This window comes from Crinia signifera, chromosome 1, assembly GCF_055691185.1.
Source record: "Crinia signifera chromosome 1, ASM5569118v1, whole genome shotgun sequence".
In the NCBI taxonomy this organism is placed as follows: Eukaryota; Metazoa; Chordata; class Amphibia; order Anura; family Myobatrachidae; genus Crinia; species Crinia signifera.
Window position 1 is genome coordinate 337,311,484 of NC_139217.1, and position 72,089 is coordinate 337,383,572.

Here is a 72,089-nt window from a genome sequence, read left to right on the forward strand (position 1 = left end):
ATAACCAGGCAGCATAATCGACATATTAATATTTTACATCTCAGCTTTTTATCTGAGTTTTGCCTCTCGGGGGGTAGGAGGTGCTGCTTTATTACATAGCACTAGAGAAACTAAGGATCATTAATAATATAAAAATGCTTCCTTTGTTATGATTTTAACTGTCCAAGAACAACCTTTCAGGTGGTCCATTGACTGCACTAACAGCCTCCAATACGGAAGTATGAGCAGTCCAACTCGTTTAATGGGAGATTTCTCTCACCCATTACATAGATGAGTTCAAGTTATTCACTTATAACATTTTTTTTCAATAAATAAATAATTCCATGGACACTTTGCTGTTGGGCAGAGGCATCTAAGCGCAGTATCAGTGCTGTGTAGTTGGATCATGATGCCTGATAATTTACTGAACATATTTTGCATTTTACGTCAATTATTACTAAGTTATTAGGTCCATATAAGAATAACTAGTTAAAGAATCAATTTTGTGTGGGGTTACTTGTGGTTAATGCGCATTAATTATGATATTGCAGCCTGCTTATTACCATAGGAGGGATACCGTCTCCCTTGAAATGAACAAACTGAATGGTAAACAAAATGGAATTTCCTGGCGCAAATATCATAAACAAAATGTGAGTTGTTAAAAACAACTTTTATTTGCAATAAAACATAATTTGCAATAAAACATAATTGTATTTGTACATATGTATCCAATCTGGGTTTTTATCTTTCACAAGAAATAAAACAAATACCTCACCCAAAGTGATGGCTGCGGTGGGCTTAACTTAATAATAAGATCTGCGGCACCACCGCAGAAGGCTTGGGGTCAGGGTCCCGGTTGGAAAGTGCAAATGCGTCCTTTTTCAAAGTGTCCAAGTGCCAAGAAAGTGCATACTTTTAGAAAGTGCACCGGAGTGGTTACAGCAATGCGTTTCGGAGATGGTACTCTCCTTCCTCAGGCTGGATAACGTGGCTGTGCTTGTGGAGGGTGTTATATACCCCCCTTCCTGGCATAATGTTAGTTTGTCCAATAGGAATCGAGGGAATTTGCCGCAATTTTCCGCGCTACCGGAAGTGTCTTGCGTTCCAGCATTTGTTGCAAATAAAAGTTGTTTTTAACAACTCACATTTTGTTTATGATATTTGTGCCAGGCTATTCCATATTGTTTACCATTCAGATAGTAAAAGAATCAGCCAATGTATACAGAAATGGGGAAAGTTAGATTTGCAGTTTAAATTATGTTTTTCTTCTGATCTGAAAATATTGGGCCTAATTCAGGTTGGCTCGCAAAAGCAAACTCTCTGTAATGGGCAAAACCATGTGCACTGCAGGTGGGGCAGATATAACATGTTGAGAAAGAGTTGCATTGGGGTGGGGTGTGTTCAAACTGAAATCTAAATTGCAGTGTAAAAATAAAGCAGCCAGTATTTACTCGGCACAGAAACAAAATAACTCACCCAAACTCTCTCTGCACATGTTACATCAGCCCCACCTGTAGTACACATGGTTTTGTCCAATAAAGAAGGAGTTTGGTTTTGCAAACCATCCTGAATCCCCCCCCCCCCCCCCCATTGTGCACAAGTAGCAAGTTTAGACAGTGAGGGTGAAATTTAATAGGATGAGAGATTCAGAAAGTGAGATATTTGGTAAGAAATCTCCAGTTTTTTTAAAGCGGTAATTATTTACACTGCAAAACCAGTTTGATTTTGAAGTGCAAATGATTGCTGCTTTAAAAAAACTGGCGATTTCTTCCCAAATATCTCACTTTCTGAATCTCTCATCCTATTAAATTTCACCCTGAATGTGCTTTAATTATGCTAAATTCTGCCCTAAAGAAAAGTGAAATTTGCAGATTGTTAATACTGAAAAATCTGGAAATCTAGAGACGATCTGTCACAAATATACTTGGACTACCTGCCTATCAGCTCGGGAATTGGCTAGACCTAACACAGAGGTGCGGAGTCTAACCGTGCCGAGGGTTTTCTGCCAGTGACCCCTCCAATTGGGATTTGGGCTTCTGCGGCACTCGACACGTCGGTCGCGGTCCTCTGGTTAGGTTTCCCTTTATGAGCTGGGGGCCGGGAGTAGGAAATATGGAGAGGCGGTCGTCTAGCCGAGTCGGTAACAATGTGGTCAGTTAGGTGCCCAGGGGAGAGGCAAAGAGGGTCCAAATCAAGCCGGGTCATACACGGAAGACACAGTTGTGGTACACTGGGATGAGACGGAGGGATGGTTGGGAGCAAGCTGAGGTCATACACGGAGAGGTCAAATGGAGTACCAGGGGTCAAACGGGAGAGTCTTCAGGAACTAGCCGGGTCAAAACAATAGCAAGTGTGATAAGGTACAAGGCACTGGAACGCTGGAGTAGGTGTGAGCCTACACTCTGGCAGGAATTGCCTGCCAGAGACTTCCTTTATACTGTGAGCTGACTACGTCAGCTTCCTGCCTGTCCCTTTAAATCCTAGAACGTGCGGCGCGCGCGCCCGTGTACCCGGAAGCCGGACGCACGCTGCCGAGGCTCCGACAGGAGGAGACGCCGCCAGCCTGCTATCTTGCTGGCTACCGCCCGCGTCAGACCGGCGTCGCCTGGTCTGACCCGCCTGCTGCCCAGACTGCCGCCTGATGTGCCCAGCCTGCCGCCCGCCATGCTCAGCCTGCCGCCCGCAGTAATTACGTCCCCGGACCCGGTAAGAGACTCCCGCAGTCTGGGAGACTGTGACATTACCCCCCACCCTAGGGGTGGGCACCGAACACCCTATGAAAAGCTTATTGGGATATTTTCGATGGAACTTGTGGAGTAACTGTGGGGCGTGAATTTCAGAAGCCTTGACCCAGCAACGCTCTTCAGGACCGAATCCTTTCTAGTCAATGAGGAATTGAACACGACCCCTGGAAACCCTTGAATCCAGAATCTGACTTATCTCATATTCCTCATGACCTCCTACCATCAGGGGTGTATAAGAACGTCTGAGGGAAGAGAACCTATTGACAATAAGCGGTTTTAAAAGTGACACATGAAAGACGTTGGGAATCCTAAGAGATATAGGAAGTTTGAGTCTTACTGCCACTGGATTAACTACTTGAAGAACATGAAAGGGGCCGACGAATTTTTGAGCTAATTTCATGGATGGGACTTTGAGCCTTAAGTGTCTCGTGGAGAGCCATACTCTATCTCCGGGCTCAAATTGAGGAGCTTCTTTCCTTTTATAATTGGCGAAGCGTCTGTAGCGATCAGAGGATTTACTAAGGTTTCTTCTTACCTCAGACCAGATGCTCAAAAATTTCTTGACCGTATGTTGAACGGCTGGCAGAGTACTAGAAGATTTGGAAAAAACTTCAGGAAGATTAGGATGAAATCCATTTTGAATGAAGAATGGGGAATGACCGGTGGACTCATGGTACAGATTGTTGTGGGCAAACTCTGCCCAGGGGAGCAGGGACACCCAATCATCCTGATTGGCTGACACGTAAATCCTTAAGAACTTCTCGAGGTCTTGGTTAACCCTTTCGGTTTGTCCATTGCTCTGGGGGTGGTAAGCCGAAGAGAAGTTGAGTTTGATATTAAAAGAAGAGCATAAAGCTCGCCAAAACTTGGAAGTGAATTGGACTCCTCTATCTGACACAATACTTTGAGGAAATCCGTGCAACCTAAAGATATTTTTGATAAAACTCTCGGCAAGCTGAGAAGCAGATGGAAGGCCCTTGAGGGGAATGAAATGGGCCGCCTTGGAAAAACGATCCACCACCACCCAGATAGTATTAAAACCCTGGCTAACAGGAAGCTCGGTGATGAAATCCATCGAAATTTCAACCCAGGGGTGACTTGGAACTGGCAGAGGCTGAAGCAACCCAACTGGAGCTTGTGGTATAGACTTGTGTTGAGCACATGTATCGCAGGCAGCTACAAAGTTCTTGATGTCTGTTTTAACTGATGGCCACCAGTAGTTACGACAAATGATCTCTGTAGTCTTCTTAGTGCCAGCGTGTCCGGGGAAGTGAGAGGAGTGGAACCAACGTAGAAGTCTAGTTCGAGATTTTAATGGCACAAATGTCTTCCCTACACCAACTTTAATCTTCTTGGAGGATACAATAAAACAAGATGACTTTAAGATGGGCTTCTGGTCATTTAACTCCTCTGAAGCAGCTGGCCCAAAGACTCGTGAAAGTGCATCTGCTTTAATGTTTTTGTCTCCTGGACGATAGGTTAACACTAGATTGAATCGGTCAAAAAATAAGGACCATCTAGCCTGTCTGTAATTTAGGCAATGGGCCGTCTTAAGGTACATCAGGTTTCTGTGGTCAGTATAGACTGTTACTGGGAATCTTGAGCCCTCTAATATATGACGCCATTCTTGTAAAGCCAATTTGATGGCTAACAGCTCTTTATCCCCCACTGCGTAATTTCTTTCTGCAGGTTGAAATTTCTTGGAGAAGAAACCACAGGCATACCATTTGTTAGCCTCATCTTTTTGGGAAAGAACTGCCCCCACCCCTACTGAAGATGCATCCACTTCCACAAAGAAGGGTTTGTCAGGATCAGGCCGCCTTAGGATGGGTGCAGACACAAAGAGTTGCTTGAGTAACGAAAAGGCTTGCTTAGCCTCCGAAGACCACTCCTTAGTATTCTCTCCTTTGCGAGTAAGCTTGGTTATTGGAGCTACCACAGAAGAGTAATCTTTTATAAACTGTCTGTAGAAGTTGCAAAAACCCAAAAAGCGTTGAATGGATTTCAACCCTACTGGTTGTGGCCAGTCAGAGATTGCAGACAATTTTTTTGGATCCATCCGTAACTCTGAACCAGTAACAATGAACCCCAAGAAAGGCATCTCTTGTTGTTCGAATGAGCATTTCTCTAGTTTGCAGTACAACCGGTGCTTATGAAGGCGAGCTAGAACTTCTTGAACATGCTGCTGATGTGCATGAAGGTTTCCTGAAAAAATTAAGATGTCATCCAGGTAGACAATTACAAATTTGTTCAACAAATCTTGGAAGATATGATTCATGTATCTCTGAAAAACTGCCGGGGCGTTGCTCAAGCCGAACGGCATCACTAAGTACTCAAAGTGTCCATCTCGCGTGTTGAAGGCCGTCTTCCACTCATCTCCTGATCTAATTCGGATCAAATTATATGCCCCGCGGAGATCCAGTTTCGTGAAAAAACGTGCCCCTTTGATTTTGTCAAAGAGTTCAGAGATGAGAGGAAGGGGAAAGTGATCCTTTACAGTGATGGCATTGAGATCATAATCAATACAAGGCCTGAGGCCCCAGTCTTTCTTTTTGACAAAAAACAGACCCGCTCCCGCTGGTGACTTGGATTCCCTGATAAAACCTTGCTCCAAATTATCCTTGATATACTCTGAAACTGCCTGAGACTCCGCCATGGACAACGGGAACACTCGGCCACGAGGAGGACATTTCCCAGGAACTAAGTCGATAGCACAGTCCCAAATCCTATGGGCTGGCAACTTCTCTGCTTCTTTCTTGCTGAAAACGTCCGCAAAGGCTTGATAAGAGATTGGAAGCTTGGCCCCGGACCCCAGCTTGGAGGAAGATACAGTACAGGAATGTCGTTTGATCTGTTCAAGGCATCGCCCCTGACACTCCTGCCCCCATGCCAATACTTGAGGATGCTTTCAGGCACAGGTGAAAGTAACTGTAGCCATGGTAATCCCAAAATGATGGGATTTTCTGCTGAAGGAAGCACGAAGAAGGAGATGGACTCTTGATGAAGAATGCTTGAAAAGAGCAACCTATTGCCATCCACCCCTATAATGTGTAGGGGGTTCATCAGTCCGTGACAAGGGACTCCCAAGCGTTTAGCTGTTTCTGCGGTGATAAAGTTACCATCCGCACCGGAGTCTAGGAAGGCCTTGAAGATCAAGGAGGAGTTCCCATAAATTAGGGTTACATTGATAGTGAATCCGATTGCGGATACTCGAGAAGAGGTATATGATAGTGTGCCTAATCTGACCCCCTTACAATCAGTTAGGCCTTGTCGTTTCCCGGACGCTTGGGACAAGCAGAGAGAAGATGACCTGACTCCCCGCTATACAGACACAGCCGATTTTTAAATCTTCGCTCTCTTTCTGCGAAAGGAAGGTGAGTTTTCCCAATCTGCATGGGTTCCTCCAATTGCTGACTTGCCACGGAAGCCGATGCCGAAGGTGGACTAGTTGCTGGAGGAATAAATCGGGGTGCCAACTTGAAACTGTACTTCCGGGATTTTTCCCTCTCCTTATCCCTCTCTTGGTAACGGAGGTCCACTCGTGTACATAAGGAAATGAGGTCGTCCAAAGAAGTCGACGGCTCCCGACCTGCCAATTCATCTTTAATTTTCTCAGATAGCCCCTGTGTGAACGTGGCCATCAGAGCCTCCTCGTTCCACCCTAATTCGGATGCGAGGGTCCTGAACTGAACCGTGTATTGTCCCACAGTCTGGGTTCCTTGTCTTAGCCGGAGAATGGCTGAAGCGGCGGATTTCACCCTACCCGGTTCATCAAAAACCTTACGGAATTCGGTGATGAATTCAGTGATGCTATTAATCACCGCATGATCCTTCTCCCAGAGTGGAGAGGCCCAGGACAGAGCTTGACCCGTGAGTAGGGATATCATGTAGGCTACCTTCGCCCTATCTGACGGGAAGGATGCAGCCTGTATTTCAAATTGGATGAGGCACTGATTTATGAATCCCCGACACTCCTTTGGGTTCCCATCGAATTTAGCGGGGTTCGGAATGCGAAGGGGAGCAGCACTTGCTGCGGCCACCGGAGGAAGTGGTGCCGGAGGCTGTGGAGCCGGGGGGGCTTCTATACGTTGCATCAAGGTTTGCAGGCATTGCATGATCTGAGCCTGATCCTGTTCCTGCTTATTCACCCTGGTTAGCAAATGCTCCAAAAGCTCCTTAGGAGACGGACCGGCCGCTGGATCCATATTTATGGGCCAGAGTATTCTGTCACAAATATACTTGGACTACCTGCCTATCAGATCGGGAATTGGCTAGACCTAACGCAGAGGTGCGGAGTCTGACCGTGCCAAAGGTTTTCTGCCAGTGACCCCTCCAATTGGGATTTGGGCTTCTGCGGCACTCGACACGTCGGTCGCGGTCCTCTGGTTAGGTTTCCCTTTATGAGCTGGAGGCCGGGAGTAGGAAATATGGAGAGGCGGTCGTCTAGCCGAGTCGGTAACAATGCGGTCAGTTAGGTGCCCAGGGGAGAGGCAAAGAGGGTCCAAATCAAGCCGGGTCATACACGGAAGACACAGTTGCGGTACACTGGGATGAGACGGAGGGATGGTCGGGAGCAAGCTGAGGTCATACACAGAGAGGTCAAATGGAGTACCAGGGGTCAAGCGGGAGAGTCTTCAGGAACTAGCCGGGTCAAAACAATAGCAATTGTGATAAGGTACAAGGCACTGGAACGCTGGAGTAGGTGTGAGCCTATACTCTGGCAGGGATTGCCTGCCAGAGACTTCCTTTATACTGTGAGCTGACTACGTCAGCTTCCTGCCTGTCCCTTTAAATTCTAGAACGTGCGCCCCTAGTGAGCGCGCGCCCGTGTACCCGGAAGCCGGACGCACGCTGCCGAGGCTTCGACAGGAGTAGACGCCACCAGCCTGCTATCTTGCCGGCTACCACCCGCGTCAGACCGGCGTCGCCTGGTCTGACCCGCCTGCTGCCCGGACTGCCGCCTGATGTGTCCAGCCTACTGCCCGTCATGCCCAGCCTGCCGCCCGCAGTAATTACATCCCCGGACCCGGTAAGAGACTCCCGCGGTCCGGGAGACTGTGACACGACCTATAAAACCTGGCATTCTACTTGACAATAAAGGACAGTGTAATACACCACCATATTTATGATGTTTTTCAATGAGGGACATACGTAAAAAGATATTTTGTGATAAATTCATATTAATTGAAATGGAGTAATCACATCTGAATTCATTGACAGGGTTTTCAAACAAATGGAAACATGATGTACCAAAATTCTGCTTTCATTAAAGTACCCGCCCTTAGCAACTGTTTGAAACATTTCCTGTCTACTACGTACTAACTCTAATATATTTGTCCTCTTGTTTTGTGGTCTCAAGTGGCTGTCTAGGTCACGTGGGCTCATGCACATTGTTGGTTTCAGCATGTCTCTTCAGGGTCCACAGCACCCCACCATGGGAAGTCTTCTCTTGATGAGCGATTCGTCGTAAACTAAAGCCTGCCTTTCTTAAAGCGATGATGGCAGATTGTTTTTCGATCGTTAACTCCTTCATGGGAGCCATTTGTCATAACACATTGGTCGTATTCACAAATATATACTAAAAAATAACAGAAGCGCGGCACCGAAGTTCCTCAGCTTTGTTCGTGTTAACAAAACGGTTCTGGATGAGCACCAAGCATGCACCTGACATCAGTGCACACAACCACATGACTTTGAGCACAAATTTCAAACAGTTGTGGGGATCTTATACTGTTCTGTTGTAAACCTCGATATCTAGCAAGTTATCAATATTGAGTATTTAACAACTATATGCTGATAAGATATGAATGAGTGCAAACATCCCTTACAATAGTAATTCGACCCATTTGTGTGTGACAACCATTAATGACATTAGTCATTCCTTTTAAAAAAAATCACAAATATGGTGGTGTATTGAAATGAATGGCCGGTATTGTACTAAGCCTTGAAAGTGATAAAATGGAGAGTGATAAACTACCAGCCAATCAGCTCCTAACTGCCATATCACAGGCAGTGTTTGAAAAGTCACAGGAGCTGATTGGCTGGTGTCTTAAATGTATTGCTTTCCAAGCTTAGTACACCTGGCCCATCTGGTCACATTTTCACAACTATTGCATATATATTTGTTTCACTGCATACTATAGGTAATGCAGCACAGGAATAAAAAAATAATAATAAAACGGAAAAGGAATAAAAAAAAAAACCCATAAAGAAAGTACATAAAGATATCTATATATAAAATAGTTGGGTACATTTAGTTTTCATTGAAATTGTAGAATATGTTTTGCTTTAGAAAACTTAGTTTGCAGTCCCATCTATCTCCAGGTGTAGGTGACTACAATCCCTACAGAATAAAACATTTATCTGCACTAGCAAATATGAAAAGGAAATGTCTCCAAACTGTTGAAAATAGGAATTGACAGCTAAATACAGGTTAGTAAAGTAAACATCAAGTTGAGAACTCAAGCACAAGTGATATTTAAACTGTCTCTGTTGATGTGTGACACCTCCCACCTCGCTGAAGATAACAAGTCTTGGCTGAGAGGACTTCTGTTTTTAGTGGCACCAGTTTTTCCTGCCTCAAGGAGATTAATCGTGGCAGAGGGGGAGGGAGCTGGGTCATTGTGGGTTGCTGGTGTGGGAGGGGGTTTGAAGACGCTCCAAGCTGGGGGAGCAGAGATTAGCAAACTTGGAGGGACCATTTTCGAGCCACCAGTTTGATTTAGGCTCCTCAGGGCCTGTTAGGGAACTTGATTGAGTTTGGCCTTAATGTTCCCTGCCACTTTCCAGCACTTGTCTTTACACATTAGCAATGGGAGCGGGGGCTGGTTTTAACGAGGCGATGCTAATCTGTGCTTGTTAATTCTGTAGATATTTAAATGAGACAAGGACGAAGTGCCCAGCCTGCCATTGCCACATGAGGAAACAAAAGTGATGCAATTATACAGTGTATAGAAAAAAAAAAACTTTCAACGCTGAGATATTCAAAGGACATTTAAATTTTTTTTTCAAAAGCAACAACTATAGTTTTTCAAAGATTGCGCAAATATTAGTTTTCAATTATTGCTATTTGTTGTTTGATCAAATGATTTTATGCAATAAAACCACACACACAGTTGTCTTACTTCTGTATGTAAGTATTCTGTAAAGGTGAAGCTTAGAAAGATGCCGTTTCCAGAATACAGTGCTGACAAAATGGCCTGGTACTGCGAGGTGTACTTAGTCTACTACCTCCAACTGAGTTATTATCACTAAAGTATGTTACACTACACAAGAGGGCTTTCTAGTGTCGCCTTTTCAACCCCTTTGCAAGGGGTTTATATACTAAGATGTGAGTTATATTAAAGATGGGATGTTTCTATGGGTAATCAATCTGATTCAGTGGTGTAACTATACATTTTCTTCCCCCCTGCCAAAAACTTTGTGCCCCCCCCCCCCCACAAACACACACAAGCATAACGGAGAAGTTGCAGCAGGATAGAGGAAGAGAGACCAGCAGACACTGCTGCTTCCCTTGGCTCCAACGCATCCCAGGCCACCCTAGCACGCCCATCCACCCGTCCATCCTGTACACAGTAGCCAATAGCTGGCTCTGTGTACAGTCAATTGAATCGGAGAGGGGGATTTGTCGTCTCTGCCATGGCCGCACCTGTGCTGACTCACCTCCAGGGCTCAGCCAATGCCGGCGCCCACATAGACCCCGCTGCAGCTTGCTCCCCCAAGCGGCAACTGGGGCTGCCTTACAGTAGTTACGCCACTGATCCGATTCTGTTATCTTCTAGACAGTGCTAAATAAGTAAGTAAATAAGTAAGTTTTATTTATGTAGTGCACTTTCTCCAACAGGACTCAAGGCGCTTTACAGACATTAAAAAACAATGCACGTAATACAGAGGATGTAGGTAGTACAGTAAAGGACAAGTCACAGACAAAAGAAACCCTTGAGCACACAGTAAGCATAATGCGGGTTTGGTGCAGCATTTTGGATAATAATCTCCATGGGTTGTGTACTCCACCCTAATAAGGCACCAGGTGCGTCAGCCATTTTAGGCGCTCTGGAATAGATTACCCATAAAAGAAATTACCCAAACTGGGTGATTTCAATGTATACTCAGGTCCATGCATTTTTCATCCCATATACAAGTGCACCAGATGAGGCAGCCATGGTGGGCGCACTACAAAGGCATAGATTCACAAGTAAGACATAGATTCTGATTGGTTGCTACAAGCATCATCCATTCTTCATTAGAACTCTCATCTTAGTGAATAAACCCATAAATGTGGACACATGACAACAAGCTATGGCCAATAACTCCACAATATCCTTTGTTCTCTTTATAGCTTATCAATAAACATAATTCTTCTGTTGCTGTAAAACCTGGAACCTGTGCCAAAAGGAGAGCAGTGTCCACAGCATAAGATATGTTTTTGCATTCTAGTATGATACAACACAGGAATTTGCCAGCCCATACTCAACAAGCAAAGAACAATCATAATTAACATGTATCCTGAACCATTCATTTATGTGATACACAATGTAGCGGTGTGCAGGGTCTACAGTAGTTGGGACTCGAAAGGGGAGTAGTTGATGCTGGAAAGGCGAGAAGTAAGGATTAACGCTTAACAGCCTACCCCTTTCACACCAAATGCAAATTCCCAGGTTAAAGATTTTCAACCTGGGAATTTGCTGAAAAATCCAGGTTTTCTTTGGTGTGAAAGGGTCAACACAGGTCTTAAATCCCAGCACTCCGACCCTGCTCTTGACCAGGGTCCGAGTGCTGGGATTTAAGACCCATGTTGACTTTTTCACACCGAAGAAAAACCCAGGTTTTTCAGCAAATTCCCAGTTGAAAAGCTTTAATCCGAAATTTGTTTCTGGTGTGAATTGGTTCCAGGTTTCACCAGGCACTCGAAAATGCTGGGTAATTGCCGGATGGCCTGGGTGAATGGGGTATTAAATCCATAACCTATATCCATACCTGATATAGGTTATGGTAGGATGGTAGGCTAAGTGGCACCCTACACCATCAGAAAGGCATCCTAGTCCCTTCAACCAGGTTTATAAGGACAAAGTAAGAAGTCATAAGGGTACAGCAAGCAGTGGAGTTGGATGGTATTGCCACTTCCCCATGCCTTGGTAGGATGAGCTGTGATGTCACTGATCACTTATATGGATCTGCAGTTGGCAGTATCATTGCAGGCAAGAACCATGCAGGGTATATTCAAAAGTAATGAAACACACACCCTCCTCTTTATTGTCAGACAATTGGAAAGAAGGGATCTTTAAAGGCATACTGAAGTGCAGACCATAATAAAGGGACAGTGGGAAAAGTAAAAACACCAAGGGGCTGATCTTATTAGGTAGAGTTACAGTTGCAATGATGTGGAACTCACCCTCTCATAGACTCAACATGCCTCAGACTCGTGGATTTTTGTACGCAGTCTTATGGGGCTTCAAACAAAAATCAATGATTCCAGAAGTATCATAAGTGCTTCTACATGTGTTGGCAGCTGACGTACATATAGTAGGATTGACCCCCTTAGGGGGAAATTCATTTTCATGATAGGGGCTACTGGCTGAGCACATATATGCCGCGTAACCCTTTCAGGTCCAACATCTAGTCAGGCTCAACAGCCCTAGCGCTTGTAGCAAATCCAATGGTGAGCCACTTTAAAATAAGAACATTAACATTGTTTCAACATTCAAAGTAGACCATTTTTAAATAAAATAAATAAAAAATGACAATTCATTTAAATCAGACTGTTTGAATTGCAAAAATAAATTGGACTGCAAAGGGTAGTGCCAACATGGCAAGTTTCCCTGTGCACATCTATAGGCTGAAAACTTGCCATGCTGGTGGACTTGATGTGCCACTCCAGAATGGCACATTGTGTCAGTATTGATGAATTGTATTCTCTCCTAAATAAGTGACCTTATGTCTTTTATCTGTGTTCCACAAAATAATGGTACTCAAGATGACGTCATAAAATTAACTCTCAGCCTTCATGTATAATGAAATCCTAGGTAACAGGGTTAAATACTTTGCCAACATGACACCAATTTTAATATGAACATTATAAAAAAAAAAGATATATATGTGCCACGTATTTTTATATACCATATATACTCGAGTATAAGCCTACTTTTTCAGAACATTTTTTATGCTGAAAATGCTCGGCTTATACTCGAGAGAGGGTCCCAATTGAGTCAATAAGTTTTCCCAGTTTTTTGTTGTAAAATTAGGTCCCTCGGCTTATATTCGGGTCGACTTATACTCGAGTATATACGGTACTTACTACTTATTTAAATAATTCATTGAATCCACACATCTCGTGAATGGACCCATAAAATATCGATTCTCTATGTAAATATCTTTTATGGCACAAATCACAGATTGCTGATAGCATACACATCAACAAAGGGAAATTAGAGAAAGGCAAAACTTAGTGTAAATGATGTCCACCTGCTGATGGGCGAGTAGTCGCACCACACCAATGACCAAATGTGAATAGTATGTTTGCAGTTGTTTCTTCTGGGCCACCAACTTAGTGGAAGCGATCAATAAATTTAGACCTTCTCCATCAGCTGTGGTGTGTTATGTTTTATTCAATAAATGTAATAGGAAAGTAAAGGATTAATCCAGGGTGCAGTTTCAAGACTTATTGGTCTCATGGTATCTTGATGAATGTAAACTCTATGGGCTGTATTCAATGTTTTTTTGGGAACTGTAACGGCGAGCAGTGCTGATTGCTCGCCATCAAAGCTCGTAGTATTCAACTGTCCCGCACTGGAAGGTGTTCCCTCAATCTGAGACTAGCAGACTGGGCTGCAATTATCAGAAAGCTGGTTTCCTGTAGGAAGCCACTCCCTGCCTTTTAGGCAGCCTTAGCAGGCTTTTCATACCTCCCAACTTTTCAATCCCTTGAAAATGCCCCAAAAGGGTAGGGATAGAGGGCTGTGATCTTTGTGGGAGGGGCAGAGTCCAGCGGCACAACCCCCTGTTATTGTTCACTGGTGCCAAGTGAACCCTGAGCAGCTGTGCTGCCCCAGGCTCCCCTCACTGCGCTAATAGATGCCATCTATTCAGTGATTGCCGAGTCCCCTAACTGCGCCCCCCTTACCTGCGGGAAACTGCAACACGTGGGTAGGACCAGAAGAGGATTTAACCTCATGGGGTCTTCGGCAAGATACCAGTTTGAAGCCCTCCTTCCTTAAGCAATCCATAGCAATAAATTTATGCTGCTGATTTCAGGCAGCGTAAATAGAGTTCATTGACAAGTGCACAGTCAAATCCTCAGCTGTGTGAACACCAGCATTGCGTACATATCTGAATCAGGCTCTAGGTCTTTTAGAAGTTGGCTTAATACCTGTGTCATATTTAAAGTAAACTGCCAGAGAACATCAAAGGGAATTTAGAAGTGTGGGCAGGTCCATGTGATGTCATAATGTCACGCTGTAGTCGTACAGTTCTCCTCTGCAGATGTTTCGGATGGTAATGATACCTTTATAGGGCCCCTTGGGACTTGCTGGGCACTAAGCAGGCACCTATTTTGCCTTGTAGAAAATCCGCCTCTGGGTGGGACAGTCTACAATTAGCGGGACTGTCCAGCTGTAATCGGGTCAGTTGGGGGGTATGAGCTTCTATAGGCTGCAGCCTATATTGTGTAGGTTGTGGCACCTGGTTAGCGGTGGGGACCAGACGCAGGGACTAGACAGCACAGCCAGTGACAGCCCTACTTCTCCACCCAGGTAGGAGCCAGTGCTTCTCTTGTGTATGTGACACTTTATTACATTATTATATTTTAATGTAATGTAGCTTTAACTTCTAATACTGTTATTCCAAACCTATACACTTTTAATGGTTGTAAGAATGCACTTATACACCTGATATGCTTTTGTTGCAAATGCTACTGTGCTTGAGATGAGGCTAAATGCACATATATACACATACATATTCTTTCTTATTTTATATGTGTACCAAATCATAATGTTGTATGGGAACTTCTGCACATAGGTTCCGATTCTGTGGGTGCTCAAGGGCCCGAGCACCCACGGAAATTGATGAGCACCCACGGGCCTGAGTCCCGCTGCTGGGCCGCCATATTAACTTGCTAATTTTCGGCTGCAACACCCGCATCGCCGGACCTGCCACCTGGGAAACAGTATGTCAGGTTCTGTCCGCGGAGTACCTGCACTGTGGGGGCATTTATGTACCTGCACTGTGGGGGCATTTATGTATGTGGAACTCTGTTGCCATAATTTGAATTTTGGAGACAACTGTGCTCCGTAATATAAATTGGTATTATTCTGTGGCCACACCCCTTCCCCATGAAGCCACTCCTCTATATTTTTGGCTTGAGCACCCACCAGCAAAAACATAAATCGGCACCTATGTTTCTGCACATCCTCCCTAATTCAGCATGAGTTGTAGTTTGGCTGGATCTATCCCTGCAGTGTGATTTCCAAATCTTGCAATTGCATTGCAGAAATACAAATGTTTTGCTGTACAGCGAAGCTCTCGCATCTGTAAGGAAGCCCTCTGTCTGCATCCCAATTTTTTCTGGCGCAGCCGTGCGTGTGACATCATGCAGCCGCCACAACCTGACACGCAAACGGTCTAGATACATTTCCATTGTCCCAACACTGCCTCTCTGCCCCAACACATAAAGAACCATCTAATAGCGATTTACAATAAGCTGATGCTGAATTAGTCCCACACTTTGTTGATCAAGTTGTATTTTAGGTCTTGTCATTATATAACCAAGTAGATACAATTGGATGAAAGACTCCTTAGCACAGGAAGGGCACAGGATAGGGATTGCATATAAATCTAGGTTTTATTTACAATGATGTGATGACCATTTAAAAAAGGCTCTCAAACAGCTTTTTACTGAAGAGTTTCTTGGTTTCTAACACACTGATGTATGCTCTGTCATAGGACATGTTGTAAAGGCACCACTGAAAGAAACAATGATACAACATAGGAAAAGAGAAAAATAGTCTTGCAGAAAGAGAGTGAAGAGAGGAAAGAATGAGCGTGACAGAGTAGGATGAGAAAAAAGAATAGGAGAAAGGAGAACAGACATGAACTAATTAAGGCTTTCCTAACAAGCGAGAAACATGTCCACATGTGACAGTCAGTCAAGCAAATAAAGGAAATGAGCAAAAATCTGGCCTGCGGAGGGCCCGCTAAAGAGGGGGGAGTGGGACAGAGGGGGAGCTGGCAGTGAAGAGCGCATTGAGAGCCGGGGGAAGCCATTGAAAGGTCATTTGCATGAAACACGTTGCTTGCCTTGTCATCTGCAGGGGGTGAAATTAACCCATTTATGATCAAGAGTCTTGTTCGTATATAGCACATATATGGATGCACTTTGGAGATACAGTCTGACATGTGGTTTGTGTCTTGCTTTTCAGTCGCAGACAATGAGTAAAAATCCTCTAAACACTAACACATATCCTCTTCCCTACACAGAAAAGCACGGTCTTGCTGAAATGTTCTGATTGGCTGTAAAGATCCGTCAGTCTGGGTGAAATGTGTATGATCCTTATATAATACGCTATATGCATATAAAATGCTGCACACTGTACACCAGACTTATAGCAGGCAGCATTACTCACACAGTGCTCTCTGCTGTTTGTGTGATGGAGCAGAAAGCTGCAGCTAAGAGCTTGGAATCTGAGGTGATGTTCACACTTTTGCACAGAGCGCTTCTGGAAATTTTTACACATGGCAGTCACACCTGTTTGTTCTGCAGTTGGCTTGCCACCTAGAAACAGCTAATAGGTTAAGGTGGCAAGTCTCCGAAGCACCCGCTGATGGCAGGGAGAGTGATTTTTTAATCACTTCCCTGACAAATTTGACATAGCTGCCATGCATCCACACGGTGTCTCATCCACAGTGGTCATGTACACTGCTTGCAGAGGCTGGGAGAATGAGATTTTCTCTCAGCGCTCAGATGGAAGACACAGTTTCATTAGCTGCAATTGACATGCTGAGATTTTCCCCTATAAACATTCCAATGGAATGTTTATAGGGGAGAATCGCAGCCCATGGGCTTTTTCACACACTCCGGCTGACACCGGGTGGCGGAAGCCCGAACAGCCGAGAAGCCATGCCGTACATAGGAATTTACAATAGTCGGGATGGCTGTGACCATCCCATGTGAATGGACACAATCCTGTCCAATATTAACTACTGTGTACGGCACGGCTTTTGTCCGTGCGGCGTCAGCCGGAGCGTGTGAAACAGCCCTATGGTCTTTTTTTGAGATTCACATTGAGAGACCAAATTGGATTCTTCCCAGGTACAAGGCAGTGGATGCATCATACTGTAGGTCTCCTGGGCCACAGACATGGAAGTCCCCACAGCGCAAAAGACAGCGTTAATTGGGAGAGTTGTCTTGGCTCAAATCTACATGCATATGGCATTAAAAACTCAGCTATGTATGCGATCATCATCCAATAATTTGCTCCCATATACCAGAAAATGGTTGCTCAAACAAGTTGGTTAAATCTGTTTGATTTAAACAACTTAACTGATTGATAGTTTTGGTCTGAGTTCTTGGATTTAGGAGCAAATTTCTTATTCCCAAACCACCAATCTGTGCCAATGCATTACAGATATTTGTCCGTGATTTGCAGATCATCAAAAACAGATTTGACAATCTTGAAAGGCCTATCAATTTGGCAGAAATGGTCTGCAAATCTGCTGATTGCTTTCATACTGTATGCTAACAATCTACTGTCCCAAATGATCTGTGACATCCAACATGATTTACCAATCGCAGTTAGTTTTTGGTTGGAATCTGTGATCTGTGAACCCAATACATTGCAGATTTATTAATGCAATCATCTGCAAACCTCCGAATTGCCCCAATTTATTGGCCTATAGACGTTAAATCTATGCCGGTTCATTCAGTCCCTGAATTCATTCAGTAGCTAAACACACTGCAATGCACATGTTTGCACCACAAATTATTTTTATATGAAGGTGTGTACTGTATGTTTTTGTCTCCAGAACACAGTATGGTTATAACAAGTGTGTAAGTTTTTGACACAACATTTTTTGTTTATAATTGGTAAATATATTTTCATAGTACTCCAACACATGTTACATAATCTATTTTTCAGCCAGAGTTCAGGTGGAGTTACTATTGTGTGACCACATTACTTCCTTGTGGGACCATTATTCTTTTATAGGAGGTAGGGCACACATTCCCTGTCACTGGTCCAGACTCTGCCTAATGGGGGGGTCGTGTTAGGGGAAAGTAGTTCCACCACCACTCCAGGACCACTTTAAGCCCTGGGCATAAGTATAACACAAGGTTAAAAGAAGAATGTGTAACTTTTACCAAATTCGTATATAATAGCAATTAATGAGACATTTTCAGACAATCTGTCCTGTGCTCTAAAAAAATTAAAGCGGTGCTGTCTTGTGTGCTTTGTAGAAATAATAATACAGGACTGCTGTCCTGGGTGCTGTTGCTATAAAAGGGCCGCTACCCTGTATGCTGTAAAAATACAGGGGATTTGTCCTGTGTGTGCTGCATAAATAATAATACAGGACTGCTGTCCTGTGTGCTGTTGCTGTAAAGGGGCGCTACCCTGTTTGCTGAAAAAATACAGGGGATTTGTCCTGTGTGCGCCGCATAGATAACAATAGAGGACTGCTGTCCTGTGTGCTGTTGCTGTAAAGGGGCACTTCTCTGCGCGCTGCCTTGTCATGAAAAAATAAAGCGGCACTGCCCTGTGTAAGGCCTTAGCCAATGTTCATGACTGGTGGTTCAGATTCTCATGAAGATCCTCCTCCCTCTTGAAAAATGTAAAAAAATAAAAGTGGTTAAAGCACAGGTATCCTAAATTCACGAGTCCAAGTGTGTTCGTGGTTGCGATGTCTAGGCCTGACTTTCCTAACAATATACTCTGCGATAGTAGGTGGATTTTCTAAGCGAACATATTAGTGACCTAATAATAATTATTTTATATTATCACTGGTCCTTTCCCTGTGCATGAATCTACAAATCCATACAAGTGCAAAAGACTTGGCTTAGATGAAAATGAACCTCTTTATAAACAGATATCATATGTGGATCCACGGTTTCTTTAATGACGAGGTGCGTAGCGGTACTCACTGTGATTGGCGTGTTGCTATTCCTATCAAGGTATCTTTATGCCTTGACCAGAAATACATGTAAAGTAATCCACATCCCCTTGCGGGGCTCGGTGCGCTCGCCACGCTTCGGGCTCGGTGGCTCGCTGTGCTCGCCACATTATATAAAATAAACTCCACGCCAACGTGGATAGTGGGGGTATGAAATGGACGGAGGACGCGTTCTGCTGCGCTCACCACGCTTCGGGGTGGCGTGGATAGTGCTAGTGTTTTAGGACCACATTCACACCTGCAAAATCATACAGCTGACACAGTAATGACGACATGTGTTAACTAATAACTAATTTACTTAAATAATTTAATTAATGTAGCTACGGGCTACGGTCACAGTTATATTCCCCCTCTATGCCCACTTGGATAGGGAAGTAAGAACAAGTTGGTTAAAAAATTTCTTAAAATAATATTGACTTTTTCGTGTGTTGACCTTTATCAATGCTGCACTAGACCATGTCGAACTTTTTATGTGTCAACCGATTGGCTGTTAATCTAATTACTGTTGACCCATCGACCGGATACCGTCATAGGGAATACCAGTCCCTATTCTTTTTTTTTTTTTTTTTTACAAGAGTTTAACATGAGGCCAGGGTTCAGTGAAAAGTCCATGAATTTGAGCCTCAAGGCAGGAGGGCATACAAGAGGTATGAAGTGAGTCTAATTAAAATAAGTATATACAAGTCCCAAGAGCTCTGTCTGTATTTTAAAGCTGTTGTTCATGACGGTAATAGATATCACATAATGTGTAATGTCTAAATTATTTAAAACATCCGCTGTATCTTTAGCTCTCCTGTACATCTCCAGCGCCAGTGTTACGTATACGTTTGTTTTACCATGTGACAAATGTCTTTAGTGATTTGCTCTGTGACACCTGAAAGTACATTAACAAAAATAATTACGTTTGTTTAAATAACTACTGTGTAGGTGTCAGTTGCCAATATGATATTAAAATAATGAGGTGGTAATTAATACCAGCTGTTAATTAGTGGTAAATAATCATGCTGCCAGGATTAGACCTAAAAGAGAATGCTGGGTACACCGTAACATCTTCCCCACATGCACAGTTTAAGAGTGTGATACCCCCTACTGTTTATGTGTGATTTATAAGCTTGGGGTGTTCCAGTGCACACTTCTCACCTGCTATTTACATGGAAGAGCCTGAGGAGAAGACCATCACTACTTACTTTAGCTTTAAAGGCTGCTTAATTGATTGTAAAACAGGTTTGACAAGCAGCTAGAAAGCGTACACTCCGCATTTTATGATAATGTACACACACTACTCCAGAAAAAGTGTAAATAAGTGTACATATATATTATTTCTCATGAATATGTGACAGCGATGACTGAACTGTTGCATTGTTTTATCTAAGATGCTTAATAAAACTTGCAGAAACAAACCAAAAGATATACTGTATTTCTTTTTAAATAGTAAAATCTTTACATCCAAAGTTAAAAAAAGTTTTTTCCCCCTGAAGTTTATTGATTAGAAATGACAGTCAGGGGTATACTATTAACTATTATCAGGTATTTTGCCTCGCGTTACTGAACCACGTGAAACATAATCCCTAATAAGCAGCCAACAGGACCTAAATTTCCGCTAATTGGATACTGTAATAATGACCATCAGTCATCAATCACCAAATCCGGTCATTTTTGTCAGCTGAAACGGCACCATGGCTAAATAGGAAAGCGTTCTGAATGTTTAATAATGGCCACATGCTGCAAAACTGCAGCTGATATTGTGCAAACATCCTAATATTGGAGAGTGTGCGGCCATAAATGTCTACAAGACCAATAATTGATTACCAAGCGGTGTTGACTTTTCTGGCCTAATATTTGGATATAATAAACCCATAGATCAATAATATAGCACTGCTTTGCTGGGCCCTTCTGTAAAGGGTATGGATTCTGTGATGGCACACTTGCCTTTAACACTCTCCTAGTCATGTTTGGTCAGGTAGAACCACAGAAGAGGGCAAGCATTAGCCACAGACAGAGTTGACCATTAATCCCTACTGATTGGGTTGTTTGAAATTGTCGAAGTAGCTGAAAACAAGTCTGCCCTCCACTGTTCTCCCAATACAGGCCTTAAAATAAATGAGCCCTGATAAAATATCAAAACTGTGATGGAGTACCAGTAGCGCTGGGCTGGTAACGTGCTAGAAGAAGGTAACGTTGTTTCAGCGCTTGTCACTTCTTTACAATCTGAAATGCCAGGAGCTGGGGGGGTGTGTCACAGGGGTCCGACAGTCGGGATCCCAACAGTCATTAGCCCGAAGTCGGGATCCTGACTGGCCGGACCCAGACAGCATGGGTCCGCTCTGCTCGCCACGTTGTGGGCACAAGCGAGCCACCTATTATATTCTCCCTCTATGGGGGTCGTGGACCCCCACGAGGGAAAATAGCAGGTGGCCGTCGGGAACCCGACTGTTGGTGTTTTGACAGTCGGGATCCCGACGTCGGGTAAATGCCTATCGGGATCCCGTCTGTCGGGACCCCGTCCGGCACCCGGAGCTGGGACCTGATTTGCCATCCCATTTATTCAGATCTACATGGAAATGGCAGAAAATTACCCCTTTAACCCCTTCCTGACACAGCATGTTTTTGCCTTCCTGACAGAGCCCTTTTTTTCAAATCTGACATGTATCACTTAAGTGGGGATAACTTTTTTTTGCTTTTACTTATCCCAGTGATTTTGAGATTGTTTTTTCGTGACACATTGTACTTCAAGTTAGTGGTAAATTTTCGTCGATACAGTCTGTGTTTTTTTGTGAAAAATACCAAAATGTCGGAAAAAAATGGAAAATTTTGCAATTTGCAAAATGTTAAATTTTCTGCTTGTGAGACAAATAATCATACCACTCAAAATAGTTAATAACTAACATAGACCATATGTCTACTTTATGTTTCCATCATTATTTCAACTTCCTTTTAATTTTTTTGGACACTAGGAGGCTTACAATATGAATAGCAAATTTTCAAGAAAATTTCAAACACTGATTTTTTTAGGGACCAGTTCAGTTCTGATGTGACTTTGAGGGACTTGTATGTGAGACACCCCCATAAATGATGCCATTTCAAAAACTGCACCCCTCACAGTATTCAAAACAGCATTTTGGAAGTTTGTTAACCCTTTAGGTGTTTCACAGGAATTAAAACAAAGTGTAGGTGAAATTTCTAAATTTCATTTTTTTTGCAGATTTGCAATTTTAATACATTTTTCTAAGGAACACAGTACATTTTACTAGAGAAATGTGACTAAAAATTGATTCCCCCAATTCTTTTGTTTTCATAAATATCCTATATGTGGCCCTAGTGTGCACGTTGACCAAACCACAGGCTTCATAATAGAAGGAGCACCTACTTGATTTTGGAGCCTCCTTTTTATGAGATTATTTTTTAGGCACCATGTAGGTTTCTAGGCACCATAAGATGCTAAAAGTTAGGAACCCCCCCACAAGTGACCCCATTTTGCAAACTACACCCCTCAGGGAATTCATCTAGGGGTATAGTGTACATTTCAAACCCCCAGGGGTTTCACCAATTGTGGTACAACTGGGCAGTGAAAATGAAAAATTAATTTTTTTACACAAAAATGCAGTTCTGGCTCCAAATTTGTCATTTTCACAAGGAATGAAGGTGACAAAGCACCCCAAAATCTGTGCCCCAATTTCTCCCAAGTATGGCAATGCCTCACATGTGACCAAAAAATACCAGTTGGGTGCATGGCAGGACTCAGAAGGGAAGGAGTGATTTTTGGATTTTGCAGCTCAGATTCTGGTGGAATGTTGGTGGGTGCTATGTCGCATTAGCAAGACCCCCAAAGCACCAATACAGTGGAACCCCCCCACAAGTGACCCCATTTTGCAAACTACACCCCTCAGGGAATTCATCTAGGGGTATAGTGTACATTTCAAACCCCCAGGGGTTTCACCAATTTTGATACAACTGGGCTGTGCAAATGAAAAATTACATTTTTTACACAAAAATGCAGTTCTGGCTCAAAATTTTTCATTTTCACAAGGAATGAAGGTGACAAAGCACCCCAAAATCTGTGCCCCAATTTCTCCCGAGTATGGCAATGCCTTACATGTGACCAAAAAATACCAGTTGGGTGCATGGCAGGACTCAGAAGGGAAGGAGTGATATTTGGATTTTGCAGCACAGATTCTGGTGGAATGTTGGTGGGTGCTATGTCGCATTAGCAAGACCCCCAAAGCACCAATACAGTGGAACCCCCCCACAAGTGACCCCATTTTGCCAACTACACCCCTCAGGGAATTCATCTAGGGGTATAGTGTACATTTCAAACCCCCAGGGGTTTCACCAATTTTGATACAACTGGGCAGTGAAAAAATCTGTGCCCCAATTTCTCCCGAGTATGGCAATGCCTCATATGTGACCAAAAAATACCAGTTGGGTGCATGGCAGGACTCAGAAGGGAAGGAGTGATTTTTGGTGGTGGAATGTTGGTGGGTGCTATGTCGCATTAGCAAGACCCCCAAAGCACCAATACAGTGGAACCCCCCCACAAGTGACCCCATTTTGCAAACTACACCCCTCAGGGAATTCATCTAGGGGTATAGTGTACATTTCAAACCCCCAGGGGTTTCACCAATTTTGATACAACTGGGCAGTGAAAATGAAAAATTACATTTTTTTACACAAAAATGCAGTTCTGGCTCAAAATTTTTCATTTTCAGAAGGTATGAAGGAGAAAAAGCACCCCAAAATCTGTGCCCCAATTTCTCCCGAGTACGGCAATGCCTCACATGTGACCAAAAAATACCAGTTGGGTGCATGGCAGGACTCAGAAGGGAAGGAGTGATTTTTGGATTTTGCAGCTCAGATTCTGGTGGAATGTTGGTGGGTGCTATGTCGCATTAGCAAGACCCCCGAAGCACCAATACAGTGGAAGCCCCCCACAAGTGACCCCATTTTGCAAACTACACCCCTCTGGGAATTCATCTAGGGGTATAATGTACATTTCAAACCCCCAGGGGTTTCACCAATTGTGGTACAACTGGGCAGTGAAAATTAAAAATTACATTTTTTACACAAAAATGCAGTTCTGGCTCAAAATTTTTCATTTTCAGTAGGTATGAAGGAGAAAAAGTACCCCAAAATCTGTGCCCCAATTTCTCCCGAGTACGGCAATGCTTCATGTGTGACCAAAAAATGGCAGGACTCAGAAGGGAAGGAGTGATATTTGGATTTTGCAGCTCAGATTCTGGTGGAATTTTGGTGGGTGCTATGTCGCATTAGCAAGACCCCCGAAGCACCAATACAGTGGAACCCCCCCACAAGTGACCCCATTTTGCAAACTACACCCCTCAGGGAATTCATCTAGGGGTATAGTGTACATTTCAAACCCCCAGGGGTTTCACCAATTTTGATACAACTGGGCAGTGAAAATGAAAAATTACATTTTTTTACACAAAAATGCAGTTCTGGCTCAAAATTTTTCATTTTCATAAGGTATGAAGGAGAAAAAGCACCCCAAAATCTGTGCCCCAATTTCTCCCGAGTACGGCAATGCCTCACATGTGACCAAAAAATACCAGTTGGGTGCATGGCAGGACTCAGAAGGGAAGGAGTGATTTTTGGATTTTGCGGCTCAGATTCTGGTGGAATGAATGGTGGGTGCTATGTGGCATTAGCAAGACCCCCGAAGCACGGTGAAATGATGAACCTAAAAATCCATAGATGTGTGGTATATTTTAAAACACTCCTTTATACATAGGCCGGGTTTGTCGGGGCAAGTGTCACACTGGAAAATAGTTTGCTTTCTTATTCCCTTTTTATAGCAAACTTTGCACCTTTTTTGTGTCCTGCCCTTTTTTCCAGTGGAGGGGATTTCATCAGGAAAATGCTGCCCTGGTACAATACGGGGGCCAGTACTAGAAGTACTGGGGCCCTCTGCCTGCTGGTTCCTAAATATTAGGCCCTTTATGACCTCCTCTTGAAAGTGCATAAATGTCCCCCTCTGGCTGGTAGAACGGAATAGCACGTAAGCGTTATACAGTGCCATCTGGATGATATACACGGCCAGCTTCTTGTACCAGATTTTTGTTTTCCGCAGGGCACTGTACGGCTTCAGTACCTGATCTGAAAGATCCACTCCGCCCATGTACCTATTGTAATCCAGGATACAATTAGGTTTTGAGGTGTGGGTACTGGTACCTCGTACAGGGACGGAGGTGGTACTGTCTCCGTGAATTGTTGTCAGTATAAGGACATCCCTCTTGTCCTTATATTTGACCAACAACATATTTTCGGTGCATATTCCCCTGCTTTCACCCCTTCTCATTACTTGGGCAATGTGCGTTTTTGGGAGGCCTCTTTGGTTCTTGCGCACAGTACCGCAAGCTGCTGTACCTCTTGAACCAAGGGCCTTAAACAGGGGGATGCTGGTGTAAAAGTTATCCACATAGAGGTGATAACCTTTATCCAGGAAGGGGTGCACTAAATCCCAGACAATTTTTCCACTAACACCTACGAGGGAGGGGGGGCATTCTGGCGGTTCAATTCTTGAATCCTTCCCTTCATATACCCTAAACCTGTGGGTGTACCCTGAGGTGCTTTCACACAGCTTATACATTTTTATGCCATACCTTGCCCTCTTACTGGGAAGGTACTGGTGGAATTTAACCCTTCCTTTAAAATGTATAAGGGACTCGTCTATGCAAATGAATTTATCTGGGATGTACATCTCTTCAAATTTGGCACTGAAATGATCAATGACCGGCCTGACTTTGAATAGCCGGTCAAAGGTGGGATCATCTCTGGGTGGGCACTGTGCATTATCGTTGTAATGCAAAAATTTAAGGATCGTCTCAAATCGAGCCCGGGGCATGGCCATACGGTAAAGTGGGGTGCTGTACAGAACATCTGTACTCCAATATTGCCTAATTTCTGGCTTTTTTACTATGCCCATATGAAACACCAGACCCCAAAACGTCATCATCTCTACTGCATCTACAGGGGTCCACCTAGCAAATGATGACGTGGGGTTTTGAGCAATAAACTGCTGGGCATATAAATTAGTTTGGTCCACCATTAAATTTATAAAATCATCAGAGAAAAATAATTTGAAAAAGTCAATTTCTCTGAGACCTGTGGAATCAAATTGGATTCCTGGCATGGCCAAAAACTCAGGAACCTGGGGCTCAAAATTGTCTGGTGGTGGGGTCCATACGAGATCAATTATTGGGGGGGGGGTCTCAGCTGCTCTACGGGGGCGTCTTTGAGGGGGTCCCTCATCACCAGAGGAGGAAGAGGAGCTTAAGACGAATCCTTCAAATTCCCCGCTTGCATCACTGGCTGTGTCAGAGTCAGAGGCAAGCATGGCATATGCCTCCTCCGCTGAATACATTCTTCTGGATGACTGGGATGACATTTGGGATGACATTTGGGATGCCATTTTTATTTTTGTGTTACTGGTAGTGAAATGTTTCAACACGTGTATAGTGTAGGGGGGGGGGGTACAAACTTTATTTCAACCCGGGGGGTATGTAGTGTGTAGTGTGTATGTAGTGCAGAAAAAAAAAATACTTTATACAAAAAAAAAAAAATTGAAGGGGTTAAAAAAAAAAAAAAATTGAAGGGGTAAAAAAACAAAAAAAAAAGGTCCTGCGCCAAAAATTGAGCACAGATGTTGGTCAGTAACGTCCGTCACTGAACAGCGCTCAAAGGCAACAGGAATTTGATCAAAAAAAAAAAATAGATCAACCCTGTGCCGAAAAAGCTGATCAGTGATGTACGTCACTGATCAGCGCACAGTGGCCACAGGACACCCACAAAATCACAGTGTGTGTAAAAAAAAAATTAAAAAAAGACCCCACAGCACCCACAAAAAAAAAAAGGTGATCAGTGATGCGACACTGATTACCAGTGAGGGGCAGCAGGTGCACAACCTTTGGTGCAACTGACAGTGCAACTGGCAGCAACTGACAGGTATATATAAAAAAAAAAAACCTCTGCACCCCCAAAAAGTTGCTGAACACCTCAGATATAGTGATTAGCACAAAAGGCGGGGGCAGCAGACACAAAATTTAGCACTCTCTATCACTCTCTGTCACTATCTCTCTCTATCTCTCTATCTCTCACTATCTATCACTCTATGACACTGCAGCAGCAGCACTGACAGTTATATATATGAAAAATAACCCCTGCACCCCCAAAAAGTTGCTGGGGGTGCACAAAAGGGGGGCAGCAGACACAAAATATAGCAGTCTCTATCACTCTCTGTCACTATCTCTCTCTATCTCTCTATCTCTCTATCTCTCACTATCTATCACTCTATGACACTGCAGCAGCAGCACTGACAGGTATATATATAAAAAAAACCTGCGCCCCCAAAAAGTTGCTGATCAGTTAATTTATACTGATCAGCACAAAAGGGGGGGCAGCAGTCAGTTATATAAAAAATATATAGCACAATCTGTCACTATCTCTCTATCTCTCTCTATCTCTCTCTATCTCTCTCTATCTCTCTCTATCTCTCTATCTATAACTCTATTACACTGCAGCAGCACAAAATATAGCACTCTCTGTCACTAGGCCTCTCTATCTCTCTCTATCTCTCTCTCTCTATCTCTCTATCTAATAACTCGCAGCAGCACAACACAGCACAACACAGCACAGGATGTCACAAGAAGAAGCAAGATCCAGGCAGTGATCAGGTAAGTATTTAGCAAGGTTCTGGTCAGTATATGGCGGCAGCTGGGCACGGTGACCGCACTGCACGCAATTCCAGACCGGAATGGCGTCTGCAGTGCAGTCACCGTTAGTTTAAACCCCCCTCCGTGGCTGTGATTGGTCCGTCGGTCCGACGAACCAATCACGGCCTTTGGGGGCGGGCGGGGTGAGGTGGGGTGACACCAGTGTCACCCTTACACCCCGCGGTGATTGGTGCTGTACTTTACAGCACCAATCACCTCCGATCCCGTGTCACCGGCGAACGTTATTCGCCGGTGACACAGAAAACGCTGTGAATGGCTGTTCACACTGAACAGCCAATCACAGCGATCGCCGACGGGGGGGCGGCATCGCAGCCCCCCCTGGGCATGCAGGGACATGTCTGCTGTCAGGGACAGCAGACATCGTCCCTCTGTCACTGCGTCTCTAGACGCAGTGACAGTTTGAAGTCATGACGTACATTTACGCCATGTGTCGGGAAGTACTTCCCGACCATGACGTAAATGTACGTCAAATGTCGGGAAGGGGTTAATAGTTTCCAAACATGCCATAAAAGAATATCGCAAGAAACATAGGGCATGTGAATGGCCACAATCATTTGATGGTCGCCAACCATCGAATGATTACAACTGGCCATGCAAATATTAGTCAGTGGAGACTAATTTATATTTGCGGCCATTTCCCCAAAGACAGGGCGGATGGCTGTCTTCATGTGACATCAGCCTCCGGCCCCCGGCACCCCATGTCATGGCCGAATTACCATGGGAACGGCCAACATTTTCCTGGGAAGCCCATCAAACACTGGGCATTCCAGTGGGTAGGAACCATGCCTGCCACCCCACGTCCCACTGCTCCGTATGAACTATACAAGTAGCTGTGTCCATTCACAAACGCAGCCTGACCATGCGCATAAAAAGCGCTTTGAATCCTGTTGGAGAAAGTGCGCTATATAAATTAAACTGACTTACTAAATGCTCCCCCATGCGAACTAGCAGGGGAGCGATCCCATTAGAATGACCCCCATAGTATAAACGGCCCAGATTCAGGAGAAGACCTGGCTACAGGACTGTAACTTGGCTACAGTCAGCCTGGGTATCAGAAAAACTCCAAAACGAGAGGAAAACCAAACTCAAATAAAATAATTGATTTAGGAAAAATAAAATCCTGAATATGTCGCAGAGTCTTTCCATGCTCAAATTTTCTCTGCCAGGTCAGAATCTATTTCTCTGACATTACTGTAATATGCACATGCTGAGATGCACATTGGTTTTAAATGAGATAGAAATTATTTTAAATAAGGTAAGTACGGAAAAACTGAAACATCAAAATGTAATATTTCCTGGGAGTATAGACAGCTGCCAAAACAACAAAACTGAATCAAATTTACAGAAAGCGTCCAGCATAGGGCCAGCAAACCACCCAGCGGATCTGAGGAACATTTGCCAAGCACAAATCCATACAGTAAAATTTTTAGTATAGGTTCAGGAACCTTAGCAGGATGCAGCTGGATAAAAATATACTTAGGATTTAGCTACTATAGGAAAGCTGAATTATGCGTCCAATAGACAGCAGTTTACACAGTGGGAGCTAATTACATAGGAAATGACTCACATGGCACATGCACCTACATATGTGCAACAGTGCCTATTCTATGTGTCCGAGCATACAATAGTGCATGCCATGGCTCCATGAGCAGGACTATGCTACACCTACCCTTACTGATGTTTTTCTAAAGTAGGCATGGCCAACATGGGAGGCTAATTTCAGTGGGGCTGCAGGACAGTCCAAAATTCAAATAGGGATGCCACACCAACTGAGTCCGGTGATGCTGGTGATGTTTGTCAGTGGTTTCAACTGCGCTGCAGCTCCACCTATTGATTCACCGCTGTCCCTATCCACCTATTCACAACAACAAATTTTAACTTACCCCTCCTCCAAGCCCCTCCATTTCTCCACATGCTTCCATAAAGTGATTGGCTGTCAGTACTTCGATCAGTGGATAGCACTAGCGCTCCACCAGCCAGCATGCTTGCAGCCATTTTCTGATTGGGAGTAATTTACAATCAGAGTGGCCAGGCAGCATTCGCTACCTATCTCCCATGATGCAGATGCCCAGATATTGAGCATACAAGGGCCCTTCTGAGCAATATCTTTTTAAAAATTGTGTAGTGTGTATGAGGCTTTAGGCTCTCCTACTGAATTATATCCTTTAACATTAAGCACTGGAACTTTTCTCACTGAAAACACTCTAAACCTTAACTAATAATTGTACAGTGTCTTTGAACGATTTGAAAATATTAATCATACAGACTTGTCGGATTGTCCAACATGTCCACCTGAAGCAATGAAGTGTTAAGTTAGTTGATATGTGCATTGTATGCAGTGCCACGGCCCAACAATTAGAGATGTGCACCAGCCACTTTTCGGGTTTTGGGTTCTGATTACCTTGAGGTTTTGGGTTCTAATGGGTTTTGGCAAAACACCTCCTAAGTGTTTTGTGTTTGGATTTTTTTGGGTTTTGGGCTCTGATTTTTTTGTTAAAAAGGCAAAAAAACTGCTAAAATCGCAGATTTTTTTTTTTTTTGCTCCTACGCTATATTAACCTCAATAACATTAATTTCCACTCATTTCCAGTCTATTCTGAACACCTCAACCCTCACAATATTGTTTTTAGGGCAAAAGGTTGCACGAGGTAGCTGGATAACTATGTTAAGCCACACAAGTGTGCGGCACAAACACGTGGCTCATGTAAGAGTGGCACTGCAGTGGCAGACAGGATGGCAGTTTAAAAAACTAGGCCCCAAAAAGACCCCTATCTGGGTAGATACAGCAGTATTAGGCAGTGGGCCCCAGACCAGACAGGTAGATATGGCAGAATTAGGCAGTGAGCCCCAGACCAGACGGTAGTTACGTCAGTATTAGGCAGAGAGCCCTAGACCAGACAGGTAAATACGTCAGTATTAGGCAGTGAGCCCCAGACCAGACGGTAGTTACGTCAGTATTAGGCAGAGAGCCCCAGACCAGACAGGTAAATACGTCAGTATTAGGCAGTGAGCCCCAGACCAGACGGTAGATACGGCAGTATTAGGCAGTGAGCCCCAGACTAGACGGTAGATACGCCAGTATTAGGCAGTGAGCCCCAGACCAGACGGTAGATACGCCAGTATTAGGCAGTGAGCCCCAGACCAGATGGTAGATACGCCAGTACCAGGCACCGGGCAGGTAGATAAGACAGCACTAGGCACAAGACAGGTAGATACGTCAGCAATACTAGTATTGTGCACCAGCAGGATTTATAATAATTAATTTTATTATTAGGTACTGCTTGGCAGTGGCACTCAGTGGCACACGTCAGTGCACCAGCAGCATGGAATTATTTTTTACAGTCCCACATAGCACAAGTATTATTTTTTTATTAAATTAGATATAGCAGCCTAGTATGTAGTTGTACTAGGTAGGTACACTTAGGCAGTAACACTGCCAGTGGCAACAGTGGACTGAGTAAATAATACTGGCAACCTCTATTCACAGTATTCAGTGCAGGCAGCACCAGTGGACTATATATAATTCAATTAATTAAGTATTAATAATATAGCAGCCTAGTAGGTAGAGAAAATAAACTACTAGGTAGGTAGGCAGGCAGGCAGTAGCACTGCCAGTGGTCACCACAAAAGGTAGTTATATTACACACCACCAGTAGCTTTATGCAGTGCACCAGCAGAATTTATAATAATTAATTTTATTATGAGGTACTGCTTGGCAGTTGCACTCAGTGGCACACGTCAGTGCACCAGCAGCATGGAATTATTTTTTACAGTCCCACACAGCACAAGTATTATTTTTTTTATAAATTAGATATAGCAGCTTAGTATGTACTAGGTAGGTACACTAGGTAGGCAGTAGCACTGCCAGTGGCAACAGTGGACTGAGTAAATAATACTGGCAGATTCAGTGCAGGCAGCCCCAGTGGACTATATATAATATAATTAATTATTCATATAATATATATTACAGAACAGCACCAGAGGTAGGCCCCAGCACAGAGGCGAGCCCCGCTAGGGGACGCGGAAACCTTCACAGGTATCCGCGTCCCCTCGCGGGCTTCACAGGTATCCGCGTCCCCTCGCGGGGCGCACTGCGTTTGCCACGCTTCGGGCTCGGTGGCTCGCTGCGCTCGCCACACTTTCTATTCTCAACTCCACGCCGACGTGGATAGTGGGGGTATGAAAAGGTCGTAGGACGCGTGAAAAATGGAATCGCATCGCATCAGATCGCATGCGATCACATGCGATGCGATTTTTCCCTGTACGATGCCCATCGTGGGAGCCGTGATAGTATACAAGTACCAAAGAAGACAAATTGTATGTTATTATGTTGCTATCTAGTTTATAGGGAATATTATAATGCTATAGTAACTGCAATAACACTGGGAAAGCAATCATAATAATATACTGTGTCAGTGATAGCATTGCAGGATGAGGTCTGTCTACAGCTGATGATGTAATGTATAAGACACACTCCACTGTTAACTGTATAAAACACCCTTTTGTTTAAGTGCTTGTTAAGCAAAACTTACCCTCGACTTGTCTAAAACCAATACAGAAAAAAATTGCTCTTAATATCCCATTAATAAAATATTTGCCAGCTAATACACTTTAGACTAGAGCTGTGCCTCATGTCTTCTCAGTAATGTCCTTTTCTACTATTCACCTTGACAAGCTCACAAAATAATCCCTGCATAAATGATAACCTATAACGTACTCATGAGACATGTTATAAGGATTAAGTTTGGAAGTTTAGTAGGCAGTTTATATGACTGTGTCTGTTTGATCGTGTCTTGCTTAACTATAGAACATACATGCCGACATTGTGGCTGCTCCCTCCAGGTCAGCCCAGCAAGGGGAGTGATGCAGAATCAAGGGCATGGCTGGGGAACGGGAGGCTAGAAAGGAGCGGTAGCACTGCAGTGTGACAGATCATCATGGATCTGCCCCTGATATACAATAATGATATGGGGAGGGACCATGGTGATGCTATTCACGGTCATTGTTAGACATGGGGAGGGGCCATGGTGATGCTATTCACGGTCATTGTTAGACATGGGGAGGGGCCATGGTGATGCTATTCACGGTCATTGTTAGACATGGGGAGGGGCTATGGTGATGCTATTCACGGTCATTGTTAGACATGGGGAGGGGCCATGGTGATGCTATTCACGGTCATTGTTAGACATGGGGAGGGGCCATGGTGATGCTATTCACAGTCATTGTTAGACATGGGGAGGGGCCATGGTGATGCTATTCACAGTGTCACCGGTTCTGCCCTCATTTGGTCTCATGTTCCTCATAATTGGACTCCCCAGAATATTGGGAGATATGTCGGCTCTGCAGGGGGATACGTGCTGGGGGGTTCGACGGGGAGACTTGCCCCATCTTCTGTTATGCTGGGAAAGCCACCTAATTCCAGGAAAGAAGGCTCATATGTTATAGAATTTATAACAAAATAAACATAATGCTTCTACTAACGATAAATGGAATCATAGCGTCTTAATTTATAAATTAAGAATTTGATTAACTAGTTCAACAGCGCCCTGAGAAGTAGGACGTCCCAGGACATTTTTTCTGCGTTTTTATTCATAATGCTTCTACTCTCAAAGTCTAAGCTCCAAACTGCTTTAATTGTCATTGGCACACACTCAATATCTTACTTTTTGGCCTCGTTCAGATGTGGCTGGGTGTCAGAGAAGATCTATTTGGGGTATAAGGTCTTAAGTCGACATACCTAAGTTTGACTTTCATTGGGTCAACCACTGAAGGTGAACATGGGCTTAGGTCGATACCTCAGAAGTTAAACATGGGGTTAGGTCGACAGGGTCATTAGGCCTGAAGCGAGCGGAGCAGTGCACCGATATGGTGTCCATGTTGACTGTGTTGACATTCGGGACAAAAACATGAAAAAACTCATGTCAACCTTTTGACTGTTGACCTTGCTTATGTAGACCTAATGTTTGTGTCAACCTGATGACCCTGTCGACCTAACCCCATGTTGACCTTCAGTGGTCGACCCAATGCATGTCGACCTTAGTTGTGTCGACCCTATGACTCATACCCCTATTTGGAACCCTGCCCATGCAAAGTGCTCTGAGAATCATGCATGATTTTACTATTCAGACTGTGATCTATAATACCCCTTTCACATCGTAACTAATTACTGGGTACAAGCCGGTTTCTTGCCGGCTCGACCCGATAATTAGTGCAATGTGAAAAGGGTCACCGGGTGCCGCAAATGGGTAGCAACATGGCAAATAGAACCAGTAGGAAAGCAGAGTTGTTACCGGTTTGTTGCCGTGTTGCTGTGCGGTGTGAATGGGTTAAACAGGTGGAGCGACCCGTTTCCCGTTCACACTATGGAGGAGGCAGCGCTTGGAGCAGCACCAGCCCCCCGATGACACGTCGACTCCCCGCCGTGCCCCCGGATGATGTCAGCACACCGGCAATAATGCCGGTTCGCTGAGGGGATGTGCACATCCCGGACTGAACCGTTTCAAAGTCCCGGTGCGACCCTGCATTTAGCGATGTGAAAGCAGTATTAGTCAGCATCAAAGCCAGAAAACATGCTCAATTGGATAACATTTAGCTCAAGAGTCCATTATATTCACAGCAGTTTGCACTCATTGAAGTATTAGACAAAAGTCTGTGGTATATTCAGAGTAGACACACACTGGGAAGTATGTATACAAAAAGGTTGATTTTGGTCAATGTTAAAAGTATTGATAATATTGCAATATGGGATTTATTTTTGCTTGCAACTATTTGCTGTGATATTTATTTTCTTGTAATTCAACATAATATACATGATAATAAATGCGATTCCAAATGAAAAAGCATTTTAGGGAGATTATGAAGGTGACACTTCTGGGTGTGGGTCAAAAGCTGGACATGAAAGGTTAATATTGACAAAAAGGTCTACACAAGCAAAATTTTGACAGGAAGATACACACATGAAAAGGCTGACATGAGATTTTCACTGTGTTTTGTGCTGCCAATGTTGACCCCAGTTAGTATAGCACGTACCATCGCAAGACTCCCTTCGCCCACCATGCTTCTGCCATTGTGCCTTGCTCCACTACCAACGCGCTCAGCACACCTTATCGTTCATGTGGATAAAGCAGGAAAAAGAGAAAAAAATGTTGTGAAAAATTCTTGTAGACTATTTCATATGTTGGCCATTGGCATGACTACCTTTTGCTTATGTGTTGACCTTTTTTCAATGTCAGTCTAGTGCGTGTATACAATAGGTGTTCACCTAGTGACTATCATACTGACACCTATGTATGTATTGCTTCGTACGTGGCAATGAGAAATCTTATTTAAACTACATGTAGCCTTTATACAATGCAGGTAAATTGCATTGACGATTCCATTTACAGCTTTATAATATGGGTGAAATCAGGGAGATTGCTAGACTCTTCAGGGAGTCATAGAAATTGCTACTATTTCATGGAGTCTCCTGCAGGATGCGGAAGGGTAGGCAACTGTGATATACTGTAGTAAATGTGGGCGGGATGTATTAATATACATCGCCGCCCTTCGCCGGGTCTCTGCCGCGATGCTGCCGCATATGTACTAACATATGCGGCTGGCATCGCGGTGCGGTAACGGAGACCCCCCGCGATACCTGTACTGTGGTCTGCGGGGGGTCTCCGTCTCCTCCCTGCCGGCTCCTGATGCCTACATGCCGGGGACAGCTAAGCAGGCTGTCCCCGGCGCCTCCTCCTCCCCCCTGCAGCCGGAAGGACGTCCGGCTGTGTTGCTAGGGGGAGGAAGGGCTTACCTTCCGGGGTCCTGGAGGACCTGCAAGAAGGTAAGCCCAAAGGAGGGGGAAAGGGGGGGTCGGCGAGGCGGTGGGCGGCGAAAAGAAGCCCATAGGCTTCTATAGGGCATCGCCACCCAGAGGGTGGCGATACCCTGCCTGGCGAAAACGGGGCGGACGGGTAATAGTATATAGTTAAATGCGGTAAAACCCCCGTTTTACCGCATTTTCCCTTTAGTACATCCCGCCCTGTGTGTTTTAGCCATGGAAGCTCAACATTGATTAAGATTAGGATGTTAATTAATCTTGAATCAATATCAAAGGACATCAGTAGAATAAGAAAGAAAAAACAGAAGGGGTAAAAAAATGGAAATTCAGAGAGAAATAGATAAAACAAAAAAAGAAACATAGAATAAACAAAACCACTAAAATAAAAAAACCAGAGAGAAAGAAATTGCATTCAGATTTATCTAGTTACAGTAGAGTGGATTTTTATCCTTTAGATCCTTTGATAAATAAGTGTATTATGCTGAAACCCAACTTTTGTAATCATGGTCACCACATGGTGGCTAAAGTCGACAGGGTTGGAAAGTCGACACAAGCATTAGATTGATAACGGGAAGATTGACGGTGAAACGTTCAACATGTGTTTTTCACAGGTTTTGTCTTGAATGATGGCATAGTCAACATGGACACCAGCAAATTGTACCGCGTCCCCTGACATGGCTCAATTCGCTCGCCATGCTTCGGGCATGGTGTCTCACTACGCTCAGACACTATTTTATTCTCAAACCATGCCGTAGTGGATGGTAGGGCATGAAATACAGTCTATCGGCATATGTCGGCTAAAAAAACGTGAAAAACACCTGTCAACCTTTTGACTATTGACCTTCCCATTGTCTACCTAATGCTTGTGTAGTCCTTCCAACCCTGTCGACCTTAGCCATGTTGACTTATTTCATGTGTTGACCTAAGCCATGTCGACCTTCAGTTGCAACCCAATGACTGTATGTCATTATATACAGTCACAGCCGGCCACTGGGGGGCGGTAGTCCGCAGCAGGGACCCCCGGATGGAGGTGAGAGCGGCGGTCACTACTCACCCCTGTGCTCCCCCCAGCAACCGCATCGCACCCTATTTGCCACCCCCCCTCCCGGCGGATCAGCGCGAGGGACGTATCGCACCCTCCACCCCCTCAGCGCAGCACGGCGGCTGTATTCCCCGGAGGTGAGAGCGGCGGTCACTACTCCCCTCCCCGCAGCAACCGCATTGCGTCCCCCCCGTGGAGCCCCCCCTTGACTGACTGCAATTGATGCAGAAAAGGGGCACCCAGCAGCCAGCCATTAGCTACTCTACCCCAGCGCATCCACCCTCCCAGCGGATGCCGGTGGCCTGAAGGCTGGAGCTGTCAGCTGGCCTCTCCCTTCACCCAGCAGACCCTGGCAGCACCTCGTTCCCTCCCACATCAACAACTAACGCACCATGAGGGGATTGGTGCTAGGCTTGCCTCCTGCTCCCGCACACACAGCAACAGCAGCCCAGCGCAACCCCCTCCTTTCGGATTTTGGATGTCGGAGCTCTCAGCAGCCTTCTCCCCCGCCCAGCAGAACCAGCACCTGCTCTCCTCCAGCTGTGGAAGCAGTGCTATGCCTGCCACCTGCTCCCACGGAGGGATGAGTTCACTCGCCGTGTCTCCAGCCGGATGCCAGCATCATAAAGTACAGAGGTGCAACACTGACAGTTTGCAGGCTGAACTGTACCCCACAGATTTATATTGGTAAGTGCCAACGGGAGACCTGTACCCATCTACTCCCCAGTGTGTAACCCCCCCGTGCGTGTATGTGAAACTACAGTATTACCCCCCTACCCTCTTCCACTGTGTGTTTGTGACCCCCCCACCACCCTAATCCACATTGTTACCCCCTGCACCCCTTCCTCTGTATTTGTCTCCCCTGTACCCCACAATCCCTGTATGTGAAACCTTCCCCATCCCCTAAATCCTTCCTCTGTGTATGACCCCCTCATCTGTGTGTGTGTGACTCACTAGGTTTAGGCACTACTAGGAGACTTAGGTTTAGACTGCAGGGTTAGGGTTAGGCTGGAGGGACAGCATACCCTATATGCTGACATTGGCATTCTGTCCGCCAGCATCCCATTTGCTGATAGCATTTTGGATGCATTTTATTTTTAGATTTTTGTATACTGTATGTATATTTTTTTATACTCACCTGGACCTCTGGCAGTCCCCAACGTCCATCCTGAAAGGCATCCCCTTTCCCAATGATGTATTGTGTGGGTGGCATCATGCCATCACCAGTGCACCCATGCAATGCATCATTGCAACCAGGAATGCCTCTGAAGAAGGACACCGGGGACCAGGTGAGTATCAAAAATGATTGTAATAATTATTACAAAATAGCTATTGGTAAAGATAGCTATGATGTGATAGTACCTTGTGCGTGCATACATAAAATGGTGAGCAGGACTCACAATACCTTCAATAGTATAAATCATGTTGGCAGATTGACTGATCTTGTTTGTGTGTGTGTAATCACTGGCAGACTGCACATATAGGGGCCCATTTATCAAATAAGATTTGCGGTTATTTCCAGGTAGTTAGCTGCAAATATCAACTATGACAGAGTCCCAAGAAGATACAGTATCTTCAGGGGATGGGATGATACCAGATGTATGTATCAATATATATCCGCAATGCAAGGTGTCCCCATTGTAGCCCCAGGAATTGACCTCTGTGCTTGTGTGGTGCACCGGATAGGTCGGCCAGTAACCCTCTCTATTACCTTGGTGCTGGACAGACGTCTTCTTTCCTCTTGGTGGCTGAGACAATAAGCAGGCTAAGGGGTATGCTTCAAGGGTGTTTATTAACTAGGATACCAATAGACAGAGGTAGGTAAACAACTTGGTGGTCACAGGTATAACACTTGCAAGAAGGTAACAGCATACATCTAGCAAACACAAACAATATCAGTATTGCCTAAAATAAAGTGCGTATGCTACAGGCACTTACTGGGGGTTGGGCAAACCCGTATAATTATACTCCGATACCTAGGTTCAACTCTAGAATTCACTACACGATCCTCTCGCCATGACTGATCCACATTAGTGCGGCTAGTTGAGTGCAAGCGGCACGGATATTACGTTGTGTGGGCAAGTCAAAGTCTACGCTCTGGTGTGAATCAGCCAAGCAATCTGAGGATTACACTAGCACTTCCCTCACTAAAGGTCACGGGAATGCTTGACACAATTACATTACCCAATACCTTGTGATCTAAATTACTTTAGCATGAAACCACATTAGTGGTGCAAACAGTATAAATCACTTTAGCATTAAACCACATTAATAGTGCAAACAGAAAAAAATCACTTTAGCATTAAACCACATTAGTAGTGCAAACAGTATAAATCACTTTAGCATTAAACCACATTAGTGTCACGTGACTGGGTACCCAATGTGTGTGTCCTTAACCACTGCCTCTAAGGCAGGCCTGTGCACAGGGCTAGTATTGAAGTCCGTTGGAGGCATCTATTCTCCTACTGCGCAGTTCTTTACAACCTAAAAACTGTCTTCCGGGTTGAATACAGATGACCCTGAAGACAACAAGGTCCCAAATCCGGAAAGTACTGGAATCCCTGTTTGAGGGCAGGCAAGGGAAGTTCCTAATTCAAGCCACAAGATGGCGCTGTGGGGCTTCTATGTAGAGAATGGCTGTACTCTGCCTGGTGAAGGTGTCTGGTTTTATAGCGCAGGGGCTGTCCATAAGGGGTTTTAGTGTAATCTCTTGCCCGAGTAGCTACAGACCGAGGGAATTCTGAATTCTGACCTGCTGTCACGGCAGCGTTGGTTTGTCCCTTGTGAGGTTAAAAAGGGGCCCTCTGGGTATCCCAGTAGGCAAAGCGAACACGTCCTATGGCCGCCTGGAATGGGGCTGCGGTATACGGGAAGGGAATCTCCTACTCATTGGAGGCGCAGGTGCCCTCTTTCTGTGGTGGCGATCCAGGGCAGGGTGGCAGAGTCATCTGTTGGGGCTCCCAGTGGCTTGCTGGTGGCAGAGGGGGCTAGGGTGCAGACGCTTACACTTACAGTTTGGTGCAGCTCCTGCCGTGGTGCTGGTATTCCCCGATGTCCATCCTGCCAGCTGCTGGATCTCTCCTCCGCAGGGGGGCACGCTAGTGTGGGCGCTGCAGCCGCAGTGTTGCCACACTCAGCAGTGCCGCACTCGCCCTGCCGTGCCTCGCCGCCGACTGCTCCCACTGTCGCCCTGTTGACACGGCGTCTTCTGCTCCCGTGCTGTTCCGTCTCCTTTTCTCCCGTCGCCGGAGACGCTTGGGGGATGACGCGGCTGGATGACTTGGCGGGTCACTCTCGCCGCCCAGTCTCTTCCACACTCGCGCTGCCGGCTCTTCTTCTGCTCACACCGGTCCCCTGCAGCAAGCCTTGGCTAGCTGTTCCCCTCCTCGGCCTGTTCTTCTCTGCGCCGGGGCTTCAGTGCATGCCAACCGCTGCCGAATCTCTGCTTCTTCGCGCCGGATCTCACTGCCTCCAGGTCAGTCTCTCCGCCCATTTACCTTCGCACCACACTACTCTCCTCCTCCTTCTTTCGCGCTCTCCCTGGCCCTCCAATCCCAGGGCATCTCTCTTCGCGCCATTCTACCCTTGCAGAGTTAACCCCTCGAGGTCCTGCCACAATTTGGCTGCTGGGGAAACGGTTGCCTAGCAACTCTCCTGTGGGGCACTACATGGCCATGTTTTGGGGCAGCATCTCAGAGTACACACAGGGTCTGGGGTGCCAGTCCCCGGGCATCAATTTACGAACTAGCAAAAGTCCTAGATAAAGTCCCTAACATAAAAACAAGAAGATAAGGCCCTGAATGTCCTTGCAGATGGGCTACAGATAACATCAAATGTCCACTAAATGTTAACACTTTACAGACGCTTATATACATAATTTACAAGGAATTTGCGGTCAAATATTATTTACATTCTATAGCGGAATGGTAATACCCCTTTTGTGCACCGCTCAGATCTTCTGACTTCTCTGACAGGAGTACGGCGGACAACCGGAGTGTCGGCAGGATCCACTTGATCTTCGGTTACTGGCCATGCAGGACTTTCATGATGTACAGTCTGTACTGGTTGTCTTGGGATAGACCCACTCATGAATAACAACAGTTCGACTGGATCATGAAGAGGAATGGGTTCAGTGGGCTCGATGAATTCTTGGTCGGAAGAGTCCTCTTCCTCTTATGGGGGTCCCTTGATGCACAGCTTCAATTGATTTCTTGATACAGTGAGGACAGGCCCATCAAGGTTACATTGGATCTGGTAAGCGTAGACGTCACCAGCAGGGATGCGAAACACGGTGTATGGGGTGGTCTCCCACATTGTATCAAGTTTGCTTGAGCGATGGTGCTTCCTCTTCCAGACCCTGTCGCCTATTTGGAGTGGCGTGGGACGTGCATTTGTATTGTAGTCTGTTTCTTGTCTGGAGTGTACTGCTTCCATCCTCTTCTCTACGACCTCCCGAGAGTTCTCCATCCTCTGCTGGTGTTCTTGCACCCAACTTTGTTGCGAGCGTGGCTGGTTGTCTAGGCCGGGTGACAGCTCCAGGTATTTTGGCAGCTTTCCAGGTCGGCCAAACAGGAGGTAGTAGGGGGTAAACCCTGTGGAGCAATGTTCTACATTGTTGTACATGTAGGTGAGCTTGGGTAGTAAAGTCAGCCAGCGGGCGCGTTGTTCGGTAGATAGGCTCCGGAGCATCCCCAAGATGGTCCTATTGGCCCTCTCGCACTGTCCATTGCCCTGGGGGTGGTACGCTGTAGTCTGGACCTTCTTGCAGCCGTAGGTGAAAGCACAACTCGTGGAACAGCTGAGAGTTGAAGCGTGCCCTTGGTTGGTCAACCGTGGGTACCCGTACGGCTTTACAAAGTGCTTCCAGAACAGTTCGTCCGTTGTCTTGGCTGTCAAGTCGCGAACTGGCACTACCACCAGGAATTTGGTATTGTGGTCGGTCATTGTCAAGGCATAAGTGTGTCCACTTGAGCTGGGCTCCAGTTTTACGTGGTCAAGGGCCACCAATTCGAGGGGGTAGGTGCTCTTGATGGGATGTAGAGGATCCTTTTCGCTGGCCTCTGGATGTCTTTTGAGGCTACAAGGTACGCACTTCTGGCACCACCGCTCGATGTCTTCCCTCATTCCGATCCAGAAGAACCTGGTCCTTAAGACCGCTTTGGTCTTTTGCGTGCCGAAGTGGCCGGAGGCATCATGGTATGCTTCGAGTAGTCTAGTGGCCTGTTGCCGTGGGACGATCACTTGCGTGGTGGTCTGGTGAGTTCCTAGGTGGAGACTAACACGTACCAGCAGGCCCTGCCGTTTCTCTAGCCGACCCCGGTGTCTTAGTAGCTTCACCAGTTCTGGGTCTGCCGCCTGTCTCTGCTCTTTAATTAGGCCACAGCGTCGTCGGAGGAGACGGGTGAGGTCTTGAATCACCGGGCTCTTCTGCTGAACTTCGGCCCAGTCTACCTCAGAAGTCCCAAAGGTGGGGGCAGTATCTGGTTGGTTGGCGGCAACCGACAGAGGTTCGGAATAGACCATAGTTCTCCCCTCGGCCTGGAACAGCGGGGTTTAAAGCTCTTCAGCTACGTCTCCACTCTCCTCGGCCACGTCTTCCACAGGGAGGCGGGATAGAGAGACCGCGTTCCCGTTTTCTTTGCCACTTCTGTAGGATACTGTGTATCGAAAGTTGGCGAGGCGCGAGACCCAGCATTGTTCCATGGCCCCTAGCTGAGCTGTGGTCAGATGGGCCAGGGGGTTATTGTCGGTCTTGATGACGAAGGTTGTCGCAGCGAGGTAATTTTTGAATTTTTCAGTGACGGCCCAGATCAGGGCGAGCAACTCGAGTCTGAAGGTGCTGTAATTTTCGCAGTTGCGCTCGGTCTTGCGGAGTCCCCTGCTGGCATACGCAATCACCCTTTCCTTCCCATCTTGCATCTGGGACAGGACCGCTCCCAGTCCTTTGTGGCTTGCGTCGGTGTACACTTGAAAAGGTTTCTTGTAATCGGGGTAAGCCAACAAGGGGGTGTTCGTCAAGGGGATCTTCAATTGCTTGAATGCCTGTTGTTGCTCGGGCCCCCAATCGCCCGGGGCAGACCCCTTCCTCTCTTGCCCAGACTTTCCTCTCAGCAGTTCGTGGAGTGGAGCGGAGATGCCGGCGAAGCCCTCTATGAATCGGCGGTAGTATCCGGCAAAGCCTAGGAAACTTCTCACCTCCCGCACCGAGCGGGGTACCGACCAGTCTTGGACTACCTGAATTTTTTCGGGATCTGGTCTCACGCCCTGCGCGCCGACAATATGTCCCAGGTAAGCCACTTCTGGCTTGAGGAGGTGACACTTCGCTGGTTTAAGCTTCAACCCAGACTTGGCTAGCAGCCGGAATACCTCTTCCAGGTGTTGGAGGTGCTCTTCGTAGGTCCTCGAGAATATGATAACATCGTCTAGGTATAACAATATCATTTCGAAATTGTGGTGGCCGAGACAATGCTCCATTAGCCGTTGGAACGTGGCGGGCGCGTTGCACAACCCAAAAGGCATTCTTTCGAAGAGTCCCATTGGTGTCGTGAATGCGGTCTTCTGCATGTCCTCGGGAGCCATCGGGACTTGCCAGTATCCACTCATGAGGTCCAACGTGGAGAAGAAGGCCGCGGTCTTCAGCGCCGTCAGTGACTCCTCTATGCGTGGCAGCGGATAGGCGTCCTTGTGTGTCACTGTGTTGAGCTTGTGATAGTCAACGCAAAACCGTAGACTGCCATCTTTCTTTTTTACGATGACTATCGGAGAGGCCCACGGGCTATGGCTTTCTCGCACGACTCCTGCTTCCTTCATCTCGTCAATCATCTTCCTCACTGGCTGGTACATTGCGGGAGGGATAGGCCGGTGCCTCTCCTTGATGGGAGGGTTGGTCCCTGTCGAGATGTAGTGGCACACATCCTTTGCTCTTCCGAAATCGGACGGGCTTTGGCTAAACGCCACCGCATTTCTCCGGACGATCTCAAGGACGCCTTGGCGTTCTGGGTCTGTGGTGTCGGGGCCTCCTATCTTGATCTCTTCCCACCACACTTTCTCACCACGCACGTCTTGTGGCACTTCTTCGCCTCTTTTGCCCTCGGTCATGGAGGTCACGTTATGCCCAACCACGTCCTGGAAGTCGACCTGGAAGATTCGGGCAACTGGACAATGTTGATGGAGCTTGATCGGGTAGTTGTGAGGGTTGACAATTCGGACTGGTACCCTACCGTCCTGAATCCGAGCCAACGTTCTGGCGACAGCAAACGGTGGGTGGCCGTCATGTTCATAGGGTTCTAGGATGGCGTCGTACGCTCCTCCTCCTGGGCCAATCCTGGCCTTACACCAGATGATGTGTTCGGAGTTAGGCAGGAGTAGGATCGGTCGCCGGTCTGCGACCCGAGCTTTGCCGACTTCGCCTCGGTTGTCTGTGAACTTCCGCTGTCCTTCTAAAACCCGCATCGTCCGCTGCATCGTATTCCTCTCTCTAGGGTCTGCAGTCCTCATCCCTTTCTTAAGGGCCTCAACCATCTCTTCTGGACAGTGTTTGAGGATATTCATCCCCAGGATCATCAGGGGCAGGTGTCCTCAATGGGCAGTTGTGACTAGGCAGCCTTGTCTCTGTAGGGTTTTGCCTATCTTGATGTCTGTCTCCCAGTAGCCTTGATAGTCAATGGGTTGACCATTACTCGCCAACAGGTGGAGCCAAGTGGTGGGGGGGTGCAACAATGTTCTCTCTAGGCCAGTGGCGGTCAAATTCCTCTAGCTTGATAGTGGAAACTTGAGAGCCAGTGTCCAGTAGCGCCTCCATTGTCACCCCATCGATTTCAACGCTGATGTGTGGGCACTTCCCTACGAAGCGAGGCCACCAGTTTTCTTTCGGCGGACCTAGTAGCGGGTCTCCTCCCGAGGATCGGTCCTCCTCCTCGGGGTCTCTTCATTTAAATCACCCTGAGGGCAGTTTCTCTCCACGTGGCCGCTTTGGTTGCATCTCCGACAGATTGGTCTGCCTCCTTCGTCGAACCGATCAGTCAATCGTCTTCCCGATTCTCTGGGTGTGCTCCACCGTGGTCTTCCTCCTCCTCTTTCTCTTCGCGGGCGCCACTCATTTTGTCTGGCTTCACTCTGCTCCAGCCTTTGTCCCATTCTGGCGACGTTCAGAGCCAATTCGGGGAGCTTGCAATTGATGGCGGACAATGGATCTGGGCCTGCCGGCGCTTGCGGCTCTTGCAGTACCGTTCTCTTCTTCGCACTGCCAGATCCCTGGCGTCTGGTTTCCCAGTGAGTCTCTTCTTCTTCTGCTGTAGCTCCTTCTTCCGGCTCCTCATTCTGGACTTTTTCCAACACCTGTAGTGACGATTATTTGAGTTCCTCAAATGTGCAGCCTTGTTCTTGCCACTTTATCATTCGGAGCTGGGCACGGGTGGTTTCTTCCCTTGCCCCTTCTACGAAGAGGTCTATCAGCATTTCATCCGCTAGTTGTTCTTCTCTTGGGTCTGCGGCTTGTACTGCCTTCATGGCCTCGTGTAATGCCAGTGCGAAATCATGCAGTGATTCTCCCTGCTTCTGCTCCTGGCGTATAACCTGCTCTTCAGCATTGGCACGGTTTTGGCATCGAAGATCTTCGCCAGTTTTTTCAGTATCTTGCCCGCTGTCTCCTTGTCCCCTTCTGACCATGATTTGACTTCTCGCAGGGCGGACCCTCTCAGTTGCGCCAGCAATATTTCTTTGCTTTGTTCTTCGTTCAGTTGGTATAGGGTGAACGCCGAATTCATGCGGTCCTTGAATGCCTTAAAAGTGCTTGTGCCTTTTGTCCGCGTATCTCCCGAGAATGTGAGTAGCCACGTGGCCCGAAGTAGTAGGGCATCGTGATCTGTGCCGCCTCTGCCTCCGGCGGTTCTTTGTCTTCTGGTAGCAGTGAGAGACGTCTGCAGGGTGATGGTGGTGGAGTACCGGCTTCCGACATTTTCCGATCCTGTTCGTGACGCCAAACTTAGATGTGGTGCACCGGATAGGTTGGCCAGTAACCCTCTCTATTACCTTGGTGCTGGACAGACGTCTTCTTTCCTCTTGGCGGCTGAGACAATAAGCAGGCTAAGGGGTATGCTTCAAGAGTGTTTATTAATTAGGATACCAATAGACCGAGGTAGGTAAACAACTTGGTGGTCACAGGTATAATACTTAAAAGAAGGTAACAGCATACATAAATAAAGTGCGTATGCTACAGGCACTTACTGGGGGTTGGGCAAACCCGTATAATTATACTCTAATACCTAGGTTCAACTCTAGAATTCACTACACGGTCCTCTCGCCATGACTGATCCACATTAGTGCGGCTAGTTGAGTGCAAGCGGCACGGATATTACGTTGTGTGGGCAAGTCAAAGTCTACGCTCTGGTGTGAATCAGCCAAGCAATCTGGGGATTACACTAGCACTTCCCTCACTAAAGGTCACGGGAATGCTTGACACAATTACATTACCCAATACCTTGTGATCTAAATTACTTTAGCATGAAACCACATTAGTGGTGCAAACAGTATAAATCACTTTAGCATTAAACCACATTAATAGTGCAAACAGAATAAATCACTTTAGCATTAAACCACATTAGTAGTCCAAACAGTATAAATCACTTTAGCATTAAACCATATTAGTGTCACGTGACTGGGTACCCAATGTGTGTGTCCTTAACCACTGCCTCTAAGGCAGGCCTGTGCACAGGGCTAGTATTGAAGTCCGTTGGAGGCCTCTATTCTCCTACTGCGCAGTTCTTTACAACCTAAAAACTGTCTTCCGGGTTGAATACAGATGACCCTGAAGACAACAAGGTCCCAAATCCGGAAAGTACTGGAATCCCTGTTTGAGGGCAGGCAAGGGAAGTTCCTAATTCAAGCCACAAGATGGCGCTGTGGGGCTTCTATGTAGAGAATGGCTGTACTCTGCCTGGTGAAGGTGTCTGGTTTTATAGCGCAGGGGCTGTCCATAAGGGGTTTTAGTGTAATCTCGTGCCCGAGTAGCTACAGACCGAGGGAATTCTGACCTGCTGTCACGGCAGCGTTGGTTTGTCCCTTGTGAGGTTAAAAAGGGGCCCTCTGGGTATCCCAGTAGGCAAAGGGGACACGTCCTATGGCCGGCTGGAATGGGGCCGCGGTATACGGGAAGGCAATCTCTTACTCATTGGAGGCGCAGGTGCCCTCTTTCTGTGGTGGCGATCTAGGGCAGGGTGGCAGGGTCCCCTGGTGGGGCTCCCAGTGGCTTGCTGGTGGCAGAGGAGGCTAGGGTGCAGACGCTTACACTTACAGTTTGGTGCAGCTCCTGCCGTGGTGCTGTGATTCCCCGATGTCCGTCCTGCCAGCTGCTGGATCTCTCCTCCGCAGGGGGGAACGCTAGTGTGGGCGCTGCAGTTGCAGCATTGCCACACTCAGCCGTGCCGCACTCGCCCTGCCGTGCCTCGCCGCCGAACAGCTCCCGCTGTCGCCCTGTTGGCACGGCGTCTTCTGCTCCCACACTGTTCCGTCTCCTTTTTTGTCCCGTCGCCGGAGACGCTTGGGGGATGACGCGGCTGGATGACTTGGCGGGTCACTCTCGCCGCCCGGTCTACTTCACACTCGCGCTGCTGGCTCTTCTTCTGCTCACGGCGATCCCCTGCTGCAAGCCATGGCTAGCTGTTCCCCTCCTCGGCCTGTTCTTCTCTGCGCCGGGGCTTCAGTGCATGCCAACCGCTGCCGAATCTCTGCTTCTTCACGCCGGATCTCACTTCCTCCAGGTCAGTCTCTCCGCCCGTTTCCCTTCGCGCCACACTACTCTCCTCCTTCTCCTTCTTTTGTGCTATCCCTGGCCCTCCAATCCCAGGGCATCTCTCTTCGCACCATTCTACCCTTGCAGAGTTAACCCTTCGAGGTCCTGCCACAATTTGGCTGCTGGGGAAACGGTTGCCTAGCAACTCTCCTGTGGGGCACTACATGGCCATGTTTTGGGGCAGCATCCCAGAGTACACACAGGGTCTGGGGTGTCACACTTGTGCAATCAGCAGGGGCCCTGTAAGCGCAGAAGCCCTGGCAGCCCTCTCAGCACTTTGCAGGGATTAGCTCCTGTCGGAGCCTCTGTCCCTGGGGTTGCTGGATAATACACCCAGTCAATATGATCGCAAATTGCAATGTGATCCTAGGCACTAAAATAGCACCCAGATCGCATTGTAAATGCAATCAATGATAAATGTGCACCATAATCTTAGGTCATTCACTTATACCCTTTTCCATTGCAAATGCCGTGTCGGATTTGGACGCAGGTCTGTCTGGGGAGCATTTATGCTGTTTACTGCTCACAGCAATCCATCTTATTGCCGGGTCGCTGACATCATCTGGGGGGCGGGGGTATAGGTAGCACCCGATCTGACACTGCTGCCTCCTCCATAGAAGTGAATGGGTTACCCATTCAGACTGCCCAGCAACCAGGTCCGACCAAGGGATAACACTGCTTTTATCCCAGGTCGGATTGCCGGGTTGCTTGACCTGGGATATTCAACATAACCCTTTCACACCGCACGCTGAACCAGGTTCTACCCGGGTTATATGTGCAGTGTGAAAGGGGTATAATTGCATACATGACCAAATGACAGGACCAGCGATTGTAGGCTGAGCCACAGGATTGATTAAAGTAACTGAACACAACATAGTTGTCACAGATTTGATTATATGATAACTGAAAAGAATATATGGACATTTAGTCATTTCCCAGCATCTACCGTATTTAAAATTTTGAAAAGACAAGCTATGCCTTATAAAGGGTTAATTCCAAATTGTAACTTCTGACTAGAAATAAAGAAGGATTATTTCAACCAGTTCATGAAGTCATTACTTTGTACTTCTGCGACAGTGACACAAAAATCCACTGACAACTATATTTCCTTACAAGCTGACAGTGTCACACAGCAGCCCTTGGAGACAAAACAGCAAAAACCTTGGGGTGCTAACAAATCACAGTAAAGTGGGAGGAGGAGAGCTATGCTGTAGGAGAAATAGTCCGAGAGGAGATAGGAAGCAGACAATAAACATATGTCCAATACTGAATATATTATTTGGTATGCTGCTATAAAGCATCCATACCAGCAATGGCTTTTCATGCTCATGTGTCTGAAAAGAAAAACTCAAGTAATAAATTAAATTATTACTAAAATAAAAATTATTGTACAAAATGAGATCTGAACCCACACACACACATTTCACACACAATTACATAACTAAAAATTTGTAGTCCGCATGGCAAAAATTTGTGAGGTCCGTTATGTACCACCAAGTGGAGAAAAATATATATCATGTATAGAACATTAAAAGGGAAAATAGTTCACCCTCAGCCATGTGCCCCATAGCGACTGTACCTTTGGGAGTTACACCCCTGAAGATAACCAATAATAGCATGTACAATACAAATTACTCCAGAGACACAACAGAACCGAACCTGTGTACAATAACACAAAAGCGAAAGTGGTGGTCTCTACTGCTTATTCACAGGACATCAAGTACTCCTTCAAACACGCTCTTGTCTCCCCAATTCTCAAAAAAACAAATCTGGACCCCAACTCTCCATCCAACTACAGGCCCATCTCCCTCCTCCCTTTTGCCTCCAAACTCCTAGAACGTCTGACCTATAATCGTCTCCTAAGCCACCTCACTGCTAACTCCATTCTAGACCCCCTCCAATCCGGGTTCCGCCCTTTACATTCCACTGAAACTGCCCTGACCAAAGTCACTAACGATCTACTATCGGCTAAATCCAAAGGCCTCTTCTCTATCCTCATCCAGCTTGATCTGTCGGCTGCCTTTGACACTGTTGACCACCCTCTCCTGCTCAACACCCTCCGCTCCTTTGGCATCACTGGCACGGTCTTCTCCTGGTTCACCTCATACCTCTCCGATCGCTCCTTCTCCGTCTCCACTCCGAGCTCCTCCTCTCCTACTACCCCCCAGCCAGTCGGTGTTCCCCAAGGGTCAGTCCTTGACCCTCTCCTCTTCTCCCTCTACACCACCTCTCTGGGCACCCTCATCAGCTCCTATGGTTTTCATTACCACCTTTATGCGGATGATACCCTAATCTATCTCTCCCCTCCCGACTTATCCCCATCACTTCTGTCCAAGGTCTCCGAATGCCTCACGGCCATCTCAGCCTGGATGACCCAACGCTTCCTGAAACTAAACATGGCTAAAACTGAACTTCTAATCTTCCATCCCCCGAACATCCCCTCTTCTCCCACTATCTCCATCAGCATTGGTGAAACCGAGATCACGTCCACCGACCAAACGCGCTGCCTCGGTGTCATCATTGACTCCTCCCTCTCTTTCACCCCCCACATTCGTGCTCTCTCACAGTCTTGCCGCTTTCACCTACGCAACATCTCACGCATCAGACCATTCCTCTCCACTGACGCGACCAAAATTCTCATTCACTCTCTTGTCATCTCCCGCCTTGACTACTGCAACATCCTTCTCTCTGGGCTACCTCTCACCCGCCTCGCACCTCTCCAATCCATTCTTAACGCTGCTGCTAGGCTCATCTTCCTCTCCCGCCACTCTACCTCCGCCTCCCCCCTCTGTTTATCTCTTCACTGGCTCCCCATTCCTTTCCGAGTTCTCTTTAAACTCCTCACCACCACCTACAAGGCTCTTTCCTCCTCCACAGCTCCCTACCTCTCTTCACTGATCTCTATCCACACTCCCTCCCGTCCTCTTCGCTCCATCGCTGACCGCCGACTGACCTCTCACCTAATCACCTCCTCCCACTCCCGTGTCCAAGATTTCTCTCGCGCTGCCCCCCTGCACTGGAACAACCTCCCGCCACCCATCAGGCTATCTGATTCCCTTACCTCCTTCAAGCGCTCCCTCAAAACCCACTTTTTTCGACTAGCCTATCCCTCCTCCTAACCTCTTTTGATCCTCCTATCCTGCCTCCGTTCCCCTCCGTTCCTACTTATCCTATTGTATTTCGTTCGTCCACCCACCTATTTTTAGTATGTTAACTCTTATGAGCAGGGCCCTCCTTCCTCACGTACTCACCCTACCTCATTACCTCACCTGTGCTCCTGTCCTGTTCTTCCCTTCCTCTACTTCATCTTCGGTCTCCTTGACTATTTTGACACCTACTTCTGAACTGATGCTGATTTTAGTTCTACCAGCTATACCCCTATTTATACTGTATCTTTCTACACACCCTGTACGTTACCTTGTAATTTGTTTTGTTTTTTGTTTGCTATGTACGGCGCTGCGGACACTTTGTGGCGCCTTATAAATAAACGTACTACTACTACTACTACTCAGGCATCTAGGTGCATCTCCTTAAGAAAGCACATAAAGCTACTTGAGTAAAATAATAGGTACTTGTGTATTATCACGGTGCCCGATGTTATATAAATCGCATACGATATCGTATATGATATCGCATACAACTTGCAGCCGATTTGCGGCTGATTCGATCCACAATGTGATTTAGCGGCCGATTTGTGGGCGATTTTCTGCGATTTCCTGCCTATCCAAGTTAGCCCGAAGTGTGGCGAGCGCAGCGTGCCCCGTGAAGGGACGCGGTACGCATCCTCCCGACCTGTTCATACCCCCATTATCCACGTCGGCGTGGAGTTGACTTTATAAAGCATGGCGAGCGCAGAGAGCCACCGAGCCCGAAGCGTGGCGAGCGCAGCAAGCCCCACGCGGGGACACGGAAAACGATCCCGAAGCGTGGCGAGGGGACGCGGAATACACGTCAACGCTTTATAAAATCAACTCCACGCTGACGTGGATAGTGGAGGTATGAACAGGTAGGGAGGACGCGTACCGCATCCCCGAGTGGGGCTCCCGGCGCTTGCCACGCTTCGGGCTGACTTGGAAAGTGGGGGTGTGCAAGGATGTAATAGCATGCAAATCTGCAGAAAATCGCGGAAAATGCGGCCGATTTCGCAGGCGCCGTGATTATACACAAGTACCAAATAATATATTAATAAATATTACAAATAAAATTTAAATGGTGACTCATTCATTTTGAGATACATAACAGCCAAATGTGGGATGATCAAGCAAGTATTAAAGTTGATCACGTTAGGTCCAAATGTGCTGATGGACTCTTATCATCCACAATACCCTTATTCAGATCTGATCGCAGTACAAATTTGGGTACTTATGTATTATCTGGACTCCCATGTTAAATGCACCCCATTTTTTCATACCCCTACTATCCAACTACGCAAGATGATTTTATATAGTGTGGCGAGCGCAGCGAGCCACCGTGCCAAAAGCGTGGCGAGCGCAGCAAGCCCCGCGAGGGGACGCGGACTCATAAGAAAAACGGGAGTCCAGATATTACATAAGTACCCAAATTTGTTCTCAAAATGGGCAAAGCCATGTGCACAGCAGGTGGGGCAGATGTAACATGTGCAGAGAGAGCTAGATTTGTGTGAGTTATTTTGTTTCTGTGCAGGGTAAATACTGGCTGCATTATTTTTACACTGCAATTTCAACACACCCTACCCAAATCTAAGTCTCGCTGCACATGTTACATCTGCCCCACCTGCAGTGCACATGGTTTTGCCAATTTTGAGGACAAATTTGTACTGCAATCAGATCTGAATAAGGGCCATAATACAGATGTAATTGTGTGACAAATGAAAACAACTGAGTTGTACTGCTGCTGTAAATGATCATGACATCACTACATTATTCAATATCATAAATACTGTACACATAGGTGCGCGCAGCACATTTTATTAGGGGGTTCACCATCAAACAGGTTTGTCTAGCACCACCTATTGGGCATATCTAGCACCGCCTATTGGGTGTGTCCAACACCGTGAGGGGACGCGGTTACCTGTGAAGCCCGCGAGGGGACGCGGATACCTGTGAAGGTATCTGCGTCCGCTCGCCACGCTTCCGGCTCGGTGGCTCGCTGCGCTCGCCACACTTTCTATACTCAACTCCACGCCGACGTGGATAGTAGGGGTATGAAAAGGTCTGAGGATGCGTACCGCCGCCCCTCGCGGGCTCGCTGCGCTCGCCACGGTTCGGGTTGGCGTCAATACCGGGGTGGCGTTAACAATGGGGGCATTTGAAACATCAGGGGGGGTTTCTATGAAAATGGGTTGTTTTGGGGCATTTTACATTAAAATCAATGCAAAATATGGTCTCAGGGACCATTTCACATAGATTCCAATGTAAAAATCGGGTCGATCGTGTAGATCGCATCACATGCGATTTGGTTGGCATGCGATCGACGCGATTTTTCCGACCCGATGCTTACAATCAAAATCGGTGGCGCCGTGCTAGGAAACAAGTACCGTAAAAGGTATTGCTAGCGGCAGGGATGTGTTCATAAGGGTGGGCACAGCACAGCATTAGGGGGGTGCCTGTGCACCCCTAACACTCAATGTGCGCACGCCTATGACTGTACATAAAATGTTACACACAAGTAAGATGAACTTTCACCCTGTTATACAAAACACTGAAGGCACAAAAAAAAAGGATTGTTCTGCATTGCATTAAGCTTACATCACATTCTCCAACAAGGTAACAAGGAGTTCGCAGGGATAATGATATAGACTTTTCCTCAGACTAATTTACATGCTTTAAAATACATCACTTTTCTCAGTATAAGATTATCAGTTTATTGTAAATATATCATATAATAAATAGAAAATGGAATTAGTTTCTATATTAACTTTTATATAAAAGCAGATTTTTTTTATGTAAAGTACATTTATAGAGACCAGCAAGAACCACAGATTGCCCTGGAGATTGCTATAACCCTGCTAGTGATAGCCTTTACTTGCAAAGGAGCAAAATCCCTAAGGAGGCAAATTCCATTCAGCAGCAAATGCAATACTTCTATAGAGGGGAATTCCCAATGCTTTTTTTTACAATGAAAATGAACGAGAAACCATCCAAATCAGAAGTGCCCCTATGCCTCTATTTTATTTTGCTTTGTCAACTGGCTGCAGCTCTTTTTTTTTACTGCATGTAGTGAACATGTTCTACCTAGGGCTGTAATTAGGGGTGTGCGAGCAATGCTGTCATCCAGGGTCATAGAGTTGCCAGAGGCACACTTGGGAAGGGGAAAGAAGAGGTCCACTTGGGGAGATTTTAGAAGAGGAACAGTAAGGGAGGAGGTAGAAGAGGCACACTTGGGCCAATATGTACGTTTCATGGGTTTTACCACATTTTCTAATGTACGAATACCGGCCACCGTGTCCTTTGGGTGTCGATACCCTATAGAAGCCTATGGGCATCTATCGCCACCCGTCGCAAACCCACCGCCTCTGCCGACTCCCTCTGGCTTACCTTCCTGCAGGTCCTCCTGGACCTGGAAGGTAAACCCCTCCTCCCCCTAGCAACGCAGCTGGACGTCCTTCCGGCTGCAGGGGGGAGGAGGTGCCGGAAACAGCCTGCTTAGGCTTCCCGGCATGAGGGGAGGAGGAGGTGCCCAGGGAGGTGACGGAGACCCCTCCGCACACCACATCACTGGTAGCTCGGGGGGCCTCCATCACCGCACTGTGATGCTAGCCGCAAATGTTAATACATATGCGCTAGTATCGCTGCGGCCGGGCAGCGAGGTGCGGCGATTTTTATTAATACATCCTGCCCTTGGGGAGGGTATAGAAGAGAAACACTTGGGAAGGGGGTAAGGGAGGTCCACTTGGGGAGATTTTAGAAGAGGAACACTAGGGAAGGAGGTAGAAGAGGTCCACTTGAGGAGAGGAGAAGAGGCACACTTGGGGATGGAGCAGAGGCAAACTGTGGGAGGGTGTGGCAGAGGCACACTTGGGGAGAGGGTAGAAGAGGCATACTTGGGGAGGGGAGCAGAGTCACACTTAGGGAATGGGTGGAGGTTAGATATACCCTTTGTAGGGACGGAGAAGAGGTACAGTATAAATGGGAATAATCTATGTGCCTTTTACTGTGAAAGCAGAGAGAGCGTGGAAAATGATGGAGGAAAGACTAGTAGGGTGTGTGGAATGGAAAAGCTGACTGTCAGGAGAATGGTCTCCTGAATTTAGACTCTGCTATGCACTACTATGGGTAGGAGACCCAGAGCATACAGCTGCCCTGTCTTGCTATTATCCGATTTCACCTGCTGTGGTGGCAAGCTGTGCCCCCCCCCCCCCCTAACTTCTCTAAAAAAGTGTTAGTCAGCAGTTGGGTGACCCCACCACCACTCTAAGTGGGGTCTGCAGTGGCATGCGGAAGTCCAGGGTGAGTCAGCTGCCCAGTCATGGTCAGCACCCACCTCTGCAGCGGTGGATAGGCAGAAATCCTTGTCCTCCCCCACACACACACACCCTGGTCATAGCCACATAGTGCGTTCATTAATACTTTGCATCCCTGTGAGTTGAGGGGGTGGTTGACAAATCTATATATGTGATGGGCAGCAGAGGCACAAGGCCAGGGATGTTTGTAATGTGGGCCATGTAGCACGGGCACAGACTGCATAAGCCCACCACACAGCGCACGGCCCTTTCTTTTCCTCACTGTTGGCTCCTCCTCATAGTGCAACTGTGTAATAACCTGCTATACAATGTATTGTGTGTCATGATGAAAAACACTATAGTGGATTTGTTTACAGTGGTGAATAATTCCCAGCAGCTTCGGCAGCTGCACAGAAAGTCTGTAGCATGTCACATGACCAGTGTCATGGAGCCGACACACGCACCGTTGCCGGCGGTGCGATGCTGTACGATGGGGTGCGCGCTCCCGCGGCACCTCATCGTACAGTACAAAAAGTATGTGCTGCACATACTTTTTGTACTAGCTTTTTCTAGCATAGCATCGCATCGCATGCACATCGTATGCACAAGGCATACGATGCGATGCTATGTGTGCTAGTTAAGCCCACAACGCACGCCGGGATCGGTGAGTGTGTGGGCTGCATCAGAAGGAGAGTGAGCAGCAGTTGGGCAGTGCAGTCTGTGAGGAAAGTTGTGGTGAGTCCAGACCCAAAATACATTCATACCAGCCAAGAAGAGGGGTGTTCTTATATTTACCTACACAGCTGTATACTGTTAAGAGGCATTTTACCTCAGAAAAGCACATTTTACCTCAGAGAGCTAAAGTCAGCTATATTTATACACAGCTGCAAACAGAAAAGAGACATTTTACCTCAGAAAGGCTGTAATATGCTCTTCTCTCGCCCAGATGTATATAATGAAAGATATATTATCCCAGGAATGTTAAAAGAAGCTAACAACCTAATGCAGGTTTAACACAGAGGGCTGTATTCAATGTAAATATTCACGGCGTGCAGCGAATCCTGTTTAGGATTTGCTGCACAGTTGCCGTGTTCCGGAGCCTCGCTGTCCCCTGTATTCAATGAGGCAGGGGCTCGCTGCCCCTGACCGCGAATTTGAACTCCTGTGGCGGACGCCGCGGGAGATGGAAGTCTCCCTTCCTTGCCAGAGATGGAAGTTTCCCTGCCTGCCAGAGAACGTATATGTAGGGGGAAGGTTGGCTCCCTGGGAGCCAGGCAGCACAGGCTGCCCCCCGGGAGAGCCAGCAGGGGACCAGGTATTCACTGCACCCGATCGTGCATATGTAATGATCGGGTGCAGTGAATATATGAATATCTAATGGGCGGCTCTCGGCTCCCGGCCCCCTGCTGGCTGCTCTGTGTAAAAAATATATATATATATATATTTTTTTTCTAATTAAATATATATTCATGTGCTATAAGCACATGAATAAAAATAGCATGCCCCTTCACAGAATAAAATTCCTGATTTTTTGACACCAAATGTAAAACAACAACAACTTTATTTTAAAAGATCACTTTCCACTTCACCATGAAAAGATGGCGATTTGCTACATGGAGACACACGACGAAAATCACTTAGAAAGACGACAAGAAGTGCACGTTGAATAGGGTGATTCGCTTTCTGACCCAAAAAATCACCTTCCAACGCGAAAATAGCACAAATTTGCCATTAAACAGGGCGAATTATCCTCATTGAATACTGCCCAGAGACTGCATTTACCTCAGATGATAACTGTACAACAGGCAGACATTTATGTGCTTCCTCATCAGAAGGAGAGAAGAAGTCATTTTCCCTGACTAATATTATTTGATGGAGAAATAGTGACTGTAATAAGCAATGAGATGTAAAGACTTTATACAGTGAGTTACAGGCTTAGGCAAAGGATATGAAGAAAAGTGGAGAGAGAATATATACAGTGTTACAGTGTTGTTACAAAAGGAGACAGCCAGCAATTATTACCTGACTCATTTTCACTTGTGGATTACAAATGAACCCACTTTATAATAGTGATAATATTGTCATTTTGATGTCAGCTGAAAATCTTATCTATCTTGTTTGGTATTAGATAAGCTACAAGTTTGCAAGTAAATTCAGATTTGTTACAGGCAGCCTGAAGAAACAAACTCTCTGGGATGAGACGCTTCATTCCAGCTCCAGTTTAATAAAATAAAATTAAATTATTTCTGTGTGTTTTCTAACGGGCGTTATCGTAACTATCTTTGTGACTGTATTAATGTAATGTTTATTGCCAGTGGCGTAGCTACGTTTTGGGCGCCCCCCCGCCGTTAGGGGGGGCGCCCCCCCCCGCCGCCGCCCTGCCAAGCACCCACCCGCCACCCATGCAAACCCCCCCCCCCAATCCCCCGCAGCCTTACCTATCTCGCTGGTCCCGGCGGCTCCGTTCTTCTGCTGAGGACCACCACAAAATGGCCGTCCCCATTCAGCAGACAGTTTCAGAGAACAGTGTGCTATATGGGGGCGGACATTTTGTGGTGGTCCTCAGCAGAAGAACGGAGCCGCCGGGACCAGTGAGATAGGTAAGTCTGCGGGGGATTGGGGGGGGGTGGTGTAACTATAGCCCCGCAGCCCCCGGCGCCCCCACATGCACAGCGCCCCCCCCCCGGTGGCGGGGGCTGCGGTGCTATAGTTACGCCGCTGCTTATTGCATATATCTTTTAATGTTTTAACTGGTAAAATAAAGTACCTGATATTCAAAAGAAAGAAATATTGCTGTGGACATTCCTACAGTTAATATACTTACCTGCAAGAAGAAAGGAAAAGGGAACTAGTAATTAATATACTGTTCTGTTTATTACAACTGAAGCAGGCTGTGGGTTACTCTCCACCTTCAATTGTCTCCATGCCCTGGCTTCCTCTGTCTCCATGCTGACTTTTACTCTGTCTCATATGTCCCCACTGCTTCTGTCTCCATGCCCCTGCGGCCACTGTCTTCATGAAATGGCTGTCTCTGTCACTATGGACCTGATTCAGACACTGAACAGGTAAACGCTGGCTGTCCAATTCCCCCCCCTGCTGTGCGAATCCCCACATTTTCATGCGTACACATCCCCTTGCATGCGGCCACATGATGAAAAAATGTATTTGATGGTCGAAGACCATCAAATAATTTTTTCCCTTTTCACAAATAAAAGTCAGTCTAAACTGATTTTTATTTCAGGTGAGATGACCGAAAAAGGGGACGGGTGCTGATGCGTGAATGCCAGGGGTTTTACGGGCATTCCCCTGCCCCATCGCCCATTCTGCCCCCATCCCTTCCCTGCCCATGCAAACTCCTTTGCGAGTGTGCGCATGCGCAGACCCACACAATCGGAAACGGGTCCGAACTCTGCCCCATCTGATTGAACATGAATCAGGCCCTATGTCCTCACTGCCACTTTCTGTCTCATTGCCCTTATGTTTGGGATATCTTACCAGCAGCACTGGTCTTCCAATAAAATTTGCCACCACACATGTGCCATCATCATATTGCACATTCCCACTCAGCATTCTGACAGTCATTCACTCTCTGAATGCAGACTGGGCGGCAGGTAGAGAAGTTTGCTTGGTCAGTCTGTGTCAATCACAATCAGAGAAGTTGGACAGAATTCTCTACCTGCCTTCCAAAAATAATGCCTCTGCTCAAAGGCTCCTAGAATTAAAGGCCCCTGGGCAGCTGCCCAGTGAGCCAATACATTAAGATGTCCCTGCCTTAATAGAAAAACTGTGCCAGGACATACTGGGTGTATGGATGGGCACAAACTGAATACCCCTGATGTACTGTATTTATTGTGAGGAAACATTCCAGAGCATTAAAATAAAAGTGGGTTTATAAGTTTGTTTAATACAGCAAACTGGAAGTTAACACATCAAAAAAATGCCAGTTGAAGGGGGGAAAGGGGTTGTTAAACATGAGCTGCACCCTGTAAATACATCTATAGTGTATTTATTTTTTTATTAGAGCACTTAAAGCAATTTTCCCTTGTCGGGACACATGTCCAAAAAGAATACAAAAAATATAAATACTACAACGTATCCTGAATTTTTTTTGAAAAGCAAAGCTAAACTATTCATTTAGTACTTGTTAGGTTACTATTTGCTGTCAGAATGTCTATTTCTGAGCAATAAATAGCTGCAGTTGTGATAATCTGCGGTCAGATGGGTTCCAGTAGCTGAAGTGGATAAAGAACACAGACAAACCACATCCAGGACCCACAGAAACCAGAAATGAAAAGAGGCTGGTGCATTCCTATAGCACACTGGGGAGCAAAGAGTTTAAAAGAAAAAAATAATAATTTATAAAGTATATCCTGAGAGATGCTTAGACTTCATTCTGGGATCTGTCAATTATGAATGAGCTGAAATAAACAGCCAGCCATTTGCTGGGAATTATGAATCGTTAATAATAAAAGAGGAAAGATGGCATTGGTAGGAAGCCCTTGGGTGCCATTTTACTTTTGCTGAGTCACCTTTGTGCTTTTTCTTGTTACAATTAAAATGGCCTGGGTGTGACAATGCATTCATAAAATTACCATAAACCCATAATAATGCTATTTTATACACCCAATCAGGAAACACTTACTTACTATCTCCAGCTAGTAGGGAAACTGCAGATGGGAGAAATAATACAAACTTTCACGTACCGGAGGGAAACAATTCAGAGAGAGGGAAATGCTAAAGGAAAAGAGGTCATGTGCTAAACATTATATGTTACATAGGAAGAATTGTTTTATATATCAATATATATATATATATATATATATACAGTGGTCGAAGTGGGGCGGTATACAACGGTATACCATACCGCCACTTCTCCACTGTCAGTCATTTTTATTTTTTTTTTTAAGTAATAGGAGTGTGCAGACTAGCGTCTGCACACTCCTATTACTATATGCATAGCACAGCAGGCCCAGCCCTGACCGGGTTAATGGGGCCGGAGGCAGGGGCGAGCATTAATTGACAGCCCAGAGCTGCCAACGATTGGGGGAGGCAAAAGAAGGAGGAAGCTTAGGACTCACGTGAGGGGAAGAGGGCAGCGTGCGGCAGGAAGGTAAGGAGGAGAAGCATGGGTCCAGCCACCTTGATTGGAACCCCGCAGCCAGCCGGAGAAGAGAGAGCGGTGAGTGACGGCACGGGAGCGAAGAGGAAGAAGGCCGCGCGTCACCGTGACCCCCGCCGACCTCCAGCCGGGTGAGTCAGACGGGAGGCGCAGTGCAGCATCGCCCGACCTGCCGTGTGCACAGGAGGCTGTGACCCCCGCTGACCTCTACACACAGCGGGCGTCGGGAGCGGGGAGGCGCAGTGCAGCAGCGCCTGTCAAGCAGAGAGAGAGAGAGAGCGCCAGTGCTGGGCTCTGTAGTGCTCCACTCTGTAGCGCTGGATTCTGTAGGGCTGGGCTCTGTAGTGCCCCACTCTGTAACACTGGGCTCTGTGAGGGGCTGTAGGACTCTGTAGGGCTGGGCTCTGTAGTGCCCCACTCTGTAACACTGGGCTCTGTGAGGGGCTGTAGGACTCTGTAGGGCTGGGCTCTGTAGTGCCCCACTCTGTAACACTGGGCTCTGTGAGGGGCTGTAGGACTCTGTAGGGCTGGGCTCTGTAATGCCCCACTCTGGAACACTTGGCGTTGTGAGGGGCTGTAGGACTCTGTAGGGCTGGGCTCTGTAGTGCCCCACTCTGTAACACTGGGCTCTGTGAGGGGCTGTAAGTACAGCCCCTCACAGAGCCCAGTGTTACAGAGTGGGGCACTACAGAGTCCAGCGCTACAGAGTGGAGCACTGCCGAGTCTAGCACTACAGAGCCCAGCAGCCGTGGGACCCAGTACTTGCCGGCCATCCTGTGTAGCTGGGTCCCACACTAGCGTTCCCTGGAGGGTACACAGCACCGGCGTAGATCTGTGAACCCCAGCCAACCCCTGTCTCCCTATCCCTGCAGCAAAGAGACAACCATTTATTTATTTATTAAATATACTTTTTTATATGCCAGCAGCCCACCAAGCCACCATGTGAGATGAGCTGCATCGGGTGCTGGGCCGGGGTCAGGGTGCCTGGGGACATGACCACGCCCACTTTACCCATGACCACGCCCCTTTTCAAAGTAGCCACGCCCCCTTGCCCCGAGCGCGCGCGCCTTCGGCGCGCGAATAATTACATCCTTATTTTTTGCATACCCCCACTTCTAAATTTCCACTTCGAGCACTGTATATATATATATATATATATATATATATATAGAACGGAGGTGCGGCACTCATAGCATAAATAAAGAAGCAATAAACGAGTTTCTTAGATCAACGTTTCAATTTCATTAAGCGAAATTTTCATCAGGATACAGATACAGAAAAAAGACATACCTTATATCAAGTAACACCACCATGTGAATGAGGCCAGTACGTGAGAACACACCCCTCTCAGGCTGGGAAAGATGACATCATAGGGCTGAGCAGCTTACACCGACCCCGTGCTGTGACAAACCATCACCATAGTAACAGTCAATCAAAAATATAACCGGGCATAGTTTCTTCAAAATCTGGCCCACTGATGTATGTGATTGAAGTTGGAGGGGAATTGTGGCGTCGACACATTGATCAAATAATTGAGGCCAGGAGGCAGAGGACTTGTGAGTCAAAATCTGGACACAGCCAAGCTAGTGATGTAGGGGTTTATGTTTACCCCCATGGGCCTGGTACAGAGACTGTTCCTGACACTGAGGAAAATGTATACCCCTCTGGGTTGACTACAGAGACTGTTCCTATGCCTAGAATGGAGTCACCTGAACAAGAGGTTCCCCTAGTGACAACAACTGACCCTGAACCTTCTGGTGTGACTTCAGTGGAACAGATTGTCGCTAGGGAATTTAACCCCTTCCTGACAGAGCTAGTTTTTGCGTTCCTGACAGAGCCATTTTTTTCAAATCTGACATGTCTCACTTAAGTGGGGATAACTTTTTTTTGCTTTTACTTATCCCAGTGATTTTGAGATTGTTTTTTCGTGACACATTGTACTTCAAGTTAGTGGTAAATTTTCGTTGATACAGTCTGTGTTTTTTTGTGAAAAATACCAAAATGTCGTGAAAAAATGGAAAATTTAGCGATTTGCAAAATGTTAAATTTTCTGCTTGTGAGACAAATAATCATACCACTCAAAATAGTTAATAACTAACATAGACCATATGTCTACTTTATGTTGCCATCATTATTTCAACTTCCTTTTAATTTTTTTGGACACTAGGAGGCTTCAAATATGAATAGCAAATTCTCAAATTTTCAAGAAAATTTCAAACACTGATTTTTTTAGGGACCAGTTCAGTTCTGATGTGACTTTGAGGGACTTGTATGTGAGACACCCCCATAAATGATGCCATTTCAAAAACTGCACCCCTCACAGTATTCAAAACAGCATTTTGGAAGTTTGTTAACCCTTTAGGTGTTTCACAGGAATTAAAACAAAGTGTAGGTGAAATTTCAAAATTTCATTTTTTTTGCAGATTTGCAAATTTAATACATTTTTCTAAGGAACACAGTACATTTTACTAGAGAAATGTGACTAAAAATTGATTCCCCCAATTCTTTGGTTTTCATAAATATCCTATATGTGGCCCTAGTGTGCACGGTGACCAAACCACAGGCTTCATAATAGAAGGAGCACCTACTTGATTTTGGAGCCTCCTTTTTATGAGATTATTTTTTAGGAACCATGTAGGTTTCTAGGCACCATAAGATGCTAAAAGTTAGGTACCCCCCCACAAGTGACCCCATTTTGCAAACTACACCCTTCAGGGAATTCATCTAGGGGTATAGTGTACATTTCAAACCCCCAGGGGTTTCACCAATTGTGGTACAACTGGGCAGTGAAAATGAAAAAAATTAATTTTTCATTTTCACAGCTCAGTTGTATCAAAATTGGTGAAACCCCTGGGGGTTTGAAATGTACACTATACCCCTTGATGAATTCCCTGAAGGGTGTAGTTTGCAAAATGGGGTCACTTGTTGGGGGGGTTCCACTGTATGGGTGTTTCGGGGGTCATTCAACCAGAATCTGTGCTGCAAAATCCAAAAATCCCTCCTTCCCTTCTGAGTCCTGCCATGCACCCAACTGGTATTTTTTGGTCACACGTGATGCATTGCCGTACTCGGGAGAAATTGGGGCACAGATTTTGGGGTGCTTTGTCTCCTTCATTCCTTGTGAAAATGAAAAATTTTGAGCCAGATCTGCATTTTTGTGTAAAAAAATGTAATTTTTTACACAAAAATGCAGTTCTGGCTCAAAATTTTTTATTTTCACAAGGAATGAAGGAGACAAAGCACCCCAAAATCTGTGCCCCAATTTCTCCCGAGTACGGCAATGCCTCACGTGTGACCAAAAAATACCAGTTGGGTGCATGGCAGGACTCAGAAGGGAAGGAGTGATTTTTGGTGGCGGAATGAATGGTGGGTGCTATGTCGCATTAGCAAGACCCCCGAAGCACCAATACAGTGGAACCCCCCCACAAGTGACCCCATTTTAGTCACCAGCTTTGGGAGGGGGGCTGGCGCTGCGGCTGGCGGGGGGGTGGGAGGGGTGCTGGCGCTGCGGCAGCCGGGTGGGTGGGAGGGAGGGGGGCTGCCGGGTGGGAGGGGGGGGGGGGCTGGCGATCGGTGGGGTATATACACACACACACACACACACACATATATATATATATATATATATGTGTATATATGTATATATATATATATATATATATATATATATTTATATATATACATATATATATACACACACATATATATATATATATATGTGTGTGTATATATATATATATATATATATATATATATATATATATATATATATACATATATTTTCAGTGCATATATTTTATGTTACAACTTTTTCAGCAGCTTGATGCTGCTGCTGCTGCTGCGGGGGGGAGGGGGGAGGAGGGCAGCGCTGCGTGCGCTCCAGACGCTCCGGGGGAGCCGTGGGAGCCGCTGCTGCTGCCGGGTGAGTGCCCGGCGGGTGCGAGGGGTGGGCTGCACATCGGTGGTGATCGGTGCTGTACCTGACAGCACCGATCACCACCGATCCCTGTGTTACCGAGCGGCTTAGCCGCCGGTAACACAGGAAACGCTGTGAATGGCTGTTCAGATTTGAACAGCCAATCACAGCGATCGCCGACCGGGGGGGGCACCCCTGCCCCCCCTGGGCGGCGAGGGGGGATGTCTGCTGTCAGGGACAGCAGACATCACCTAACTGTCACTGCGTCTCTAGACGCAGTGACAGTTAGAAGTCATGACGTACATTTATGCCATGTGTCGGGAAGTACCTCCCGGCCATGACGTAAATGTACGTCAAATGTCGGGAAGGGGTTAAACATCGTTACCCAGACAGAGTTCGTAAGGCACCCCAAAGGCTTGATTTGTAGCCTTCTGGGGTAACATATACCTTGTGTAGTGCTACATTTACAATTTGTCTGCATTTATCTAAGTTGGGAGGAGTGTGGTGTATATAGTTCCTTTTGCTGTGTAAGTATCCCGTGGAAGGATATAACAGATCTTATTTTCTTGTGTGTAAGTTGGCGTATGAATACCTGTAATGTATGTAGTTCCTGCCCTGCAGTTTATGAGTAAAGAAGCATGCTGAACTTCCTGTGTCCTCCTTCATGAAGGTTTGATATAATATAAGTTACAGACTTAACATATACAATATATACAAACGACGGGAGCAGGGGAAAAGCAAATGTCTAGCAGTATTGGACTTCACCATTTCTATATCTATATGGAATAATATTGAAATAGCAAGAAAGGATACATATGAATAAATGCTTTTAACGGAATATATTCAGGTTGAATAGAGTTCACTCTTTCTGACAAAATCTTTCTTAGATGTTCAAAACCATGGCCCTTATTCTGATAGGTGCGGCCGGATCCGATTATGTGGCCAGGACCGTGCGTGCGAAACCCCGCCTTCCGTACGGATCGCCAACTCCGTCCGTACGCGGTAAGAAGCTGGCCGAACGGACCGCACGTGTATTTTTCACGGAATACGCCTCCTCCATCTAAGGGAACCTCCCCCATCATTCGATGGTCGCAGACCATCGAATGCAGGACTGAGTGCTCCACCAGCTCCCGCAACCTCAGACCACATGGACATTTTTCCGTGCAAAAGCAGGGATCTGGGCGGGCAGCTGACATCCGGCGATGTCATATGTCCGCCCCCTACATGTGCGTCACGGCCGCATTACCATACGTACGCCCAGCGTTTGCATGGGAACGCCCATGAAACGCGGGGCGTATGCATATGGTAATGAGCCCAAATAGCCCTTCACGCCCCTCTCCACCCCCTGTTCGGAGTGTTCACATATCATGCGGGATTTGGCCGTACGCCCCGCTCGCACATGCGCAGAGACGCCTCTGCACATGCGCAGACACGAAACATCGGCGGGCCGAACGCACGCGGATATATCCGCACCGACCAGAATAAGGGCCCATGTGCACTGCAGGGGGGCAGATTTGGGGTGAGATATTTTGTTTCTGTGCAGGGTAAATACTGGCTGCTTTATTTTTACACTGCAATATAGATCTCACTTTGAAGTAAAACCCCACCCAAATCTAATTATCTCTGCACAAGTAACACCTGCCCCACCTGCAGTGCACATGGTTTTGTCCATCTAAGAAATATTTTGTCAGAAAGAGTGAACTAGAATAAGGGCCTCAGTTCCTGCTGGAGCCTGCTGAAAAATAGCCCTGTCTATATATATATATATATATATATATATATATATATATATATATATATATATATATATATATATATATATATATAGTTTTATATATATCAATATATATATATATATATAGGTATATATATATATAGTTAGGGGAAAACTCAATTTATATCACATCAAATAAATATTAGAGATGTGCAGACTCGGATTCCGGAGATCCGAGCCCCCACGGACGTCATCATTCCGAGACCGATTCCGAGCAGTGCTCAGAGATTCCCGCCTGACTCGGGTCCGTCCGCGTGGTCAGAACGTCATCTCATTTCGCGAGGCTTTAAAAGCGGCTGCCGTGCCCGCCATCTTCACTCCAGTCAAGTAGTGGGTTGGGAGAGGGTATGTTGGTGCTGCTGCTGGGGCTTAAACTTGAGCTTGACCTTGAGCGCAATATTTTTAAATCGCTGGTGCTGTCTCTCAGTGCTGCTGTGTAGTCTAACTGTGTACTTGTAGTACTACTGTCTCCTCTGTGCGGTCTACCTCTGGTGTGCTGTGCTGTAATTAATTATTTTATTCACTGGTGCTGTCTCCCTCAGTGCTGCTGTGTACTCTGTTCTCCTCTCTGCTTAGGAGAACAGTCTAACTGTGTACCTGTAGTACTACTGTCTCCTCTGTGCTGGGGCCTACCTCTGGTGCTGTGCTGTGCCTGTAATATTATATTATATAATTTAATAATTAATTAATAATATTATATTATATATATAGTCCACTGGTGCTGCCTGCACTGAATCTGCCAGTATTGTTTAGTTACTCAGTCCACTGTTGCCACTGACAGTGCTACTGCCTACCTAGTGTACCTACCTAGTACATACTAGGCTGCTATATCTAATAATTTAATTTAAAAATAATACTCGTGCTGTGTGGGACTGTAAAAAATAATTCCATGTTGCTGGTGCACTGACGTGTGCCACTGAGTGCCACTGCCAAGCAGTACAGGTCGAGTATCCCGTATCCGAATATCCGTTATCCGAATTATTCCGAAAACCATACATTCCAGAAAGTGAAAAAAAAAATTTTTTTTGCTAAAAACTCACTAGGGACATTTGTAACAGCATCACTGGGGACATGATATGTAACTGGCACTATATATGTGCAAGACAATGATTGCTTGGCATTCAAATTCAGTGCTGAGATAGTACACACATTTTGTTTCACGTTTTGAAACCTTGTTTTTTGAACAAATAAAATATATTTGTGTGTATTTTATGTGGTAATAAAATATATTTGTGTGTATATTATGTGTTTATACAGCATAAATGCAAGATACTTCAAAATACATCATTGAAGTATTAAAATATTCCGAAATATGGAATAATCCGTTATCCAAAATTCTCCTGGTCCCGAGCATTTTGGATAAGGGATACTCAACCTGTACCGTCCTAATAATAAAATTAATTATTATATAAATTCTGCTGGTGCACTGCATAAAGCTACTGGTGGTGTGTAATATTAATAACTAACTACCTTTTGTGGTGACCACTGGCAGTGCTACTGCTTGCCTGCCTACCTACCTAGTACCTAGTAGTTTATTTTCTCTACCTACTAGGCTGCTATATTATTAATAATTAATTTAATTGAATTATATATAGTCCACTGGTGCTGCCTGCCTGCACTGAATACTGTGAATAGAGGTTGTCAGTATTATTTACTCAGTCCACTGTTGCCACTGGCAGTGTCACTGCCTAAGTGTACCTACCTAGTAGTACAAGTACATACTAGGCTGCTATATCTAATTTAATAAAAACAAAAATAATACTTGTGCTGTGTGGGACTGTAAAAAATAATCCCATGCTGCTTGTGCACTGACGTGTGCCACTGAGTGCCACTGCCAAGCAGTACCTAATAATAAAATTAATTATTATAAATTCTGCTGGTGCACAATACTAGTATTGCTGACGTATCTACCTGTCTTGTGCCTAGTACTACTGTCTTATCTACCTGTCTGGTGCCTAGTACTGCCGTATCTACCTGTCTGGTGCCTAGTACTGCCATATCTACCTGTCTGGTCTGGGGCCCACTGCCTAATACTGCCGTATCTACCTGTCTGGTTTGGGGCTCACTGCCTAATACTGCCGTATCTACCTGTCTGCTGCCTAGTACTGCCGTATCTACCGCTGCAGTGCCACTCTTACATATATATAGAAAACGGAGTCACTCAACAGTCTGTTTGACTGAGTTGACGGAGTCACTCACCAGTCAAGCTTGTTTTAATCAGGCAGCATGGCAAAGCATTGTGGTACAATCAACGTTTTGGTCCGCCTTTGGGACCTTTGTCAAGATGTTTAATAGATCATCTTGTCACTCTATTTAAGGTAGTTATGACCCGGAAGTGTATTACAGCAATTAGTCAAATTAGCACATAACAACTGGATATATATATAATATATACTGTACTCCTCTTCCAAGGTGAGTGGTTTCATAAAGCTTACACAATTTTTGAAAATATTACTAATAATCTACCGTACATGGTAAAGACACATATTGTCATTAACCCAGTTACTTTAACTATATACAGTTTTGTGCTTGAGGCAGCTGTTCTTTGTCATATTTATAAAATGGTGAAAAGCTTATCTTTCTATATATACAAGGATTCCCATCAGCAATACTAAGAAAGTTATAGAAAAACGGTTTATTCTTTAAATAAAGCTGTATTTCTATATTTAAATTGTAAAGTACTCTCATTCTTGATTTTGCAATTTTCATTTAAATGATTGTCAATAGCAGGCATGCCCAAACTATGGCCCTCCAGCTGTTGTGAAACTACAAATCCCATCATGCCTTGCCATAGTTTTAGCATTCCTAATAGCAAAACTGTGGCAAGGCATGATGGGACTTGTGGTTTCACAATAGATGGAGGGCCACAGTTTGGACATGCCTGGTCAATAGAAAACCCAGACTGGCCCAAAAAAGTGGTAAACTAACCTTTGCCACTCCAAGCAAGTATTGACATGGCAGCTGACTATCATTCAATACTTTTTCTTCTAGGAACAGGGCAGGGCGGGGCAGAAAGAAAGGGGCGTACTGGGCCCACCAAAGTCACCAAAGGGGCGGGGACTGGCCTGCAACATCACCAAAGTGGGTAGGCCAGGCCCCGCTAAAACAGCCTAGCGGGAAGACTTTTCCGTAACCTTGGCCATATGTTATAGTGAGGAGAGCAGATATATTATCCTGGTCTATCCACAATAGTGAAATATTTTACAATATTTCACCTAAAGCAATTTCTTATCCACATTTTGGCATCAGTGGTGATGATCTAAGTAGATAACTTCCACCAATTTGCTTCCTTTGAACCCCCTCCAAAATACTGTACGTAAGTCTCCAATGTGGAACTTAAAAAAACAACAACAGTTTTTGTAGAATGACAATTATCTGCATCACCCTATATCTTGTATTTATGAAGAATATATCTTTGCTTAGGAACCAATGAAGGTAATTATAGTAAGTGCACAATAGGGACACATGGCACTTTAATTCCTGGACTTATTTTCATTTACTGGTGTTTCTGGTCTTTTAAATGAAATTCTCTAAAATGATCATTCAACCCCCTGTTGTCTTCTATAGGTAGGTATGCTGGCAGAAGGATCTCTTTATGAAAATAATTAGGAGCCAATCATTAAATATGACCTTTCACCTCTACTAAAGCCTACATTGCAATGTGGCAAGGTTAATTTACCAAATGGATTGTTAGACTAATAAACAAGAGGAAGACAAAGTAAAAAAAACGACCTAGTGTTGAAGATTAGAATAGATACAACTTAATCTAAAATGTAGTTGTTTTTATAAGCAGTAAAACAAAATCATCATCCATATTATTTTTTATATAGTGTAACCTTTTTTAGACCTCCCTGGTACCATTAATACTTAAAAGTGGTGTTCAAACACCATTCCAGTTCTGTGCTCAAATCTTTACTGTTATGCAATATGGCTAGTCTTTTCTGTATAAAATCTAGGCAAAGCTACAGTACAATGCAAAGTCATTCGCTGCTAGAATATGCTCCTAATTTATATATGACTTTCGTACATATTACAATATTCAAAATTCCTTAAAGTAGAAAAATCTAATTACATTTCTTAAGTTACTGTAATATGCTATTATTACTATGCAATATAAAATATTTTTTACTATTATTATTTCATCATTTGATCATTTTGGAACGTGTGAACTAGGGAGGTCATCATGGGCCTTTTTTTTTTAATCCTGTGATTCGGGATTGAAAAACTCTCAATGCTGGAATTCCCAGGATTTTGGGATTGGACTCTAGATGCCATGAAAGGAACTGCTGTGAAACAGTCCATAGCCGGCATGCAAATGAGGAGTAGAGGGCGGGCAGGTGCGTGGCTGCCAAGTAGAAAGGAGGATAATTAACAATAACCCCTATTGTCTAAAAGCAGTCAAATCTGACAATATCATCAATGAATAAGTGTTCGGTGGGGTTCACGTCACTGAATGATATTGTTAACGATATCACTGCGTCACTGATATTTTTGACTTATCACCAATGCTGCATATTGTATAGTGTATATGGGGCTTAAAAAGGACAATGGAGTTAGGAGGAGGAGGAGTGAGGATCCCAGAGTTCTTTTCTGAGAATTTAAGGGGGTCTTACCTTTTTAATGGGAGTCCTACAAAGCATATACTGTATGTATGGGCACTACTTGGTCACTAAATTAAAAAGATTCAAACACACAAAAAAGTGACACACTGTAAATTTCCTCGTTATCATAATTAATATATAGATCAGTCAGCCAAGCCTGCAATCATGAACAGCAGGCACAGACTGATTTTCCAAAGACAGACCCAAGACCGGAAAGACCTAGTGATGCTCAAGGAAGATAGTTGCATTTGTGCAAATCATAATGTTTATTGACTATTTGTCCTATATATTGCAGAAGCATAGTTAGGTGAGAATCATGTTCCTAATTAAGACCTTATTGTACGGCTGCTAATTTTTAGAGCCCTGCGATCAGGTATACACCGCCCCGCCAGAGCGAAATCATGCCCCATGCAATCCTGCAATTTGCTTAGCAGCACTTGCAAAAATATCATAGGGCTGCGATTAGCTGCAAATCCATTCCCGACCATCTAATGATTTTTGTAATGTGTGCAGACTATGGGCCTTATTCGAGTTCACTCTTTCAGACAAAATCCTTCTTAGATGGACAAAACCATGTGCACTGCAGGGGTGCAGATGTAACTTGTGCAGATCTAATTAGATTTGGGTGGGGTTTTACTTCAAAGTGAGATCTATATTGCAGTGTTAAAATAAAGCAGCCAGTATTTACCCTGCAAAGAATCACCCAAAAATCACCAAATCTATTTCTATCTGCACATGTTACATCTGCCCCCCTGCAGTGCACATGGTTTTGTCCATCTAAGAAGGATTTTGTCAGAAAGAGTGAACTCGAATAAGGCCCTATGTGTAGCCCAGAACTTAAGGTGCCCATACACTGAAACGATTTGGTCCGATTTTGGCCGATTGCGACCAATCGGCCCGTTACATCAGACCAAATCGCCTCTCCCTGACATGCAGTCAGGTCTGATGCGCAGTCCCGTGCGCATTGGACCCAACTAGGTAGTCGGACCGGCTGGCTGTCCGACCACCCGTTCTGGAGCAGGCGGGAAGCAGGGACGCATGCGATCCACCAAGAAGGTCACGGCGGCTTGCAGGGGTATCGGGTGTCCGAACACGCTGTGAGACGTCGCAGCAGTGTATGGGCAGCAGTGTATGGGCAGCAGTGTATGGGCAGCTTTACTCGGCGCCTGCAATAGAAACAGGGTGATCGGGGCCAGAACTGAGATCACATGCCTTCCCCTCAAATGCTTGGGCACACCTGAGTTTTCCCTGACACTCCCAGAAAACGGCTGATAACCACCCTCGGAGGCCAGCTTCCTGTCAATCACCTTGTGTACAGCCAGTAATAACAAATGTAGCAGGATGGTATCACAGAAAGGCTTTGTGCATGCATACATATGACCTCTTCATCTCTCACAACTTCAACCTGCTGGCTATTACAGAAACCTGGCTTACACAATCAGACATGGCCTTGCCTGTAGCACTGTCACATGGTGGCTTCCACTTCCCTCACACATCCAGGCCTGGTAACTGTAAAGGAGGTGGGGTAGGTATATTACTGTCTCAATCCTTCACACACTCAGTTCTACCACCAGTTCCTTCAGAGCCGGCCCTAGCCTAAATGACGCCCTAGGCAAGATTTGGCTGGTGCCCCTAGCACCGCCACTAGTTCCGCCTCTGACCCTGCTCCCCTTTCCCAGCACCATCAACCCTCATCATAGCAGTCAGCATTTTGGTGCTCCAACCCGCAATATTTTAAATAGAAACAGTGCACACATTCGGGGTGTGTTCTTGCTGGGAAGGGGCATGGCCACACAATAGTACCTCCAATTTAAATTATGCCACACAGTAGTGCAACTTTATTCACATTACAGTATATCATGCGATGGTGTCCCTTATTCACGTTACATCACACAATAGTACCACTTTACCTTATGTACATTACTCCTCACATTATTCACATTACACCCTTAGGAAAAAATCCTGAGAAAATATTGTATTTTAA